A 72,089-nucleotide genomic window follows, 5' to 3' on the forward strand; every position below is an offset into this window, starting at 1 on the left:
GCACACCCAGTCCCCTCTGCGCATCTACACCCTTTATGGTTCTGCCATTTATCGTATAGCTCCCCACTACGTTAGTCCTACCAAAATGCATCACTTCGCATTTATCTGGATTGAACTCCATCTGCCATTTCTTTGCCCAAATTTCCAGCCTATCTATATCCTTCTGTAGCCTCTGACAATGTTCCTCAGTATCTGCAAGTCCAGCCATTTTCGTGTCGTCCGCAAACTTACTGATCGCCCCAGTTACAGCTTCTTCTAGATCGTTTATATAATGTTGAGTAATACGTTTGATTTGTTATTACCTCCAGGAATTGCAGGGATAGCAGAGTGTTGCGAAGTTGAATTTGTAAAGATGTAAAGAATGTAAAGAAAAATGCGAGAGGGACAAAACATTGCGTGGTTCACTTAAAAGCTAGTTTTGTTTCAGTACTTGGAGGTTTAAAATGCCAATTGCATCACAGTCTCAAACTGAAACATCTATATCCAAAGCCAAGGCCAGGCAACAGGGCTGCTTGCTACATACTTCAGGTGTTTGAATGTTTGTATTTTCCTAATCAATTTAAAGCAAGCACTCGGCTACCAAGAAACTATAGGATTTGAATGTGATGATATTGAAAATTTCAGACTAATCCTGATGTGGGAAAATTGATAGGTCATCAAAGGTATAAAGGAGAGTGGAGGAGGAAAACAAGAGTTCGTAACAGCCACCTCTCAAGTCGAGAGGGAGAGAGCAGATATTCACCCTACCAGCTATATATATCTCTGAAGAGAACATACCTCTAACCAGCGAAAGGTACCACATTTAAAAGAACTCACAGAGCTCGGGAATGCACAGAAAAACTCCAAACGTTTCCGAAAGCCACAAAGCCTGGTCGTATTTTTTGAGAGTGATGTAATTCTATTATTATTAATGAATGAGTATTATATTTATTTGAACAGTATTTCAGTAGATCTTATTTTATTCGGTATGTTACTTGTTTAGTTAAAGTTCCCTGTTACTGAAATAAATATTTTTAAAAATGCTTATTTTAAAGCGAGTGTTATGTAGTTCTGTTAGTTAACCGTTAAACCCCACTGAAGAACAGTTCACACCTTCTAACACACTTTTACCAGATTACGAGATGAAGTATTCCTCCTTGGGGGATTAGGCGTTACGCCTCAAAAGAGGTTCAATCTTCGCTTCATAACAGATTGGAGGATCAGTTCCAGGACCTGAACAGTTCCAAATCTTTATAAAATAAATAAACTTTAAGTGAGGAAATGTCTCTCAACATTGCTAAAGAGATTCTGGGAGTCGAAGATCTCTCCCAAATTTGCCAAGAAACATTAGAGAAACAGAAGAAGATGGCACTTGTATAATTAGCAAACAGGCTAAAATTGGGTTTAACCAGGGATAATAAGAAACCCGAAATTGAATGAAGTTAGCCAGGCATTTAAGTATACCAGAGACACAGTTAATTGCAGTGGAGTTAGAAAAAAAAATTACAAATGAGACAATTGGAGTTAGAAGAAAGGGAAACAGAGAAAGGGAAGAAAGAGCAAGGAAAAAGGGGAGAGAGAAGAAAAAGAAAGAGAAACAGAGAAGGAAATATTGTTCGAGTTGGAAAATATGAAGTTGGAATTCGAAACAATAGGACTTCAACTGACAGGAGTAAGAGTACAAGATAGAAGTGATGAGGATCAAATACATTGTAGCCAACCGCCTGGTAAGGATATATACAAATGTGTCCAAACGTTACCAAAATTTGATGAAATGGACGCAGAAGCCTTTTTTATGTCTTTTGAGAAATTGGCTACAGAACTGAACTAGCCAGAGGAGGTGTGTGTAATGTTAATTCAGACCAAGTTGGTAGAGAGTGCTACTGAGCTGTTTGCAGCACTGTCAGAGGAGGTGTCAGGAAAATATCAAGAACTAAAGAAGGCTGTTTGAGTGTTTATGTATTGGTACCAGAAGCATATAGACAACGATTCAGAAATGTAAGGAAGGAACCAGGTCAGACATATATCAAGTTTGAAATAATTAAGCAGAACAACTTCGATGGATGGGTGAGAGCATTAGAGATGGATAAGGCATATGAGGCCCTTAAATACATTATTCTGCTGGAGGAGTTTTAAAACTCACTTCCAGAAGTGATAAGAACTCATGTTGAAGAATAGAGAGTCCAATGAGAAGAGCTGCAGAGATGGCGAATTAATACAAAGTGGTGCATAAATTGACATTTGGCTTCTGACAGCAATTTCATTCCGTGAGGGATAGAGATTGGGGACGAGGGAAATGCTTTAATGAAAAAAACAATGAATAGATCACATTGGGAACAGTTTACCACTGTACAAAAATACACCCAAGAGGGTGGAAAACAGGTGAAAGACCTCAGATGTTTTCACTGTAATAATGTGGGACACACAAAGGCACCGTTCTGGCAGCAGAAGAAGGGCACTGGGAAAAAGGGTGTGGTAAAAGATGCTCAACCAGTGGGATTAGTCAAGACAGTGAAATAAATCCTGAGAGAAGTCGAGGATCTGAGGCAGAATGCACAGTCCAGGCACAGGCTAGCTGATAAGATAGTGCCTGATCTTTTCAAAACTTCACCTGTGTGGGTAAGATTTACTCAGGCAGAACGGGGGAACTTGGTAAAAAAGTTTAACTATTGAGAGATACGGGAGCGAGTCTGTCTCTAATAGTAAGAGATGAAAATATTTGCACTCCTTCTAAAATATTACCCGGGAGAGTGGTAATCTGTGGAATAAATGGAGAAAGGAGTAGTGTTCCCCTGTGTAAGATCAGGCTGGAATGTCCAATCTGTCTGGGGAATTGATAGTGGGAGTGATGGAAAACCTGCCTATTCCAGGAATACAGCTTATTCTTGAAAATGATATAGCCGGAGAACAGGTGGGAGTGATGCCCATCAAAGTGAAAAAGCCAAAAGAGAACAAGGCAATTGAGAAGTTGAAGAAAAAATACTCTGGAATTTTTCCAGACTATGTGGTGTCAAGATCCCACAGCCAAAAGTTAAAACGGGATGGGAGAACAGAAGAGACAGATGAAAGGGTTGAGGTCCAGATAGCTCACACTCCGTTTGATGAGATGGTAAGGGAAAAACCTAAGCAGACAGAGGATCAGGCAGAGGTGTTTAGCTCTGAATAATTCATGGATTTACAACAGAAAGATGAGACAATGAAGGATTTCTATCGTACAGCCTACATGGAAAAGGAATCAGAGTGTATCCCAAAATTCTATTATCTTAAGGATAAAATGTGTAGGCCCGGTTAGTGCAGATGAGGAATGGGCGGAAATTCACCAGGTTGTGTTGCCGGTAGAATACAGACAGGAGGTAATACAGGTAGCACACGGATTACCTGTACGGGGGCATGTCGGAGTGAGGAAGACTCAGGCTAAGAAACAGAAGCATTTTATTGGCCTGGATTACATAAAATGGTGCTGGCATTTTGCTGTACCTGTCATATGTGTCAAATGGTAGGAAAGCCACAGGCAGTGACAAAACCAGCGTTGTTAATACCATTCCCACATTTCAGAACCTTTTTCATGGTTTATAATTGATTATGTAGGTCCCCTCCCTAAAACCAAAAGTCGGAGCCAGTATTTGCTAACCATAAGGAATGTGTCTATGGTGTTTCCCGGGGCAATTCCTTTATGAAATATCAAGTCAAAAAAAGTTCCTGGAGGAGTTGCTTGCTTTCTTTACACGTTATGGATTACCCAAGGAGATTCAATCAGGCAAGGGTCCAATTTTACTGCCAAATTATTTAAAGATGTCATGGATAGTTTCGGCATCAAACACTTTACTTCAAGTGTTTACCATCCAGAATCCCAGGGAGCATTGGAAAGGTGGCATCAGGCCCTAAAGACTATGCTGAGGGCTTATTGCCAAGATTACTGAAAGGATTGGGATAAAGGTATCCCATTGATATTATTTGCTATTAGAGATGCTTCAACTGAATCGACTCCATTTGAGTTGACATTCGGATATGAAGTAAGAAGTTTTGAAAAAATAATTAAGGAAAAGTTGTCGGTCTGAAGTCAGAGATTTCACAGTTGCATTTTTTATCTGAGCTCAGAGAAAGATCAAACAATGTAGGTGAATTAGCTAAACAGCATTTGAAGCGACACAGCACCTTATGAAGCAAGAAGTAGATAAAACATATAAAATTCATACATTTTGCCATGGGCATAACATCTTGGTGCTATTACCAGAGGCAGGAGATCCCTTCATAGTGAGGTTTAGTGGTTCCTATCAGATTGGGAAGAAGTTAAGTCAGGTAAATTATCTCGTAAGGATACCAGATAGGAAAAACAGTTATAGGGTATGTCATGTAAACATGATGACACAGTATTATGACAGGGAAAAGGAATCGGAGAAACAAGTGTTAGCTACTGCCACTCAGAGCGAGTAATCCAATCCCACTGCCACTCAGAGTGAGGAATCAAATCCCGATGATGTGGATGCTGGTATACCTAAAAATAAATGAAATAACGAAGAAGTCCTTAAAGACTGCAATAAGGTAGTGAACTATCTCTCCCAGGAACAGAGCACTGAAGTGAAAAACTTGTTAAGATTCCATGAGGACCTTCGTAGGAATCGAGTGCAGAGGACTAATGCCATAGTGCATGAGGTTGACATAGGGAATGTTGTCCCGATAAAACAACATCCCTATCGGTTTAATCCTTTCAAAGCACCGCAGGCTCAGAAGGAAGTGGAAGCGATGCTACAAGGTGATGACATAGAGTCGAGTCAAAGTGAATGGAGTTCGCTGACTGTTGGCTCCCAAAGCCAATGGTACTGAATGATTCTGCAAGATAATGGAAAGGTTAATGCAGTGATTAAATCTGACTCGCACCGAATTCCAAGGTTGGAGGATTGTGTGAAAAAGAGAACAAGTCACTTACATCACAAAGTTGGACTTACTTCGCAGTAACTGGCAAGTACCTTTGTCGGAGAAAGCAAAAGAGATTTCTACTTTTGTAACTCCAAATGGGCTATTATCAATTTAAAGTAATGCCCTTTGGGATGAAAAATGCAACAACCGCTTTTCAAAGGTTTATGAACAAAGTTGTTGCAGGATTGATTAATTGTGCTGTCTACATAGATGGCGTAGTGATCTTTAGCTATTCCTGGAAAGATGACATGAAACATCTGGCAGAGCTCTTCAAGAGACTACGGAAGGCAAAGTTGGTCATAAACTTGGCAAAGACAGAATTTGCGAAGGCAGAAGTGACGTTCTTAGGACATAACATTAGATACGGACGGATAACACCGAAAGACATGAAGATGAAGGCTATAGAGGAATTTCCAAGGCCATCATCGCAGGAGGAAGTGCTTCAATTTCTGGGACTGAGTGGATTTTACAGAACATTTGTACCAAACTTCAGTAGCATAGCGGCACCGTTGCTGGAGTTTTTCAAAAAGAACACTACATTTCGGTGGACAGAACAATGCTAGGATGCATTTAAGAATTTAAAAGCAATGTTAATCACCGCACCCATTTTAGCCACGCCAGACTTCCTGAAACTCTTCAATTTCACCATCGACCTCGCGATTTTGGGGTTGGAGCTGTGTGGTTTCCGGAGGATGATTGTGGAATTGAAAGGCCAATTGGTTATTTTTCATAAATACTTAATATCCACCAGACAAAATATTTCACTGTTGAAAAGAGGTAATTGAGTTTAATAATGGCTTTCACAATATTTTAATATTTACAGGATGAACAATGCATCGGAGATGATTGTGTATATCAGTCACAATACTTTGACATTTCCGGAAAGATTTAAGGACATAAAGAGCAGATGATTTGGTTGGAATCTCACAATACAAGCATTTATTTTACGGATTGTGCATGTTGTGGGTCGTGAAAATATTATCGTGAATGCGTTTTCGTGAGTTAAAAAAAATAAAGACATAATTTCATGATGGTGTTTCATTTTTTACTTAAGGGGTGAGGTGTTGCAAATTTGAGTTGCAAAGATGTAAATAAAGTTAAAAAGAATGCTGGAAGGACAAAACATTGCGTGGTCCCTTTAAAAGCTGGTTTTGTTTCAGTACTTCGAGGTTTAAAACGCAAAGTACATCAGAGTCCCAGACTAAACATTTTTATCCAAAGCCAAGGCCAGTCAGCAGGCTTTAGGCATTTGAATGTTTGTATTTTGCCCCATCAATTTAAGGCAGGTACTCAGCTACCAAGAACCTATTGAATTTGATGAAGTTGATAAATTCAGACTAATCCTGTTGTTGGAAAATTGATAGGCCATTAGAGGTATACAAGAGAGTGCAGGAGGAAAACAGGAGTTAGTAACGGCCACCCCTCAAGTCGAGAGGGAGAGAGCAGATCTGCACCCTACTAGCTATATCTATCTCTCAAAAAAAAGACAGCATCTAATCAGCGAAATGTATCAAATTAAAAAGAACTCTCAGAAAGAGGGAATCCACAGAAGAACTCCAAAAGTTTCTGAAAACCACAAAACCTGTTTGTATTTTTTGAGAGTGACGCAACTCAAGTTTTACATTTTTGGTTAATGAATACTATATTTATTTGTACAGCACTTCAGTCGAGTCTTATTTTATTTGGTATGTTACTTGATTAGTTAAATTTCCTGTTAGTTCAATAAATAAGTTGCTAAATGTTTACTTAAAAGTGAGTGTCAGGTATTTCTGTTAGTTAAACACTAAACATGACTGAAAGACAGTTCACCTTCCCATACACTTTGAACAGATTACGAGGTGAGGTATTCCTCTTTGGGGGATTTGGCGCTACGTTTTAAAGGGTAACAAACTCCATGTCGTAACAAGAGCATAAACGATAATTCCAAGTTGCTGGATGATAGTTGAGGGTAAAACAAGGAGATCGAGGGTGAGCATGTGTTTATCCCATGAAGGAGAAATCACCATCAGCCACAAACAGATCCAATTTATTACACAGTTCAAACCGAAGATGAATTAGTTTGGTGACGTCATGCTGAAGAACTGTTGTAATCTCAGGGTAATTTCACTATAATCCCCAGACGTACCAACTTCTTTAGACCCTAATGTTGTCAACGTTGCTACGGAAGACATAGTTGAATCTGAGTTGCCTGATACTATGTGAGAATGATACAGACTTCGTTCCAAGAGATAATGTATCTACTGAAGTTCCAAAGTATATTTCAAGAGTCAAGGGCAGCCAAATTCCATAACGTTAGATACTACCAAAGAGGAATAGGCGTCCTCCTGTCCAATGTCTTTACTGACTGTGTATCATGGTTACCTTGTCTAGAGTACTATTGATCCTATGTGTAGCATCGTAGTTATTTGTTGTCACGGCAATATTAAAGAGGCATCTGGATGGGTACATGAACAGCGAGGGAATGGAGGGATTATGGACCGAGTCAGGGCAGAAGGTTTTTTTCAGTTTAGTTACGGCATTATGATCGGTAGCGGATTGGAGCGCCAAAGGACCTGTTCCTGTGCTGTACTTTTCTTTGTTCTTTATTCTTTAATAACTTTTGTCACAAGAACTGAACTCAATGTCATAACGCGATCGTTCGGCCATAAAATAAAACTCGTATACATGGTGTTGCAACATCAATATCTCCAGGGCCAACGCAGTGTATAAATGAAGTGATATTGGGATGCATCAGCTCAGAGCGAGGGCAGAGGGATTATTTGCAGCAAGGGGGAGAGATCATTGCACAGGGAAAATGCGTGAAACATTTACACTTATCCATAGAATGTACTATGTGATTCTTGCAATAATTGGTGTTCCTGGTAAGTGGCTGTTGCAATACGAATTAGGACGATCTATGTGAGAGCTCCTGTCTGGTTTTACTGTGTGACCGATGTACATCGGATGTACATGCTGCAGCGTTCTGTGGGCACCAGCACTTCATAACTTTTATTCCTCAACTTGCAATGAACTCAGTTTATAATTTGCAGCACTTGGAACTATAAACTTATTGCATTTAGTGGATTATCATGTAATGTTGAAACAATCCTCAGTGAATTCAAACTCGCTAAAGGAAGGCATTAGTGGGTGTAAGAGTAACAGATTGTGTAAAGGTTATTAAAAAGAGTGGAAAATGTGACAGAGTTTTGCGGACATTGAAGAATTGTACAGAATGTGAGTCATTAACAGTAGAACATGGAACATAGAACAGTACAGCACAGAACAGGCCCTTCAGTCCACGATGTTGTGCCGAGCTTTATCTGAAACCAAGATCAAGTTATCCCACTCCCTATCATCCTGGTGTGCTCCATGTGCCTATCCAATAACCGCTTAAATGTTCCTAAAGTGTCTGACTCCACTATCACTGCAGGGAGTCCATTCCACACCCCAACCACTCTCTGCGTAAAGAATCTACCTCTGATATCCATCCTATATCTCCCACCACGAGCCCTATAGTTATGCCCCCTTGTAATAGCTCCATCCAACCGAGGAAATAGTCTTTGAACGTTCACTCTATCTATCCCCTTCATTATTTTATAAACCTCAATTAAGTCTCCCCTAAGCCTCCTCCGCTCCAGAGAGAACAGCCCCAGCTTCCTCAACCTTTCCTCATAAGACCTACCCTCCAAATCAGGCAGCATCCTGGTAAATCTCCTCTGCACTCTTTCCAGCGTTTCCACATCCTTCTTATAGTGAGGTGACCAGAACCGCACACAATATTCCAAATGTGGTCTCACCAAGGTCCTGTACAGTTGTGAAATGAATAACGGCTGTGGTGGTGTATTATTGGGATCAGTGTAGTCTTGCACTGGTACCTACAGATTGTGGATGGCCTGACGCATGTGACCATATATTACTGGCGATATGTTTTTGTGTAGAATTTTAATTAGCGCTGTTGATGAAGCAGAATGCCTTACGTGCGCCAGAGACCACGTATTATGCTGAGTTTGGGTCACTAACTTGAGTGCAAATCCCGATCTCAGTGACCATGTATTACTGTGAGAATCTACCAGTGTAACGTTGTACTGAGTGTGAGTCGCAAACGCAAGTGATCTACCTAAGTCAGTGACCATGCCTTACTTGGACTATCTGTCAGCGTACCATTATACAAAGTGTATGTCACTCACCCAGTTGGGGTACCTGATCTATGTGACGAAGTGTTATTGGGAGTTTCTGTGTAGAATTGTGCTGGACATGAATCACTAAATTGGCGTGACACTGTGGGTTAGCACTGAGACCTGGATTCGATTCAACCTGGAGGCAGCACCGTCTTCCTGTGCCTGTGTGGGTTTCTCCCACAGTCTGAAAGATGTGCTGGTTAAGTGTGTTCGTCATGGTAAATTCTCCCTCAGTGTACCTGAACAGGCTGTGCAGTGTGGCGATTTTCACAGTAACTTCATTGCAGAGTTAATGTGAACCTACTTGTGATATTAGTAAATAAACTTATACTTAAAACTTACCTGAAGAAGAGCGGAAAATCTGATACAAGTAAGTATGTTTTACTGGGAGCATCTGTTAATGTGGACTTTTGAAGACTGTGGGTCATGAACATTTCATGTTGCTTTATTGATCTGTTTCAAAGAAACTAATGTCAACTTGTGACTGACATTGAAAGAACCCGACAGCAGTTACAGGACTTCGATCCTTCACTTGTCTCAATCCTGCTCTTCCAGAAATGAACTCCAAAGCTTTATTTGGATTGTTACCAACAGATGGTTCCTTGAAAAAGATTGTGATTCAGCTCCGCCACACTCCAAACCCCGTGTTACACAACCAGTCACATATTATCCACTAAATGCGAGCGAGTATCCTGTTCAAAACATAATGCAGCAATTGACAATGAAGCAGAGCGAAATTAATTTACCATTAGAAAATGTGTCATGTAGATTGGTCTGAAATTTCGAACATTGGCATTTGTATTGTTCAAACCATTATATTGTCACCATTATGTACTTTTTATTTGGATTATTATATTCAGGAGTTTGCTGAATTCCTCCACTGTATTCACTTTATTCTCAGTTTTGATCTGTCTGAACATTTTGACATTATATTTCTGCTTCATGATTCCCTATGTTTCATGCACATTGACCCCAGTGACGATCCATGAATCAGATCAATTCCCACCGTCCACCAATCTGAGGTAAGTATTAACGCCTATGTAATGTCAGCTCAAATTTTAAACATCTTATAAAGATGTGGAGTTTTTCTGTGAACCACAGTTGGGATCAGTAACTTGTTGAACGAACTCTCCCTTCATATGCTTGAATAAACGATCATAATCTTCTCTGATTTTCCTGATGTTAGCAACATCGTTATTAGTAGCAGAAGTAGACAATTCAGTCCTTGGAGCCTGTCCCACCACTCAATTAGATCATGGCTGATCTCTCCGTTGTCTCAAATCCACCTCCGCACCTGTTCCCCACATCCCCTATCCCATTTTTTAGTTGAAATATATCTATTTCCTTCTTCAAAGCATTCAATGAGGCAAACCCGACCATGCTATGTGGCCGTGAGTTCAACAAATTCGCCACACTCGGCGAGAAGTAGTTCCTCCGTTTCACAGTTTTAAGATCGTCCGCCTCTCAACTTATACCTGTGACATCTTGTTCTAGAATGCCCCATAAGAGGAAACATTTACTCTATCAATCTCTTAGCTCGTAGGAATTCAGTAATAATCGAGGGTCTAATGCTGGGCGTGTCAGATCCTTGATGGTTGACTGTCGGTCCAGATCTGGTTTGAAATGTAACGTCTTTTTAGTGGCATTTTTTGTCAGAATTTAGCCTGCTGACTGGTTTCCAATCCAGGCCCATTTTGTACAAAATTCTCATCATAACTGTCTGGTTCAGAAGAGAGAATTTATGATCAGTAACATTATCTTTTTTCGTTTCTTTTGTAGTCAATCTACTGGGAATTGTGATCCTGTCCAAGGGAAAATGTGGTCTCTCTACCTGCACCACTCGATACCTGATTGCCATGGCAATGGCGGATCTACTGGTCATTATCACTGAGGTCATACTGTGGCATATCAAAGCTTATTATTTCCCGATGTCATTCCTGGGCATCACTCCTGTGTGTAGTGTTATTGGTGTACTGCTCCGTGCAGCCACAGACTGTTCTGTCTGGTTCACCGTCACTTTCTCCTTTGATCGATTGTGGCCATTTGTTGCCAGCAGCTGAAAACACGATATTGCACCAAGAAAACGGCAGCTGTTGTTCTCGCAACAACAAGCATTTTGTTCTGTTCAAAAAACATCCCATTCTACTTTACATATGAACCTGCAAAGGTAATCAACAATATTCCATGGGACTGTTTTGATAAGCCAAGCTATTTCACTGAGTTGGGATGGGTGCTATTTGACTGGTTTGATAAGGTTTGTACACCATTGCTCCCATTCGCTTTAATTCTGCTGCTTAATGCTCTGACAGTCAGACACATTTTAGTGGCCAGTCGAGTCCGCAAGGGCCTAAGGGGTCAGAGTAAGGGAGAGAATCGCAGTGACCCAGAAATGGAGAGCAGAAGAAAGTCTGTGATTTTACTCTTCAGCATATCCGGCAGCTTCATTCTCCTGTGGTCGGTGCATGTCATTGATTTCTTACGTTATAACATTACAGGGACATATCCCACAGAATATACCGATTCTGAATTTATATTTGAACAAGTCGGATGGATGTTGCGGAACTTAAGTTGCTGTACAAACACATTTATATATGGGGCGACTCAGTCCAAGTTCAGGGAGCAGGTCAAGAATGCTGCCAAATGTCCGCTCACGTCATTTATTCGATTAGTGACAAAACAACGCAACTGAAATAAGACCCTAGTGTTTGCTGTGCACGAATATAATACATTGTCGAACAGCAAGGACCCAGTGTGATTCCTGTCTGTATGGAGTCTGCACATTTTATCCGTTTCTGTATGGATTTCTCTTGGGCGCTCCAGTCACTAAACGTTGCAGAACAGATTGTGGGAGTGGTACATAAAGCCTACATATCACGGTTTGGTTAATCGGGACACAGAGAGTTTGGACAAGACTTCCTGTGCAACTTGCATCAGGCACGAGTTTGAAAGCTATGACATACACTGACATCAGGGCGCCACAACACATGAAGGACGTACAAACATTGCAGAGAGCTTAGAAATTATTGAAATCCCTGGCAATTCGTTTATTTCAATCATTTAGACGACATTTAGACTGTTACTTTATCAGAAGGAATGTCCAGGGCCGCATTGCAAACAGATAAGTGTTCAAGTGTCTTTACCAATTGGAATACCAATCAGATTTTCGGTGGGTGGAAAGTACAGTTACCTGAGCTCTACTACAGGTTGAAACAAGTCTTTTGTTAATGCTGCCAGACATTCCAGGGTGGACAGAGCTTCCTGATTGGAAAGTCACTCGGGCGCTGCAAATGTCCTTGACTGATGACACCCTCAGCCAACAAGCTACAACAGGCAGCAACAGCCTGTAATGACTGGGCCCTCCCAGGTTAGACACACAAGATCAAACCATTACCTCGAACATGGCATCTTTGAAAATCATTTCTCCAACTTGTGACCAACAAGTTGGAGCGGCACGGTAGCACAGTGGTTAGCACTGCTGCTTCACAGCTCCAGGGTCCCGGGTCCGATTCACGGCTCGGGTCACTGTCTGTGTGGAGTTTGCACATTCTCCTCGTGTCTGCGTGGGTTTCCTCCGGGTGCTCCGGTTTCCTCCCACAGTCCAAAGATGTGCGGGTTAGGTTGATTGGCCAGGTTAAAAAATTGCCTCTTAGAGTCCTGGGATGTGTAGGTTAGAGGCATTAGCGGGTAAAATATGTGGGGGTAGGGGCCTGGGTGGGATTGTGGTCGGTGCAGACTCGATGGGCCGAATGGCCTCCTTCTGCACTGTAGGATTTCTATGATTTCTATGATTTCTAACTGCAAACCCACTCAAAGCACAATGCATATAGTTTGATCAACAATAGACAATGTCCCTTTGGACATTTGCAGCGCCCGAGTGACTTTCCAATCAGGAAGCTCTGTCCACCCTGGAATGTCTGGCAGCATTAACAAAAGACTTGTTTCAACCTGTAGTAGAGCTCAGGTAACTGTACTTTCCACCCACCGAAAATCTGATTGGTATTCCAATTGGTAAAGACACTTGAACACTTATCTGTTTGCAATGCGGCCCTGGACATTTCTTCTGATAAAGTAACAGACTAAATGTCGTCTAAATGATTGAAATAAACGAATTGCCAGGGATTTCAATATTTTCTAAGCTCTCTGCAATGTTTGTACATCCTTCATGTGGTGTGGCGCTCAGGCCTGATGTCAGTGTATGTCATAGCTTTCAAACTCGTGCCTGATGTAAGTTGCACATTAAGTCTTGTCCATTCTCGCTGTGTCCCTATTAACCAAACCGTGATATGTAGGCTTTATGTACCACTCCCACAATCTGTTCTGCAACGTTTAGTGACTGGAGCGCCCAAGAGAAATCCATACAGAAACGGATAAAATGTGCAGACTCCACACAGACAGGAATCACACTGGGTCCCTGGCGCTGTGAGGCAGCAGCGCTGACCCCTATCCCACAGTGCCACCCCTCGTGTCTACGTGGGTTTCCTCTGGGTTCTCAGGTTTCATCCCACGGTCCGAAATATGTTCTGGTTAGGTGCATTGGCCATGCTGAATTCTTCCTTAGTGTCCACAAACAGGCGCCAGAGTGTGGCGACAAGGGGATTTTCACAGTAGTTTTGTTGCAGTGTTGATGCAAGCCTACTTGTTATACTAATAAATTAACTGTAAACTTCATATTGCTCTGCATTGAACTTCAGGTGCCGCCTGTTCACCAATTGGATTATATCTTTTTGAAGTTGTAACCTCCTCTCATCACATTTCAGCATGTTCGCAAGGTTCCTATCCGCACATGTTATTAACGTATCCTGTACACAACAGGTGAGGTCGGTACAGCATATCAGGGAAGCTCTGGCCCGAACATGCACTCCACCGCAAGTCCGCTTCCAGCACGAAACATATGCATTCCCCAAAGTCACTGCTTTCTTTCAGCGTGTCAACTTCATGCCCTTGATCTTACTGTCCCCAATGGCCGAACTGGCTCCACCTGTTATATCAGCGCAGGCTTGTTGGGCCAAACGGACTGTTCCTCTGCTGTACTGTTCTTTATTGCAAGATCTTCCACTCCAAAACATCGACATAATTTCACTGTTCACGATTCCCTACAAAATGCCTCCCCAGAACGTTTGCCCATATGATATTCCCAAATGAAAAGAAACATTTGTCCATGTGACTATTAGTGTTCTCCTCAACCTGGTTAACTCGACTTTTCATCACTTCCAAAGCTCAGTTGGCTGGTCTACAGTTGCTGCAATTACATTGAACCGTTCCATGAATACGGCTGTGACTTTTGAAATGCTGCACCTCTCTTATGCCACCTCTGAAAATCAGAAAGACTAAATGTCATGGCCATTTTTGTAATTAAAATTTATGTGGTAAACAAAGCCTACAGTCTTACAGTTTGGTTAATAGGGACACAGAGATTATGGCCAAGAGTTAATGTGCACACTCACTTTCCGCTGGGTCACTGAGTGTTTTGATCCAGGAACTGTTGTTCATTAACATTAAGTACAGATATCTGAGTCAATCCTCCTTGTCAATGAGAAACATTCTAGTGTCCTGAATACCTCATCCTTCACCTCTTCCTTAAAAGCGTGTTGCTGCGTGTAAAGTAAATTTCATTATTCAGCGATGCTCTCTTTTTCAATGTGAACATTTCCCTTCTCAGTCCCTGTTATGCCCTATTCCTATGTGTGTCTGTGCTCCTATCCAATCGATTTGTAAGCCTATAAAGACTTTAGGATTTGTGTTCTGTGTTGTCTGTGAGTTTGTTCTCAGAATTCAGCTTTGCTTCACATTCGCTGATTAATCGCCCCTCTGAGACTTTCTGTGATTCAGTCTGATTCCCAATTGCATTTTCTACCTGGCGGCATTCATAAAAATGTTTTTATTTCTTCCATGAGCTAACTTATATTACGTTTGTTACCCGAAAGACATGTGTTTTTTTTGCATTACCTCTCCCTTGACTTTTTTCCAGTCCATCTCCTTTTTCAAAGACGTATTCATCCTATGCAATCTTCCAACCTTTTTTCCTGTGTCTGAGTGTCTGTGTTTGAACGAGTGTGTGTGTGTATTTGTATGAGCGCATCCCTGTGTGAGTGTGTGTCTGTGGGGTGGCACGATGGCACAGTGGTTAGCACTGCTGCCTCACAGTGCTAGGTACCCAGATTTGATTCCCGGCTTGGGTCACTGTTCGTGCGGATTCTGCTCGTTCTCCCTATTTATGCATGGGGAGAACGTGCTGGATAGGCGCATTGGCCATGCTAAATTCTCTTTCAGTGTACCCGAACAGGCACCGGAGAGTGGCGACTCAGGGATTTTTAAAATAACTTCACTTTAGTGTAGCCTACTTGTGACACTAATAAATAAACTTAAACTTAAACTGTGTGTCCTATATTTTCCTGAGTTGATGTTTTGTTTGTTGTTTGAGCGAGTCCCTCTGCATGTGTTTGTCTGTGTGTTTGCAAGAGTGTGTCCCTGCTTGCGTTTGTTTGTATGAGTGTATCTGTGTATGCGTGGTTACATGAGTGTGGCCCTGTTCGTTTGTGTGCCTCCATCCATGTGAGTGTCACTGTATTTGTGTCCATTCATGTCGGTATCTCTGTACATGTGTCCATGTGTGTTTCTGTCCCTGTGTGCGTGAGTTTCTATGTGTGTGACTTTGTGTCTGTGGTAAACAGTACTTTACTTCTAGTTTCTATGTTTTCAGTGTTTCTATGAATGGGAGGCAAAAGATAAAATATTTACGCAGAGAGGGGAAAGGAGTGGGACGAGTGAAATTGCTCTTGCAGAGCTTGGACACTGGATCGATGGGCTGAATGACCTCCTGTGCTGCAACCATTGTATGATTCACTCACAAATTACCTTCTCAGTGTCAATTAGTCCCCACTCTTTTCTCCATCATCATTCACAACATTTCAAGTTCAGAACCCAATGCATTTTAGTTGGGCATTGAGGAGTATTTTTTCCACCAATGTCCAGAGCTTGTTTCTGTTTGGAGGCAAAGATTCCCAGTTTCACCAGTCCCTCCGAGGGATGGTCAGAATCTTATCCCAGGGAACATTCCAGTAACTCTCTTCTATATATTGAAGAAAGTGTTCATGTCTTTCCCAAAGGTCAGAGTTCAGAAATGGACACAATGCACAATAAAGATTCAAAATCACTTCCTGACATTTGTATTACTTTCCTCTTCGTTTGTGTGAGTGCATATATGTGTGAACTGGGGGGCTTGTGTGTGTGTGTGGGGGGGGGAGTGGGGGTGGGGGGCGGCTGGGTTTTATCAGAGTGTGTTTGTGTGTGCATGTGTGTGTGCGTGAGTTTCTATGTGTGTGACTTTGTGTCTGTGGTAAACAGTACTTTACTTCTAGTAAGCTGCTCGAGTAGAGGCGGATATAATTTTGTCTTTTAAAAAGCATTTCGGCTGTTACATGGTAAGATGCGTACAGAGGGATATGTGCCAAAACGGGCAATTGGGACTAGCTTAGTGGCAAAAGAAGGGTGGCATGTACAAGTTGGCTGAAGAGCCTGAATCTATACTGTCAACCTCTAAGACTCCATGTGTGTGTTTCTATGTGTGTGTGTGTGTGTGTGTGTGTGTCTATCAGAGTCGGGTTGTGTGTGTCTGCAGTCATCCGTGTGTGTGTGTGTGGTGTGTGTGTTAGAACGTGTGTCTGTGTGTATGTCTATCAGAGTGTGTTTGTGTGTGCCTATGTGTGGGTTTAAGTGTGTGTTTGTGTGTATGTATGTGTATCAGAGTGTGTTCGCATGTATATGTATGTGTGTGAGAGCATATATGCATGTGAGTGCATGTGTTTGTGTGTGTATCTGTCTATTTGTGTGTATGCTATTCTTTAGGTGCGTTTCTCTTTGGGTGTGTGTGTCTTCTTGGGAATTTGAGTCGCTTTGGGTGCGTGGTTTTGTCTCTTTGGGTTAGTGTCTCTTTGGCTGTGAGTGTCTTTGACTGTGTGTCTTTCTGGATGGGTGTCTGTCTTTGGGTGTGTCTGTGTGTGTGTGTCTCTTGGGTGTGTGTCTGCCTTTGGGTGTGCGTGTGTGTATTTATGGGTGTGTGTGTTTTTATTTGGGTGTGTTTGTGTGTCTTTGGGTTTGTGTGTGTCTTTTTTGGTTTGTGCGTCTCTCTCTTTGTGTGCGTTATTCATTGGGTGAGTGTCTCTTTGGGTATGTGTGTGTTTCTCTCTGGGTGTGTTTGTTAGCCTTTTGGTGTGTGTATGTCTTTGGTGTGTGCATGTCTTTGGGTGTGTGTTTCTCTTTGCGTGTGTGTCACTTTTGGGTGCGCGTGTCTCTTTGGGTGTGCGTGAATGTTTGGATGTGTGTGTGTCTTTGGCTGTGTGCGTGTGCGGGTGAATGTGTGTGTGTTCCTTTGGCTGTGCACATGTTTTGGTTAATTCAAGACATATGGTTCTTACTTCCTAGGCCAGCACGAATTGCCCATCTGAAATTGTCTTTCATAAAGTGGTGCTGAGCTGCCTTCATAATTGGCTATAGTTCGAGTGGTACAGTTAGCCCCACAGCGTTGTTAGGGAGGAAGGTTCCAGGGTTTTGATCCAGCATCAGTGAAGGAACGGATTGTGTGGTCGATGGTAGTGTTCTCATTGTGCCTGTTGCCCTTGATTTTCCACATGCTAGCTGTCCTGTGTTTGGGCAGTGTCTAGGGATCATCGGTGAGTTCTTGAAGTGCATCCTGCAGAGGGTACGCAGCTGAAATTATTGGAAAGCAGTGGAGGGAGTGGGTGTTTGTGGAATGGTTGCCAATTAGGTTAATTTGTCCTGCAGGGTTTCAAGCTTTTGAGCGTTGTTGGAGCTGCACCCATCCATGCAGTGGAGAGTAGCATCACACAGCTGACTTGTGCGTTGTCCGATCAATGGTTAACCCCAGGATTTCGATGGTGCTCGATAATTGGAATTACACCGTAACTTCATTGCAGAGTTAAAATAAGTCTTACTTGTGACTGATAAATAAACTTAAACTTTAATTCCTTAAGCAAATCGAGGAGCGCACTCGAAGCTCATTGGCCATCCGTATTTCTCGGCCATCTTCCATTGCCGGGGAGACGGTGGCGGCCATCTTCGGTTGCCAAGGAAACTGGTGACGGCCATCTTGCGTTGCCAGGGAAGGTGCTGGCGGCCATCTTATGTTGCCGGGAAGACGGGCAGCGGCCATCTTACATTATTGTGGAGATGCTGGCATTGGACTGCGGTGGGCACAGTAAGCAGTCTCACAACAAGTCTCATAACAGGTTTATTTGGTATCACTTGCTCTGGAGGCGCTGCTCCTTCATCAGGTGAGTTGCGTTGCCAGTGGAGACAAGGTCAGTGTTGGAGAAAGGCGTCTGAGCACAGGCAGCTTTTTACAGATCTTGGTTTAGACGATGATTTTTATTACTCACATTCTTTCCCCTCAGACTTTCACTTCCCTCTCCATTCTGAGCCGCCGCTTCTCGGGTTTTTATTTGATATCTACGATTTGAATTTTTGTCAGTTGGCAGTTGGTTCGCGCAGTGCACTGTGGGAGACTAGGCGGCCCATGCGCAGATCCGCAGCAATTCTTTCCTTTTGTTTTTAAAATCTCCACCCGGCGTTGGGAGTGTTGCCCGTCTCAAAAGGTCAGCTCCTTTCTCCATTTCTTTCTTGGATGAGAATTTTAAAAAATAAACGGTGGGGGGTGGTTGCTCTGACGTCACTCCAATATGGGGGCCGCCCCTTCGGCACCGACCCTTCCTCTCGGCCCCGGATATTCTGCCAACGAACAGCGGCCGGGCCCTGGGTGTGGACAAGAGGTGACACTGGGACGAGCAGCAGCAGCAGCAGCTTCCCCTAACGGCCAGCAGGGGAAACAGCAGCAGGTTTTGTCTCTTTGCACCAAAGGCTTCCCCAGTTCAATTTGTTCAGAGAGACTGGAAATCTATTCAAATTTAAACTTCAGCTTCTCAAACTCCCGCCTCCCACCCCATCCATCCATCCACGCAACACGAACCATTCTCTCTGCAGCAGGTTCACTCTGTATTCCCCACTTCATCGCAGCAACCCTGTTCCCAGATACTTTACAACATTAAATATTACAATTCCAACTTCATAATATGCCTCAATTCATATTTATTCAGGGGCGTCACAAACTGCGGACAAATTATCAATTACCTTTCCATCATGGGAAATGGGGGTAATTTACAGTATCTAATTTCACAATAAAAATGATGTCGAGAAGCCAGTGTTGGACTGAGGTGGGCACAATAAGAAGTCTCACAGCACCAGGTTAAACTCCAACATGTCTATTTGGTATCACGAACTTTCGGAGTGCTATTTCTTCATCAAGTGAGTGGAGAGGTGGGTTCACAAACATGATATACATAGACGAGACTCATTTGCAAGATAATGGTTGGAATGCGAGCCTTAACAGGTAATCAAGTCTTTACAGGTATAGACAATGGAGTGGAGAGAGGGAAAAGCACAGCGTGACGAGGTGTGAAGTGTGACCCTTACGATGCTCCACTTCTCCCACTTCCACGCTAAGCACGTTAAAGAAGCCATCCCCGACAGACAAGCCCTCTGTATACAGGGGGTCTGCTCAGATGAGGAGGAATGCAACAGACGCCTACAGACGCTGAAAGATGTGCTCGTAAGAATGAGATACGCTGCTGGACGCATCGATTGACAGTTCTGATGTGCCACAGCAAAAAACCGCACCCATCTTCTCAGAAGGGACACGACTAACAGTGTATCCTTCATCGTCCAGTGCTTTCCAGAGCAGAGAAATTGCGGGATCTTCGTTGGAGCCTTCAACACGTCATCGATGAAGACGAACATCTCTACAAGGCCAATCCTCACCCACACTACTGACCTTCAAACAACTGCGCAAACTCAAACAGATCACTGTTCGCAGCCTTCAGGAGAACGATAATGACAGCACACAATCCTGCCACCGCAACCTCTGGCAAACGAGCCAAATCATTGACACGGATACCACCATTACACGTGAAACATTACCCACCATGTACACGGTACATGCTCATGCAACTCGGCCAACGTTGTCTACCTCATATGCTGCAGGAACTGATGTCACAAGGCGTGGTACATCAGCAAGACCATGCAGTCGCTGTGACAGTGGATGAACAGCACCGCGTGACAATCTCCAGGTAGGAGTATTCCCTTCTTGTCAGGGAACACTTCAGCAGACAAGGGCACTCAACCTCCGATTATAGGGTAAACATTCTTCAAGACGGGCGGCCTTCAAGACAGACGGCAACGCAGAATTGCTGAGCAGAAACTGGTAGCCAAGTTCCATACGCATGAGGACGACCTCAACCGGGATCTTGGGTTCATGTCACACTACAGGTCACCCCCACCATTTTACCTGGGCTTGCAAAATCCTACTAACCTTCCTGGCTTGAGACAATTCTCAGATCTTTAAGCTGTGATTATCCCTCTCTCCACTCTCATTGTCTATACCTGTAAAGACTTGATTATCTGTAAAGACTCTTATTCCAACCATTATCTTGCAATTGATCTCTGTCTTTATACGCCGTGTTTGTGAACCCACCTTTCCAGTCACCGGATGAAGGAGCAGCGCTCCAAGAAGCTCTTAATACCAAATAAACATGTTGGACTTTAACCTGGTGTTATGAGATCTCATGTGCACAATAAACATCAGAGCGAATTTTAACTTTGTGTATTATTCTTCTAGTGTTCTCCTAATGTGACAAAAGTGAAATTGACATTCATCCTCTATGGTCTCTACTTGTTTGTGCGAATATGTGTGTGAAAGTCTGTTTCTGTGTGTCTTTCTGCATATGAATCAGTGTGTTTGTGATTTTATGCGTGTGTGTACATATATGTGGGTGGGTGCTTGTCTGTGTGTGTTTGAGAGAGACGTTGTGTCTGTCTGTACAACTCTATGTGTGGCAGTGTGTGGGTGAGGGTGTGTGAGTGTGTGTGTGCAATTTCAACTTTCAGAGAACGCATCTCAGGCAAATTCCTGAGCCAGGTGTCAATGCAAGGGAAGGGAACAATGCACGGACAGTGAAACAGAGAACAGCATCAGGAAGGCCAAACTTCTCCACGTGTTTTAATGTGAAGCTACTGAGTGGGGGAGCAAAACATCAGACCCAAAATCCCAAAAGTAGGAAATTGTGAAATTTGAGTTGTTTTTTTCCCTCTGAAAAATAAACTTCACAGGAATAGTGAAGAGGGAATTTGAGTCTGTTGTTAAATCCATTCACTCTGATTCTGCTTTTGGAGTTTTTTTCAGCAGTATAGGTGAAGCTTTTCACTGAATCCCTGGTGTTTCGGCAAAGGGATGAATTGATCAATAGATTCAACATAATACTGTAATCAAAATGGAGAGGGTTGATGATGAGTAGCTATTTCCTCTTGTTGAGTAGTCGAGGGCGTCATTTACCTTTTGATTTGAAACAGCTCTGTCAAATCTCCTGACCCCGAGTTTCACGAGTCCCTCTGAGAGACGGTCAGAATCTCATCCCGGGGAACATCCCAGTAAATCTCTTCTGTATATTGAAAAAGGTGTTCACATTCTCCTGTAAGTGTGTGGTTCATCAATGGACACAATACACCGACTGGAGAAAAACATGTATTTTATCAAGATTTATAAAATCCGCCTGTGTTTGGGTATCAGACTGTATTTGTGTGTGTGCATGGGGATATGTGTGTCTGGCTCTGTGTGTATCTGTGTGTGTGTCTGAGAGTATCAGAGTGTGTGTGAGTGTGTGTGTGTGTGGGGGAGGGGGGGGATTACGGGTACGAGAATGTGTGTGGGAATCCACGTGTTTTTGTCCGTGTGATTCTGGGTGAATTGGATGCATAACATGTGCCTGGGCGTCTTTTACTTTGTGTGTGAGCAGCTGTGTATGTTTCTGTGTTTTTTATTTATGTGCGTGTTTCTATGTGTGACTCTCTGTATTCATGTGATACTGTGTGTGTCTATGCTGCTCTTTTTAGTCTGAGTGCATATCTCTATCCTTGGCTTTCTATGTGGCTATGTGTTTTTCACTTTGCGTGTGCACGGGTTATTGTTGTGTATGGCTCTGCGTACATGGCTGTACGTGTTCTATGTGTATCCATGTTCTCTATTTGTGTGTATCTGGCTCTGTGTACGTGTGTGTCCATGTCCTTGGCTTTCTGTGCGCCGATCTGTTTTGTCTCTCTGCGTGTATATCTGTACATGTGCATCTGTCAAATGCGTGCATTCATCCGTGTGTCTGTATGTGCGTGACTGCACGTACATGTTTGTCCAGAACATTCCAGTAGTTCCAACACACACCTGCCATAAGTTTCACATGGTTTATCTCCTTGCCCTTTCCTGGTTTCATCAGCCTGCAAATTCTGCCCTGCCATGCCGCCTTAGTTGCGATCAGTGAAATGTAGCTGTAACACCGGATACCAAGCCAATCCGCCTGGTCCACATCATTGGACATTAAGGGACAAATGATCATGGCCATTTAACCTAACTTGTATATCTTTGGACACTAAGGTATACATTAACATGGCCAATTCAACTAACCTGCTCATCTTTGGACACTAAGGCACAATATAACATGGACTATCCATGGGACCTGCACATCGTTGGACACTACGGAGAAATTTAGCAAGGCCAATCCACATAACCTACAGATCTTTGGACACTAATGAGTAATTTACGATGGCCAATCCACATAACCTACACAACTTTCGACACAAATGGATACTTTCCCATGGCCAATCCACCTAACCTAAACATCTTTGGACCTTAATCGGTAATTTCCCGTGGCGAATCCACTTACCCTGCACATGTTTGGACACTGGGGGGTAATTTAACATGCCCAATCCACCTAACCTACATATCTTTGGACACGAAGCGGTACTTTATGTTGCTAAGTTGAGTTCGTGATTTTGGAATTTGATGCTGGTAAAGATGTAAAACTTCAATAATACTAGAGGGAAAATAAAACGCTGTGTGGTCCCTTTGAAAGCTGCTTCGTTGTTTCAGTGCTTGGAGGTTTAAAATGCAAAGTACATCCAGAGTCCAAGCTGAAGCATTTGCATCAAAACGTCAAGCAGTAGTCTTGGCAAGACAATCAGTTTTTTAAAAAAAATTGCCCAATCAATTTAAAGCAGGCATTCAGAGACCAAGAACCTATAAAATTTGAATATGATGATGTTGACAACTTCAGACCAATTCTATTGTAGGAAAATTGATCGGTCATCACAGGTATAAAAGTGAGTGCAGGGAGGAAAACATCAGGAGAGCAACTGGACGACTGCCTCTCAAGAGGTAGAGAGCAGCTCTCAACTCTGTCAGTTTCAGATATCTCTTGAGAGTGTGCCATCCAACTAGCGAAAGGGTACCAAATCAGAAAGATGTTGCAGACAGAGGAATTAACGGAAGAACTCCAAAAGTTTCTGAAAGCCACAACACCTGGTTGTATATTTTTGAGAGTGACTGAATACTATTATTATATATTTTTTTAATGAATGATATAGTATTTATTTGAACACATTCCATTAGAATTTTTTTTAAATTCGGTATGTTATTTCTTTTATGAAAGTTTCCTGTTAGTTAAATAAATAAATTGTGTGTTCAATTTAGTTCAATTTAATCCACCTAACCTACACATCTTTCGACAATTTAGCACTGTTAATACACTTAATCTGCACATCTTTGGACACGAAGGGGCAATTTAGCATGGGAAATCGACTGAACCTGCACATCTTTTTACGCCAAAGGTCACGTTAGCATGGCCCGTCACCTAAACTGCACATCTTCAGACACTAAGGGACAATTAACAACGGCCAATCCACCTAACCTGTACATCTTTGGATATGAAGAGACAACTGAACATGGCCATTCCAAGAACACAAAATAAATGGAAACAGGCGTAGGCCACCATGCCCTTCAAGCTTGCCTTGCCATTCAATAAAATCACAGTTGACCTATACCAGTCTCAGCTCCTTTTCTGTGTCATTTCCCCAGAGGTCACTAATATTTGATCTACCAATTATTTATCCACCTCAATTTTAAATTCTTCTCATGATTCAGCCTCCACTAACCTTTGCGACAGAGAATTCCAGAAATTCACCATCCTTTGGGTGAAGAAAATCCTACGCTCTTCAATTTTAAATGAACTGTGTTTTATTTGTAGCTCTGTCCCCTTGTTCAAGAATCTATCCCTGTCAAGCCCTCTCAGGATTTGATATGTTTGAATAAGATCAAACCTCACATTTCTACACTCCGAGGAATAAAGACCCAGATTAGGGCAGCATGGTGGCACTGCTGCCTCACAGCGCCAGAGACCCAGATACAATTCCCTGCATGGGTTACTATCTGAACAAAGAGAACAAAGAACACTACAGCTCAAGAACAGGCCCTTCGGCCCTCCAGGCCCGTGCCGCTCCCTGGTCCAAACTAGACCATTCTTTTGTATCCCTCCATTCCCACTCCGTTCATATGGCTATCTAGATAAGTCTAAAACGTTCCCAGTGTGTCCGCCTCCACCACCTTGCCTGGCAGCGCATTCCAGGCCCCCACCACCCTCTGTGTAAAATATGTCCTTCTGATATCTGTGTCAAACCTCCCCCCCTTCACCTTGAACCTATGATCCCTCGTGAACGTCACCATCGACCTGGGGAAAAGCTTCCCACCGTTCACCCTATCCATGCCTTTCATAATTTTATACACCTCTAATAAGTCTCCCCTCATCCTCGGTCTTTCCAGGGAGAACAACCCCAGTTTACCCAATCTCTCCTCATAACTAAGCCCCTCTATACCAGGCAACATCCTGGTAAACCTCCTCTGTACTCTCTCCAAAGCCTCCACGTCCTTCTGGTAGTGTGGCGACCAGATCTGGACGCAGTATTCCAAATGCAGCCGAACCAACGTTCTATATATCTGCAACATCATACCCCAACTTTTATACTCTATGCCCCGTCCTATAAAGGCAAGCATGCCATATGCCTTCATCACCACCTTCTCGACCTGTGACGTCACCTTCAAGGATCTGTGGACTTGCACACCCAGGTCCCTCTGCGTATCTACACCCTTTATTGTTCTGCCATTTATCGTATAGCTCCTCCCAACATTATTTCTACCAAAATGCATCACTTCGCCTTCATCAGGATTGAACTCCATCCGTCATTTCTTTGCCCAAATTTCCAGCCGATCTATATCCTTCTGTAGCCTCTGACAATGCTCCTCACTATCTGCAAGTCCTGCCATTTTTGTGTCGTCCGCAAACTTACTGATCACCCCAGTTACACCTTCTTCCAGGTCGTTTATATAAATCACAAACAGCAGAGGTCCCAATACAGAGACCTGCGGAACACCACTAGTCACAGGCCTCCAGCCGGAAAAAGACCCTTCCACTACCACCCTCTGTCTTCTGTGACCAAACCAGTTCTCCACCCATCTAGCCACCTCCCCCTTTATCCCATGAGATCCAACCTTTTTCACCAGCCTACCATGAGGGATTTTGTCAAACGCTTTACTAAAGTCCATATAGACGACATCCACGGCCCTTCCCTCGTCAGCCATTCTGGTCACTTCTTCAAAAAACTCCACCAGGTTAGTGAGGCATGACCTCCCTCTCACAAAACCATGCTGACTATCGTTAATGAGTTTATTCCTTTCTAAATGCGTATACATCCTATCTCTAAGAATCTTCTCCAACAACTTCTCCACCACGGACGTCAAGCTCACCAACCTATAATTACCCGGGTTATCCTTCCTACCCTGCTTAAATAACGGGACCACATTAGCTATCCTCCAATCCTCTGGGACCTCACCTGCGTCCAGTGACGAGACAAAGATTTGCGTCAGAGGCAAATCTCCATACAGAGGCAAATCTCCATTCAGAGGCAAATCTCCATAAGTCTGTATGGAGTTTGCACGTTCCCCCATGTCGACATTGGTTTCCTCCGCTCTGGTTTCCTTCCACAGTCTGGAAGGTGTGCTGGTTAGGTGCATTGGCCATGCTAAATTCTGCCTCAGTGTACTGAACAGGTGCTGGAGTGCAGGGACACGGGGATTTTCACAGTAGATTTCCTTTGCAGTGTTAATGTATGCGTACTTGTGACACTACTAAATAAACTATTCATTCAATTGTTTTATTATTGTCACATATACTGGGACAGAGTGAAAAGTGTTGTTTCCTGCGCACTATGCAGAAAAAGCATATCATTCATTGAGTACAAGAATAAAATATGGAATTAGAGGGTATGCTGGGGACAGCTCACAAGACATCGCCTCTCTTTGGCGCCTGCTCCCAATTGATGGGATCAGGGAGGTAGCGAGTGGTGCATGTGGAGAGCCCACGCTTTCCCTGAGACAGGACCAGAATTCCAAGTAAATTAGCTAAAAAGAGAGAAAGGAAATGAAGACTGGAAATTATTGATCACATATTCTCCTTATCTTGCACGCACACTAAGAATAGGATTGCAGCACATGAAATTGTTGATAAAGGCAAAATACTTCATATTCTGGAATCTGAAACCAAAAACAGTAAATGCTGGAGAAACTCAACAGGTCTGGCACCACCTGTGGAGAGAGAATATAGCCAAAGTTTAGTTTCTGGATGACCCTTCATCAGGGATAAAAGCAAAGAAAATTAAATGTGCTTCATACCAAGAGGATGGAGGGGGTCTTTAATGGGACAAAGGAAATGTAAATATCGGTGAAGAAGCCTGGGAAGGGTGTTAAAAGTACCATTAAGCGTTTAGAAAGTATGAATGACAGATCAAAGGTACAGATTTTTAAGTGACTACCTGAGGAATGTGATAGTTGCCGTGATGATTGGGAGGTGAGGTGGTGCTTTCAAAGAAGATGGAGAGAGAGAAATGATAAAATGATGGCAATGTTTGAATGCAATGAAGGGAAGAAATGAAATCAAATAAATGGAGATGGGGTGAAGGTGGAAGGGAGAGTTAATGTTCTGAAGTTGTTGAACTTCCAGAAGAGACGGCAGAGAGACTTCACCGAATAGTATTCTGGGAGAAGTCACGCTGTCACCCTGACTGTATAGTGAAAAGAAGAACCCCTCCAGAGAGAAACAGGAGAGGAACATCCAGCAGGGTTGACAGAGAGACTTCACCAAGGAGCATTCTGGGTAAATAAATGTTAAAAGTTCCCCCTTAAGGATTCGTACCTGAAGGCTCAAAGCATTCGAAACAAAATGGAAGAATTAGTTACACAGATAGATGTAAAGAGGTATGATAAAGTTGGCATTACGGACTCGTGGCTCCAAAGTGAGCAAAGATGCGAACAAAACATTGTGAGGGCTATTTAGTGTTTAGGAAGGAGAGAAGGAAAGGAAAATATGGTATTGCATTGTTGATCAAAGATGATATTGATACTGTATTGATGAAAGTTATTAGCATAGATGATGTGGAATCTGTATGGGTCTGTATGAGTTAAGAAATAACAAGGTTAAGAAAGAAATATTGGTGAGCGTGGTATTCAGATCACCGAACTGGAGTGGTAATAAAGAACAAAGAACAAAGAACAATACAGCACAGGAACAGGCCCTTCGGCCCTCCAAGCCCGCGCCGCTCCCCGGTCCAGGAATGAATCCTGAATCCAGGATCACCACCCAATTTTCCAGCCTATCTACATGCCAATATCCTATCCACCGAGCTGTCCCTCACAGCTACGATGCTTTGTTCATTACAACCTATTAACTCACCCCCACCCCCCCATTCCAGACCCTGTGATCTCCAGGGAGAGGCGAAAACCCAGAGTGAAAAACCCCAGGGCCAATATGGGGAAATAAATCTGGGAAATTCCTCTCCGACCCCCTGAGGCGATCGAAACGAGTCCAGGAGATCACAATGGCCCTGATCGGAAAATGCTTCCCAACCCTAGTCATTTCCACTTCCACGAACACCATATGAATTCCCTGCCCCCGAGACAGGTTCCCAACTATCCGCAGTCTCGCTCTGTACTGGCACCAGCAAGATGATCATAGAATGAAGCCTTAAAACGAGAAACAAGGAACAATTAGCCCGCGCCGCTCCCTGGTCCAAACTAGAACACTCTTTTGCGTCCCTCCATTCCTACTCCGTTCATATAGCTGTCTAGATAAGTCTTAAACGTTCCCAGTGTGTCCGCCCCCACCACCTTGCCCGGCAACACATTCCAGGCCCCCACGACCCTCTGTGTGAAATATGTCCTTCTGATATCTGTGTCAAACCTCCCCCCCTTCACCTTGAACCTATGACCCCTCGTGAACGTCACCACCGACCCGGGGAAAAGCTTCCCACCGTTTACCCTATCCATGCCTTTCATAATTTTATACACCTCTATTAAGTCTCCCCTCATCCTCCGTCTTTCCAAGGAGAACAACCCCAGTTTCCCCAATCTCTCCTCATAACCAAGCCCCTCCATACCAGGCAACATCCTGGTAAACCTCCTCTGTACTCTCTCCAAAGCCTCCACGTCCTTCTGGTAGTGTGGCGACCAGAACTGGACGCAGTATTCCAAATGCGGCCGAACCAACGTTCTATACATCTGCAACATCAGACCCCAACTTTTATACTCTATGCCCCGTCCTATAAAGGCAAGAATGCCATATGCCTTCTTCACCACCTTCTCCACCTGTGACGTCACCTTCAAAGATCTGTGGACTTGCACACCCAGGTCCCTCTGCGTATCTACACCCTTTATGGTTCTTCCATTTATCGTGTAGCTCCTCCCTACATTATTCCCACCAAAATGCATCACTTCGCCTTCATCAGGATTGAACTCCATCTGCCATTTCCTTGCCCAAATTTCCAGCCTATCTATATCCTTCTGTAGCCTCTGACTATGTTCCTCACTGTCTGCAAGTCCTGCCAGTTTTGTGTCGTCCGCAAACTTACTGATCACCCCAGTTACTCCTTCTTCCAGATCATTTATATAAATCACAAACAGCAGAGGTCCCAATACAGAGCCCTGCGGTACACCACTAGTCACAGGCCTCCAGCCGGAAAAAGACCCTTCCACTACCACCCTCTGTCTTCTATGACCAAGCCAGTTCTCCACCCATCTAGCCACCTCCCCCTTTATCCCATGGGATCCAACCTTTTTCACTAGCCTACCATGAGGGACTTTGTCAAACGCTTTACTAAAGTCCATATAGACAACATCCACGGCCCTTCCTTCGTCAACCATTTTGGTCACTTCTTCAAAAAACACCACCAGGTTAGTGAGGCATGACCTCCCTCTCACAAAACCATGTTGACTATCGTTAATGAGTTTATTCCTTTCTAAATGCGCATACATCCTATCTTTAAGAATCTTCTCCAACAACTTCCCCACCACGGACGTCAAGCTCACCAGCCTATAATTACCCGGGTTATCCTTCCTACCCTTCTTAAATAACGGGACCACATTGGCTATCCTCCAATCCTCTGGGACCTCACCTGTGTCCAGTGACGAGACAAAGATTTGCGTCAGAGGCCCAACGATTTCACCTCTCGTCTCCCTGAGCAGCCTTGGATAGATTCCATCAGGCCCTGGGGATTTGTCAGTCTTTATATTCTCTAACAAACCTAACACTTCCTCCTTTGTAATGGAGATTTTCTCCAACGGTTCAACGCTCCCCTCCGAGACACTCCCAGTCAACACATCCCTCTCCTTAGTGAATACCGACGCAAAGTATTCATTTAGGATCTCCCCTACCTCTTTGGGCTCCAAGCATAAGTCCCCACTTTTGTCCCTGAGAGGTCCGATTTTTTCCCTAACAACCCTTTTGTTTCTCACGTATGAATAAAATGCCTTGGGATTCTCCTTAATCCTGTCTGCCAAGAACATTTCGTGACCCCTTTTTGCTCTTCTAATTCCCCGTTTGAGTATTTTCCTACTTTCATTGTACTCCTCCAGAGCTCCCTCCGTTTTTAGCTGCTTGGACCTAACATACGCCTCTCTTTTCCTTTTGACCAGTCCCTCAATTTCCCTGGTTATCCACGGTTCTCTAATCCTACCCTTCCTATCCTTCTTTTTTACAGGCACATGCTTGTCCTGTAGCCCTAACAACCGTTCCTTAAAAGACTGCCACATACCAGATGTGGATTTACCCTCAAACAGCCTCTCCCAATCAAGAGCTGCCAATTTCTGCCTGATCCCAATAAAGTTAGCCTTCCCCCAATCCAACACCTTACCCTTGGGACACCACTCATCCTTTTCCATCACTATCCTAAAGCTAACAGAATTGTGGTCACTATTTGCCACATGTTCCCCAACCAAAACTTTGAAGACCTGACCGGGCTCATTCCCCAGTACCAGGTCCAGTATAGCCCCCTCTCTAGTTGGGCTGTCCACATATTGTTCCAACGAACCCTCCTGTACACATTTTACAAATTCCTCCCCATCCAGAGTCCCTGCCCTCAGCGATTTCCAGTCTATACCAGGGAAATTGAAGTCTCCCAATGTTGAGAAAAGCATTATACGAGAAATCAGAGATGCACGTGTTCAAGGAACATCTGTGATTACGGGTGACTTTAATTTGCATAGATTAGGAGACTCAAATTCGTCACAGTACAATTGAGGAGGAATTTCTGAAGTGCATTCGGGATGATCTGGAGCAAAACATTGAGGAACCAAGAAGGAAGCAGGCCATCTTGGACTGGGTGTTGTGCAATGAGAAAGAATGAGTTGGCAGTCTAATTGTGAGAGAATCCTTGGGGACAGGTGACCATAATATGGTAGAATTCTTTGTCAAAGTGGACTATGGTGAGTTGATTCTGAGGCCAGGGGCCTGAATCGCAATAAAGGTAACTATGATGGTAGGAGGCATGAATTGGTCATGATGAACTGAAAACATTACTGAAAGGAAAGACAGTGAACCGGCAGGCATTTAAAGAACGAATAGGTAAACACCAGAAGTTGTTTATTACAATTTGGCGCAAGAGCGGTAATGGAATTGTGGCCAAACCAAGCCCGAGAATAGAAATTAGAGATAGTATAGATTCAAGGAAGACTCATACAAATTGGTCAGAAACGCAATAGGGCAGACGATTAGGAGCATTTAAAATTCAGCAAAGGATAAAGATAGGGAAAATAAAGTATGCAAGTAAGCTAGTGGGGAACATAAACACTGACTGTAAAAGTTTCTATGGATATGTAAAAATAAAAAGATTGACAAAAACGAACGTTGGCCCCTTACAGTCAGAGACGGGAGAATTCATAACGTGAAATAAAGAAATAGCTGAGGAATTAAATTTGAACTTTGCTTCAGTGTTCAGAAAGGAAGAGAATAATAACGTACCAGAAAGTGCTGAGGGAAACATGTTTTATTGGAGAGTTGAAGAAAATCAGCATTAGCAGAGAAATGGTTTTGGAGAAAATGATGGGATTGAAGGTGGAGGTGAAACCTCCAAGTCCTAATAATCTCCATCCCAGAGTACGTAAGGAACTGGCCCTGGAAGTACTAGATCCATTGGTGGTTGTTTTCCAAAATTTTTTGGACTCTGAAATAGTTCCTAAAGATTGGCGGGTAGCTAATGTTAGCCCGCTATTCAAAAAGAGAGATAGAGAAAACAGTGAACCATAGACCAGGGAGCCTGTCGTCGCTACTGGGGAAATTGCTCGAGTCTATTATCATGGACTTCATAACTCAGCATTTGGAAGGCAGTAGTATAATCAAACAGTCGTATAATCAAACAGGGAAATCTTGCTTGACGAATTGTTTGGACATTTTTGAGGATGTAACGAGTAGAGTTGACCGAGGAGAACCAGTAGATGTGGTTTATTTAAACTTTCAGAAGGTTTGTGACAAAGTCTCACATAACAGACTACTGTGTAAAATTAAAGCACATGAGATTTCAGGTAACGTCTTCAAATGGACAGAAAGCTGGTTAGCAGCCAGGAAGCAAGAGTTAGCATAAATGGGCCTTTTTCTGATAGGCAGCCAGTGACTAGTGGGGATCCGCATGGACCCCAACTGTTCTCACGACATATTAATGATTTGGATGAGGGACCTGAATGTATTCTCTCCAAATTTTCAGATGATACAATTTTGGGTGGGCGGGTGAGCTGTAAGGAGGATGCAGAGTTGCTTCAGTGTGATTTGGACAGGCGAAGTTTGTGGGCATTTTAATGGCAGATGCACTATAATGTGGATAAAGGTGAGGTTATCCAGTTTGGTAGCATCACCAGGAAGACGGATTATTAGGTAAATGGGTGCAAATTGAGAGAGTGGATGTTCAACGTGACTTTTGAGTCCTCGTGCATCAGTCACTGAAAGTAAGCGTGCAGGTACAGTCGGCAGTAAAGAAGGCACATGATATCCTGGCGAGACAATTTGAGTATAAGGATGGGGATGTTTCGCTGTGATTGTATAGGACGTTGGTGAGGCCACGTCTGGACTATTGTGTGCAGTTTTAGTGTCCTTATCTGAGGGAGGATGTCCCTGATTATAGAGGGAGTTTAGCGAAGGTTTCCCAGGCTGATTCTTGATATGGCAGGTCTGTCATATGAGGAGAGTCTGAATCGGTAAAGATTATATTCATGGGAGTTTAGGAGTGAGAGCGGACCTTATAGAAACTTAGGAAATTCTAACAGGCTTAGACAGGGTAGATTCAGAAAGAGTATTCACAATGGTGGGGTAGTCCAGAACTCGGGTGTTATAGTTTGAGCATAATCTTTTAGAATGCAGATGTGGAGAAATGTCTTCATCCAGAGGGTGGTGAATGTGTGGAATTCAAGAGAACCGATTATAGTCGACACGAAAACATTTTCTGATTTCAAAAATAAATTATATATATAGCTCTTGGGGCTAAAGGGATCAAGAGATATGGGGAAAGAGGGATCATGATGTTAAACCTGATGATCAGCCATAATCAAACTTAATTGCAGAGCGGGCTCGAAGAGCCGAATGGCTTACTCCTGTTTCTAGTTTCTACATTTCTATGTAACTCAATGTTGAGTCAGGGAGTCTGTCAATTGCCCAATTAGAAGATGAGGCGGTGTTCCTCCAGTTTTTGTTGGGGTTCACTGGAACATTGCAAAAGGCCAAGGACGGGCATGTGACAGGAGAACAGGGTGGTGTGTTGAAATGGCAAGTGACAGGAAGTCCTGTGTCCTGCTTATGGACAGGCCCAAAGTGTTCTGCATAGCGGTCAGCCAGTTTGTATTTGGTCTCTCCAATGTAAAGTAGACTGCATTTTGAGCAGCGATGGAAAGCCTCTGCCCCAATCAGTTTCCAGCTTTAAGTGATTGAGTTTTGCATCACAGCCCACTTTCCACCCAAGGATATGGACCATCAATAGGAACCATAAATGTCCCTTCCCCTGTCAATCTACTATTAAGTCCTCCCTTGGATTAACTCCCAGCCACTGATCAGACCAACGTCAGTATGAGATACTACACCAGATCAGACAACCTCCATATTAATGTGACCCCCAATATCAAATCCCTCCACTGGTTTCATCTTCCCTAGATCAGACAAATCTCCGCCAAAATGGGACCCCTGCCAATCTCAGCGTGGTATTTCAGCCTTGGATCCCGCCCGCCCCGCCCCGCCCCCCCCCCCCCCCCTCCCCCGGATTGGACCCAATCTTGAGTCACATTCATGAATCTGTTTACCGGCCAGAATTCTACCCCCTCCAGGTTAGTATTGTCCTGTGATCAAATCATCGTTCATTGCCTCCAGGCATCCCATTTTCCTCCTCCTTGCACAGAAACTTAGAAAATTCCCAGAATCGGAACCACATGGCATGAGATCGTGTGTGAGGAAGAAGGGATGTGTTTTTCGTGTGTGAAGGGGAGGGGAGTGTGTCTGGTCTGAGAGGGGGTGTGTGTTTGATGTGAAAGAGGGAGGGTGCGTGTTGTTAGGAAAAATGAAGAAACAAAAAGTTAAATGAAAGGAAAACATCTGGAAAAACAGATGATAATGATGTGTATTCAGAACACATTCCCATAGGTGTACAACGTCATTGAATTCTTTAAGCCATCATCTCACATCGTAGGTTTGACTCGAATGCTAAATTCAAAACATTTTGATCTTTGTTAACGCTTTGTTAAGTTACAGCATAACAGAAACATCTTGCTTGGAAACACTTATAACATTTGAAAACTTGCACACGGCCAGTTCAAAGATAAATTACCTCACACACAGGGCTGAGTAGTATTATCGCTCGACTATTAATCCAGAATATCAGCTGATGTTCTGGAGACCCAAGTTCAAATCCCAGCATGGCAGCTGGTGGAATTGCAATTACAAGAAAATCCGGACCATGAATCCATTATCGATTGTTGGAACATCACCTATCTGGTTCACTCTTGCCTTTAAGGGAAGGAAACAAGTGAGGTCCCTGAGGATTGGAGGATAGCGAATGTGGTCCCATTGTTTAAGAAGGTAGCAGGGATAACCCGGGAAATTATGGGCGGGTGAGCTTGACGTCCGTGGTAGGGAAGTTGTTGGAGAGGATTCTTAGAGACAGGATGTATGTGCATTTAGAACGGAACAATCTCATTAGTGACAGACAGCATGGTTTTGTAAGAGGGAGGTCGTGCCTTACAAATTTGGTGGAGTTTTTTGAGGAAGTGACAAAAACGGTTGAAGAAGGAAGGGCCGTGGACGTCATATATATGGATTTCAGTAAGGCATTTGACAAAGTCCCACATGGCAAGTTGGTTAAGAAGGTTAAGGCTCATGGGATACAGGGAGAAGTGGCTAGATGGGTGGAGAACTGGCTTGGCCATAGGAGACACAGGGTAGCGGTCAAAGGGTCTTTTTCCGGCTGGAGGTCTGTGACCAGTGGTGTTCCGCAGGGCTCTGCTATTTGTGATATGTATAAATGATTTGCAAGAAGGTGTAACTGGTGTTATCAGCAAGTTTGCGGATGACACGAAGATGGCTGGACTTGCGAATAGCGATGAGCATTGTCGGACAATACAGCAGGATATTGATAGGCTGGAAAATTGGGTGGAGAGGTGGCAGATGGAGTTTAATCCGGATAAATGCGAAGTGATGCATTTTGGAAGAAATAATGTAGGGAGGAGTTATACAATAAATGGCAGAGCCATCAAGAGTATAGAAACACAGAGGGACCGAGGTGTGCAAGTCAACAAATCCTTGAAGGTGGCAACACAGGTGGAGAAGGTGGTGAAGAAGGCATATGGTATGCTTGCCTTTATAGGACGGGGTATAGAGTATAAAAACTGGAGTCTGATGATGCAGCTGTATAGAACGCTGGTTAGGCCACATTTGGAGTACTGCATCCAGTTCTGATCGCCGCACTACCAGAAGGAGGTGGAGGCATTAGAGAGAATGCAGAGAATGTTTACCAGGATGTTGCCTGGTATGGAGGGTCTTAGCTATGAGGAGAGATTGGGTAAACTGGGGTTGTTCTCCCTGGAAAGACGGAGAATGAGGGGAGATCTAATAGAGGTGTACAAGATTATGAAGGGCATAGATAGGGTGAACGGTGGGAAGCTTTTTCCTAGATCAGAAGTGACGATCACGCGGGGTCACGGGCTCAAGGTGAGAGGGGCGAAGTATGGCTCAGACATTAGAGGGATGTTTTTTACACAGAGGGTGATGGGGGCCTGGAATGCGCTGCCAAGTAGGGAGGTGGAGGCAGACACGCTGACATCGTTTAAGACTTACCTGGATAGTCACATGAGCAGCCTGGGAATGGAGGGATACGAACGATTGGCCTAGTTGGACCAAGGAGCGGCACAGGCTTGGAGGGCCGAAGGGCCTGTTTCCTGTGCTGTACTGTTCTTTGTTCTTTGAAATCTTCCATCCTTGCCTGATCTGGACTGCATGTGACTCCTGAGCCACATCAATGTGGTTGTCTCTCAACTGCCCTCCAAGGGCAACTAGGGATAGGCAATAAAAGCTGACCAGACAATGATGACCATGCCCCCGAATGAATGAAAATAAACCTCTGCTAGTGCAATTTCATTGCAACAATTTGTTTCCAAAATACTTTTTTGCAAATAAATACCTGGTGTTAAGGGGCTAATGGGCTCTGGGGAACAGATTCACAAATGACATATAGTCGCAAAAGTTCAACAAGAAGGCAAAATTAAAACAAAAAGATATGGATTATTCCTTATGTTAAAGTTTATTTATTAGTGATAAGTAGGCTTACATTAATATTGCAACGAAGTTACTGTGAAATTCCCCCAGTTGCCACACTCTGGCTCTGTTCGGCTCAACGCACCTAACCAGTACGTCTTTCAGACTGTGGGAGGAAACTGGAGCACCCAGAGGAAACCCACGCAAACAATGGCCCAAACCCGGAAGTGAACTGGGTTCCTAACAATGTGCGACAGAAATGCTAACTACTATGCTGCCGCGCCGCCCCATTGGCTGACATTGAAAAATAAGATACACAGAACTGAGGTTGAAGATAGAACAATGCTTCGGTAGCACTGACTTTACGGTTTACAGTACCTTCTCCATGTTAGCAAAAGTTTTTTTTGTTGAGACAAGGTACAATTATTTTTACCGTAATGATTCCAGACTGAGGGAAGTGAAGGATTTCTTTCAGTTTTGCAAGTTTATTAATGTTAGAAACAATTGTGTTCAGTCTGACCTTTGAATTATTAAATTCACTGCATCTGTTCCTCAGTTAGAAATGGTTCTCCTCACAGTGACACACCACACTGGATCAATACAGCGATTGTGAGATCATAGAATCCCCACAGTGCAGAAGGAGGACATTCAGCCCATCGAGCCTGCACCGACAACAATCTCACCCACGCCCTATCCAGTAACTCCATGTATTTACCCTGCTAGTTCCCCTGACACTCTGGGTCAATTTATCATGGTCAATCAATCGAACCAGCATTCCTCTTGAGTGTGGGAGAAGCATCTGGAGGAAACCCACGCAGACACGTGGAGAACGTGCAAACTCCACACAGAGAGGTACCCGAGGCCGGAATTGAATCGAGGTCCCTGGCGCTAGGAAGCAGCTGTGCGAACCACTGTGCCACCGCGCCGCCCCACATGATATGACATATTTGTAAAGTCTCTACTTTATTGATCAGAACCAGAGATCGGGAAATATAGGCTATCAGGGATTGCAGCAGAAGGCAGCTCACAACCACCTTGAAGGGCAGCTTGGAATGGACAATAAATTTTGGCCAGCCAGCGACGCTCATGTCCCACAAATGAATAATAAAAGAAGGAAAGATGATTTCATAATGCCTATACCTAGAGTTAGAGTGAGATATTTTGCAGAGGATTGGACTACATTTGCAGTATTTAGGCTGGTTTAAATGTCAATATCTAGATTATATATGTTTCTCTCGGAGAACTTCAAGGGAATATTGAGCAATATTGACATTAGTAACAATAGCAAGTTGACATTAGCTACACATTGCCAAACTTTTACAACCAACGGCAAAACCCTTCCTGTTTTCAACCCATCACCATGGTGAATCACAGGGAAGGGTGATGGAACGGAGAGACAACGCAACCAAAAGAGCACAGTTTGAAAATAGATTCATCCAATTCCATTCCACTTACTGGGTCAGACATACAATAACATTGACAAATACTCCCAGTAACACATGATGACTTGTGTCAGACATTCCACTCTAGTGAGTGACCCACAATCAGTACAGTTCTGCACAGGTTGATCCCTTCAAGGACAACCTTTCCTCAGCAGCTAGTCTGAAGGAACTGTACAAAATGTTCCTTTCAAATCAGTGACTTCAGAATCTGGTAACACTGTCATTTTGAAACGTTGGAACAAGATTTAGTTTCAGTTAGGACAATCGAATAAATCGACAGAGATAATTTAAGACATTTGGCTGGATGATCTGATATAACTGTCTGCATATTGGTGGCAATAGATCAGCATGTGATCTTGTCAGTCAGAGAGTTAAGCCAGAGAGTCGCTCACACACTGATTTAAACAAAATCCATGGTCATGGCCACTTACCAGATACACCAATGAAGACAGCAATTGTGCAGAAGATCTTTCTGATAGTAAAAAATGTTTGAAACATTTTCACTGAGAAGTGATCGATCTCTTCCTGCTGCAAGCAATCTCACTGCAATAAAGGCTGAGTGAAAGATTCCCAAAACCTTCATTTATACTGTTTGGGATCTCCTCAGGGTGTTCAAGTTACAACACCGTCAACATGTTTTTCTCAATTATTTTGTAAAACAAACTTGGTGACACAATGTGAATTTTGCTGCGAAATGCACTCATATCCGAAATTCCGTTGGTAATTTGCAAAGACTAACCAATTCTGATCACATTATTTGATTTGATTTGATTTATTATCGTCAAAAGTATTGAAATAGAGTGAAAAGTATTGCCTCTTCTGCACTATTCAGACAAAGCATACAATACATAGAGTACATAGGGAAGAAGGAAAGGAGAGGATGCAGAACGTAGTGTTACAGTCATAACTTGGGTGCAGAGAAAGATCAGGTTAATGTAAGGTAGGTCTATTCAAATGTCTTATGGCAGCAGGGAAGAAACTGTTCTTGAGCCGGTTAGTACGTGATCTCAGATTTTTGTATGTTTTTCCCGACGATACAAGATGGAAGAGAGTGTGTCCGGGGTGCGTGGGATCCTGTTTATGCCAGCAGCTTTTCTCAAGGAAGTGGGAAGTGTAGATGGCACCACTGGATAGGAGACTGTTTTGCGTGATGGCTGGGCTACGTTGTGGTGTTGCTGTGTAGCTTCCTGTGATGTTGGTCAGAGCAAAAGCCATACCGAGCTGTGATAGAACAGAAAGAATGCGTTGTATAAAAGTTGTTGGGAGTTGGACAGGGAGGGGCAATTTACTGTGTGGATGACATGGCGAGTTTCCTTAACCTCCTAAGAAAGTAGAGGCATTGGTAAGCTTTAGAAACATAGAAACATAGAAAACTACAGCACAAAACAAGTTGTGCCGAACAAATCCCTACCTTTTAGGCCTACCTATAACCCTCCATCCTGTTAAGTCCCATGTACTCATCCAGGAGTCTCTTAAAAGACCCTATTGAGATTGCCTCCACCATCACCGATGGCAGCCGATTCCACTCGCCCACCACCCTCTGTGTGAAAATCTTACCCCCAACATCTCCCCTGTACCTACCCTCCAGCACCTTAAACCTGTGTCCTCTCGTAGCAGCCATTTCCACCCTGGGAAAAAGCCTCTGAGAGTCCACCCGATCTATGCCTCTCAACATCTCATATACGTCTATTAGGACTCCTCTCATCCTACGCCTCTCCAAGGAGAAAAGACGGAGCTCCCTCAACCTATCCTCATAAGGCATGCCACTCAATCCAGGCAGCATCCTTGTAAATCGCCTCTGCACCCTTTCAATCTTTTCCACATCCTTCCTGTAATGAGGCGACCAGAACTTTCTTAACTATCGTGTCAGTGTGGAGGGACCAGCTTGTTGGTGATCTTAACACTTAGAAACTTGAATTAGGGAAGCAATATTCACCAAGCAATTTCAAGCACATAAGTCAACTCTGGACCTCATTTTATTTCAGTGAAGTCCTGCATTTGACTGCAACGTGGCATAATTAAAGTTTACATTTTATTTATCAGTGTCACAAGCTGGCTTTCATTAACATTGCAATGAAATCACTGTGAAAATCGTCACACTCCAGCGCCTGTTCGGGTACACTGAAGGATAATTCAGCATGGCCGATGCACCTAACCAGCACCGACAAGACTCTCCCAATCTCAGGGATGTTCTTCTTCACTCCAGGATATAACTGCCCCATGACCTTCCGAACATTCTGTTGAACGGTTATAGAATTTCTAAATTACAGAAGAAGGCCATTTGGCCCGTCGTGTCTGCACCGACTCCGTGAAGGAAAATCTTACCCATGCTCTCCCTCCTACCCACCCAACCTCTTCCCCAAACAATCTCTACAATCCCGTGCATTTACCATGGCCCTTCCACCTAACCTACACATCCTTTGGACACTAAGGGGCAATTTAGCATGACCACTGCATCTAACCTACACATCCTCATACGTAAAGGACCAATTTAGCATGGCTAATCCAGCTAACCGGCACAGCTTTGGACACTAAGGGACAACTTAGCATGGCCAATTCACCCATGCAACCAGCACTGTTGCACACTGAGGGACAATTTGGCACAGCCAATCCACCTAAACCGAACGTCTTTGGGCACGGAGGGGCAATTTACTGTGGCCAATCCACCTCGTCTGCACATTTAACATGGGAAATTCAATTTCTTTTTGACATTTGATTAAGCAAGTTAATCAAAACTCTCTAAGAAAGTAAATGAATAAGAGAGAGTTACGCAACATTTAATTCAAGAGAGCTGCACGAAATAAATACAAGTGAAATCCACTTAGATTAACGCAACCTCTTCAAGCAATGCTGTATCTCACTCTGATGCAGACCTCTCAATTAATACAGAAGAGTCAAACTGATATGGACCTTCCAAACCATATGGACCCTTCAACTAATACATAACAGCCAAACTGATACAGACCCTCCAAGCCGTACAGTCCCGCTCTACTAATACAGAACAACCAACCTGATACAGACCCCCAAAACCCACTTCAACCAAGGAAGAAGAGCTGAACTGATACAAACCCTCCAAACCATACAGACCCCTAATTAGTAGACAACAGCCGAGCTGATTAAGAATCTCAAAACCGTACAGATCCACCAACTAATATAGAACTGCCAACCTGATACTGTCCCCGGCAGTCCAAACCATACTGCCCTCCAACTAATACAGAACTGCCACACTGATACAGATCTTTCAAACTTACAGACCCTCCAATTGACAGAAACCATTTCACTGGTGCACAGTCTCCAACGAATCCAGAACCTCTATCCAGCGATAGACATACACATTGTGGAGCCCCACACTCATATTCATTGCCCCCATACCCATAGCATCATGCTCTTCCCCCAAGCGATATGACTGCGTAATGCAACATGTTCTTCTTTCTTTACATAAGTTGGTTTCAGCATGGAGAATATTTTACGGGAAACAAACATAGTGTGAGTCAATGGAATTCTCAGCTAGCTATAACATAGGTTTTCAGCTTCGATTGTGCTGTGGTCTGGGATGTGTATATTGCACAGGAGATGAGATAGAGAGAGAGGAACATTACTGCAGTATTGAACTTTAAGACGCTGATGCCACTCAGCTTCTGCACAGGCTCTCAGTGACACAAAAATATCTCAGCTACATAGGTCAGCCCCCACCATAGCTCAACACAAAGCTCAAAGTCAGAGCTGCAAGGAACCAGATAGAAAATGGTTTCACCCTTTAACTCACTTTCCCCTTCTAAATTAACGTGTCATTTTAGTTTTGACAGTTGTATGCTTACATGTCCAGTTAACAAATTAGAAGGTGAGAGAGACTGTGTGAGAGAGACTGTGTGAGAGAGAGAGAGAGAGAGAGAGAGATGGGTGTAGACTGGTTCAGTGCATCCCCAATCGGTCAGACTCTGTACACCCCCAAACTCCATCGAGCCCCAGCTCAACCCTCAGCGAACACACACTTATTACAAAGCAAATTCAGCAGGGGAAATCCAAATAATAGGTTCACACAAACAGCCACGAGAAGATATTCGGGTAAAACCATTTCAGTAATATGATGTGAGGAGTATTGATTGATCAGAATATCAGAGAGATGAGCATTACTGCAGTATTAACATATCAGACCTGACCATGTGCACAGACTGCACACAGGTCCCGCTGACAGGAACAGGTCCAAATCAAACAGGACATTTCCCTCCACAGGTCACAACACGTGTGGACACACAGAACTAGAAGTAGCAAGAGGAAAATGGGATCGGATTCTCCACCCACTTCCATCACTTAAAATAACAACGCATTCCATTCATGTGCGACTCATTTCTAAATAAAAAGTGTAACTAATAAAAAAAATCTGGAATGCAGAGAGTAGCAAAGATACAGACAGACAGAGAGAAAGGGAGAGAAGGAAGATGAGAAAGAGAGAGATAGATGGAATACTTTGAATAGATCTGTCCGGAACACTGTCCTAAGGAGAAGCTGGAATGGTGGCTACTTTTGAGCTAACTTGTAGCATGTAGCAACTGAAATTTAAGACCTTGCCATGCAGCTATTTTCAACTGAGTCACCAGAGAAATACGTAAAAAAATATATCACTGAAAATAAACATTTAGTTTGAACAGGCAAAAATCACATGTTTCCAATATATTTTTTCAGATCGTGAACATTAGTACCAATTGCTCCCAGCTTTCACTGCTGCCTTACGTATTTTTCTGGAGTTGGCTATGAAATTGAATAAAATGTTCCCACATTAACCAGGTGTGTGAACTTTTTGGGCCCTGAGTTTGTGACATTTGATCGCAGTCGGAACATAACAAAAGCACCACACCCGGGTACAAACCCCTCCCCCCACTCGTACCCCAAGGGACCACATAATACGAAAGCAAAATTGAAATTGTGTGCCTGATTTTACCCACAGATTTATACCACTACTCAACTATAGTTAAACAACTCAGAAGTTATATTTTTAAAAATATATCACCTTATGATGCAACGACGTTTGCAGTGGGTTGGTGTATTCTATGATTCTATTTTCAGATCAGGTTGTTCCAGTCATATTATCTGTGAGGTATCCATTGATCAAAATAGCCAAGAGATGAGCATCACTGGGTGGCACGTTGAACAGTGGTCAGCACTGCTGCCTCACAGTGCCAGGGACCCGGGTTAAATGCCCGGCTTGGGTCACTATCTGCATGGAACCTGAACGTTCTTCTTGTGTCTGCATGTTTTTCCTCCGTGTGGTCCGGCTTCCTCCCACAGTCTGCAAGATGAGCTGGTTAGGTCATTGATCATGATAAATTTTCCCTCAGCATGCCCGAACTGGCGCCGGAGTGTGGTGTCCAGGGGATTTTCACAGTGACTTTACTGCAGTTTTAATGTAGGCCTATTTGTGACACTAATACATAAATAAATAAAAATATACTGCAGTATTAATATATTAAAGTGGAGAAACACCATGTCCGAATAATGTGACACAATTGCGGTTCTTTCCAGGATTGGTAAATAATTATGGCAAATTTGTTTCTAACTTAGCGACATTATTGAAGCCATTGCATAATTATGTGTGAAGCAGTCATCGCACTGGACAACAGAATGTGAGAAAGCACACAAGCATGTCAAAGATACTTTGCAGACATCTGAAGTATTGGTTCATTTTAATCCAATGCTGCCATTGCTGCCTGATTGCGATGCTTCACCTCATGGAGTAGGGATAGTTGTTTCATGTATTATGTCTTCAGAAGAGGAATGAACAATAGCTATTGCATTGTGTACGCTGACTAGTGGTGAATCTTACTGTGCTCAGCTAGAAAACGAAACATTGAGTATAATGTTGGTGCACAAAAAGAAAGTGTTATTTGTATGGTCATTGTTTCAACTTTTTGCTTCATCAGCGACACTTAACTGGTATATTTGGGCCATAGAAAGGCATGCCATCGTCAGCTGCTAGCTGATCACAAAAATGGTCACTGATTTACAATGTAAAGTAAAAAAAAACATTCAACCATTGAGCTTCTGCCACTAGTTAGTTTGCTAATATTATTTATTTTTCGCTAGTTGACAGTTTTCCTGTGAAAGCTTCTCCAGTTCAGAGACATACCAAGAATGATGCCATGAGTACAAGGTGATGGATGTATTTTTGAAATTAGCAATAGCTAGAATGTATCATTCACATCGTGATTTCAAACAGATGTGACAAAAAAACTTGAGTTCCCTGCCCATGGTAGGTATTTGCTGTGGTGCAGCTCAATGATTATTCATCTTATTCTGCGTGGAAGGATTCTTAGACAACTACATGAAGGACACCCCAGTATATTCCAGATCAAAGTATTAGCTCTTGGTTACTTTTGGTAGCTCTATCTGGACGCTCAGATTGAAGATCAAAGAATGTCAATCCCGTGTACGAATAGGACATACACAACTCATGTCTCCTTACATACTTAGGAGTGGCCTAAAGAACGATGGCAACAACTGCATGTAGATTTCTCTGATCCATTTGAGGGTTACACGTAGTAAGTCTTAATTGGTGGACACTCAAAGTAGCCAGAAGTCGTAATCATCAAATCAACTACAACTGAACAAACCGTTGAAAATAAATGATGACATTTTGGAACGATTTGGTGAACCAGAATAGATCGTTAGTAATAAAGGATTACAGTTTTCTTCACAAGAGTTTGAAGAGTACCTCAATGAAAATGTTATTCAGCATGTAAAATCTGCACATTATCATCCATCAACCAAAGGAATAGTTGAAAGATTGGCATAATCCTTGAAATATTATTTAAAATCTTCAAAAGAGTAAGATTGATTCTCACATTGTGTGAGTAGCTTCTTGCCATCTTATACAAACGCTACTCATGCGACTACCCAAAGTTCACCTGCACTACTGATCTTAAAGGGAATGTTGAGAACTGCATTTGATTTGTTATTACCTCCAGAAACTTCAGAGGTGGTAAAGCGTGAAGAATAATCCCAAGTTGCCTGCATGATAGGTGAGGGTAAAGCAAAGCTCATTTCAAAAAGGAGATCAAGTCTTAGCCTGTATTTATCTGATGAATGAGAAATTGGTACGAGCCATAGTTTCTTACACGATTTAAACTGAAGATGAATTAGTTTGGCGATGCCATGCCGAACAACTGTTGTAATCTCAAACATATTTCTCCAATCATCCCCAGAATTACCAATTCCTTTAGTCCCTCGTGTTGAGGATATTACCACAGAAGACCACGTTGAATCTGAGTTGCCTGATGATTGCGAATATATTACTACACCACGTGAGATGATACAGACTTCGTTCCACGAGATAAATCACACACTGAAGTTCCAAATGATGCTTAACGTTTCAAGGACAGCCAAAGTGCACAACCTCGAAGAGGAATAGTCGTCCTCCTCACCAACCTTCTTATGGCTGTGTAAAGTGATAAATGGTACATAGTATCATGTCTAGAGTATTATTAATCTTATATATAGCATTGCAAAGATTTGTTGTCATGGCCACAGAAGTAAAAGAGCTTTCAGGTTGGTTGAAGAGCAAGTCACATGATTTGATGGCGATATCATTAGGGTGTTAGCAGAGGCTGCTGATTTACATTCAGGTTGTACTCTGTCCAGGCAAGACCTCCTAAAATAACTCTGCTGTTGTTAATTTGAATCTACGTGTGCAAACCATGTCTTTTCATTTTGTGTAAAACACCAAACATCGGACATTACAATAAAGGACCCACTTCAAACACCGACCTGAATGACCACATAAAAATATGGCAGCTATATCCCAGAGTAGTAGGTGGAATAGCCCTGAGAGAGAATGCCTCACATTTGGAATTTAGTAAGTGAATGCTCACGGCTCAATGAAATACATCACTGAAACAACATGAGATCAAGAGATGGGGCTGATAGTCCATGAGCTGAAAACATAATTGGCCGGAGCCGACATGTCCTTCTTGTATGACTAAATGAATAGGATCAGCATTGTCCCGTCTTTGCGATTTTCCAACATGTCTCAGGAATTAATTGCACTGTTTTCACTGGAATCACGGCCGCTGAGGCGAGACCTGATAGATGCCTACAAAAGTATGAGAGGTATAGAGACCGTCGATAGTCAGACGCTTTTTCCAAGGTGAAAGCAGGTTCAAGGTGAGAGGGAGAAAGTTTTATGGAGAGGAGCAGTGGAAGCTTTTCATGCGGAGAGTGGTGGGTGCCTGGAACTCGCAGGAGGTGGTGGAAGCCGGCACATTCACAACATTAAAGAGGCATTATGGATGTGTACATGAAAAGGGAGGGAATGGAGGGATATGGACCGAGTAAGGGCGAAGGTTTTCTTTTTAGTTTAGTTTGGGCATCATGAGATTGGCGAGCAGAAGGCTTTGTTCATGTGCTGTACTTTTCTTTGTTCTTCTTTGTTCATTGTTCTTGAATAACCTTTGTCACAAGAACTGAACTTGATTTCGTCACAACCTGAAAATAAAACTTGTATATATGGCGTTGCAACATCAATATCCCCGGGGCTAACAAACAGCATACAAATGAAGCGATTTTGGAATGTATCAACTCAGAGCTAGGGCAGCGGGGTTGTTTGCAGCATGAGGGAGAGATCATTTCACAGGGAAAATGCGTGATACATTTATACTTTTCAAATAGAATGTTCTATATGATTCTTGCAATAACTGGTGTTCCTGGTCAGTGGCTATTACAATGGGAATTAGGACAATCTGTGTGTGAGCTGCTCTCTGGTTTTACTGTGTGACGGAGGTACATGCTGATCTAGTGATCAGCGTTCTGCAGGCACCAGCACTTCATACCTTTTATTTTTCAACTTACAATGAACTCAGTTTATAACTTGAAGCCTTTGGAACTATAAACTTATTGCATTTAGTGGACTTCGTGTAATGTTGAAACAAACGTCAGTGAGTTCAAACGCACTAAAGGAAGGCATTAGTGGATGTAAGAGTAAAAAGAGGTTGTGTTTAGGTCATTAAAAAGAGTGGAATATGTGAAAGAATGTTCAAGTCATTGAAGATTTGTACACAATGTAGATCATTAACAAAAGTGAAATGAATAACAGCAGTGATGATGTATTACTGGGATCAGTGTAGCATTGCATTGGTAACTGCAGATTGTGGATGGCCTGACCCATGTGACCATATATTTATTACTGGTGGTATGTTTTTGTGTAGAATTTTAATCCGCGTTGTTGAGGGAGTAGAGTGCTTTACCTACGCCAGAGACCATGTGTTATGCTGAGTTTGGGTCACTAACTGGAGTGCAAATCCCGATCCCAGTGACCATGTATAACTGTACCTACCAGTGTAAAGTATTCCATCTAAACCAGTGACCATGTTTTACTTGGATTATCTGTCCGTGTACAATTGTACAAAGTGCAGGCCACTAACCCAATTGGATTACCTGATCCAGGTGACCAAGTGTTATTGTGAGTTTCCATCAGTGCAGAATTATACTGGACGTGAATCACTAAATTGCGGTGGCTCTGTGGGGTAGCACTGCTGTCTCACAGCACCAGAGACCTGGATTAGATTCGGCTTGGGTGACCGTCTGTGCTGAGTCTGCACGTCCTTGCTGCGTCTGCGTGGGTTCCTCCGGTTTCTTCCCACAGTCAGAAAGACGTGCTGGTTAAGTACATTTATCAAGATAAATTTTCTCTGAGTGTAGCCGAAGAAGCGCTGGAGCGTGGAGACTAGGAGATTTTCATATGAACTTCATTGCAGTGTTAATCTAAGCCTAAACCTATTTGTGGATTGAATAAATAAACGTAAATTTAAAATTTACATTAAATAGAGTAGAAAAGCTGACATAACTATCCCGGATTTCATGGGAGCATCAGTCAATGTAGAGTTGTAAAGACTGGGTGTGACGAAAGGGAGTTCAATCAATTGATTCTGTTTTGAAATGATACCTTTTTGTTGACTGGTCTCACCATTCCATTGAAGGTGTTGAGTGTACAAAATGAATATTCTGGACATTTCCTTTTGCTTTTTATTGATCTGTTTCAAAGAAAAAAATGTCAATTAGTGGCTGACATTGAAACAACCCGACAGCAGTTATAATACTTCGATCCTTTCCTTTTCTCAATCCCGCTATTCTAGAAATGAACTCCAGTGCTTTGTTTGGATTGTTACCATCGGATTAATACTTGCTGTTTCTTAAAAGGCTTTGTCATTCGGCTCTGCCGCACCCCGACTCCCCTGTTACTCAACCAGTCACATATTATCCAATAGCTATTAGGGAATATACTGTCCAAACCATAATGCAGCAATTGGCAATTACCCAGAGTGAAATTAATTAACCATTAGAAATTGTGTCGGGTAGATTGGTTTGTATTGTTCATGCCATTATATTGATGCCATTAGGAAATTTTTATTTAGGGTTATTATGTTCAGGAATTAGTTGAATTCTTCCTTTGCATTCACTTTATTCCTAGTTTGGATCTACCTGCACATTTTGACGTTATTTTTCTGCTTCATGACTACCTATCATTCATGCACATTTTGAAGGACATTGACCCCAGTGACGATCCTTGATTGAGTCCAATTCCAACCGTCCACCAATCTGAGTTGGTCATTAGGCCCGATGTAATGTCAGCTCAAATTTTAAACGTCATATAATGATGTGGAGCATCTCTGTAAGCACCACAGATTGGATCAGATACTTGCTGAGCGAACTTTCCCGGCATATGTTTGAATAAACGATCACAATCTTCTCTGTTTCTCCTCATATTAGGGACATGGGCATTAGGAGCAGAAGTAGGCAAATTCAGCACTTCCAGTCAGCTCCACCATTCAATCCGACCATGGCTCGTCTCTCCCTCTGGTCTCAAGTCCACACCTCCACCTGTTCCCATTATCCCCTTATCTCTTTTTTATTAGGAATATAGTGATCTCCTTCTTGAAACCATTCAATGATTGAGACTCGACCATACTATCTGGCCATGAGTTCCACAAATTCCTCACTCTCTGCGAGAAATAGTTCCTCCTCTTCTCAGTTTTAAATCTACCGCCTCTCAACCGATACCTGAGACCCCTTGTTCGAGATTGCCGCATAAGAAGAAACAATTACTCTATCAATCCCTTAGCTCGTAATAAATCAGTGATAACAGAGCCCATCGAGGGGCTAATGCTGGGAGTGTCAAATACTTGATGGTTGACATTAGGTCCAGATGTTGTTTGAAACTCAACGTCTTTTTAGTGACATTTTCTGTCAAATTTCGCCGACTGACTGACTCCCAATGCAGGTCCAAAATTCTCACCCTAACTCTCTGGTTCAGAAGGGAGAATACATGATCAGAAATATTGTCTCTTTTCGCTTCTCTTGTAGCCAGTTTACTGAGAATTGTGATTCCTGTCCAGCTAAAAGAGTGGTCTATCTCCCTGCACCACACGACACCTGATTGGTATGGCAATGGCCGATCTATTGGACATTATCACCTCGGTCATACTGTGGCAGATCAAAGCTTATTATTTCCCAATGTATTTTCTGAGCATCACTCCTGTATGTAGTGTTATTGGTGTACTGCTCCGTGCAGCCATAGACTGTTCTGTGTGGTTCATTGTCACTTTCTCCTTTGATCAATTTGTGGCCATTTGTTACCAGCAGCTGAAAACCCGGTATTGCACCAAGAAAACTGAGACTGTGGTTCTAGCAACAACCAACATTTTGTTCTGTTCAAAAAATATCCCCTTCTATTTTGCATATGATCCTGGAAATATAATCAGCAATGATCCGTGGGACTGTTTTGATAAGCCAAGCTATTTTACTGAGTTGGAATGGGTGCTAGTTGACTGGTTTGATAAGGTTTATACACCATTGTTCCCTTTCACTTTAATTCTGCTGCTCGATGCTCTGACAGTCAGACACATTTTGGTGGCTAGTCGTGTCCGCAAGGGACTGAGGGGTCAGAATAAGGGAGGGAATTGCAGTGACAAATGGAGAGCAGAATAAAGCCTATAATTTTATTTCAGAATATCCAGCAGCTTCATTCTCCTGCGGTCGGTGCATGTAATCGATTTCTTATGTTATAACATTACAGGAACATATCCCACAGATTATACCGAGTCTGAATTTATATTTGAACAGGTCAGATGGATGTTGTGGAATTTAAGTTGTTTGCACGAATACATTTATATGTGTGGCGACTCAGTCCAAGTTCAGGGAGCAGGTCAAAAATGCTGCCAAATAACCGCTCACATCAATTATTCAAAAGTGACAAAACAACGCAACTGAAGTGAGCCAAAAGGCAGACCCCAGTGTTTGCTGTGCACGTATATAATACTTTGCCCAGCAGCAAGCCTGATGACTGATGTCAACCTCAGCCAACAAGGAAACTACTTTCTAGAATGACTGGGCCCTCCCAGGTTAGACACACAAGATCAAATCATTACCTCAAACATAGCATCTTTGAAAACCAAACGCTCCAAATTGTAGCCAACAGCGAATCCACTCAAAGCAAAATGTGCAAAGTTTAATCAACAATAAACCGTGTCCCTTTGGACCTTTGCAGTTTCTGAGTGACTATCCAATCAGGAAGCTCTGTATACCCTGGAATGTCTGGCAACATTAACAAAATACTTGTTTCAATCTGTAGTAGAGCTCAGGTTAACTGTACTTTTCACCCACCCACAATTTGATTGATACTACCAATCGGTGAAGACCTTTGACTGTTTGCAATACGATTCTGGGCATTCCGTCTGATCAGGGAATAGTCTGAATGTCGTCTAAATAATTGAAATAAACTAAATGCACCGCACTGTCAGGCATTCCAGATCCTCATCACTCACTGTGGAAATAATTGTACTCATGTCACTTCTGCTTCTTTTCTGACTCCTTTGATTCAACTCTGGCGGAGGATGGTGCAGACTCGAAACACTTCCTCTATTCTCTCTCCACAGGTGCTGCCAGACCAGCTGAGATTTTCCAGCATTTTCTGTTTTGGTTTCAGATTCCAGCATCTGAAGTAATTTGCTACAGCTTTGATTTGGTGACGTTTCATTCTCGATTCTTGCTGACTGGAAACTCTTTTCCCCTGTCTTCTATAGCCAGGCTCCTCGTGATTTTGAACACGTCTATTCTGTCTCTCGACGCCTTCCATTCTCCAAGCAAATCTACCCAATTTCTCAATCTGTCTTCATAACCTTAGTTGCTCAGCTCTGTGACCATTCTCGTGAATATTTTCTAAGTTATCTGCAATGTTTGTACATCCTTCATATGATGTGGAGCCCAAAACTGATGTAAGTGTATGTCATAGCTTTCGAACTAGTGCCTGATGCAAGTTGCACATTAACTCGTTGTCCATGCTCTCTGTGTTCATATTAACCAACCCCTGATACTGTAGACTTTATTTATCAGTCCCACCACCTCCCCTACAACGTTTCGTAACTTATGCAAATGAAAGATCTGTCTGTGCCAGTACCAAATTTAGCTTTGTACCGTTATTTCATATTCTCTCCACACCTCCTTTATACTATGGTGGCACAGTGGTTAGCACTTCTCCCTTGCAGTGCCAGGGTTGAATTCTCCTCTTAGGTCACTGTCCGTGTGGTGTTTGCACATTCAAGTACATGTATTGGTTAAAAGTAGGCTGACATTATCACTGCAATCAAGTTACTGTGAAAATCCCGCAGTCACCTGTTCGGGTTCACTAAGGGAGAATTTAGCACGGCTACCGCAGCTAACCAGAATGTCTTTCGGACTGTGGGTAGAAACTGGAAAACCCGGGAAGAACATGCAGACCCCGAACAGACAGGAATCACACCATTTCCCTCGTGCTGTGAGGCAGCAGCGCTGACCACTGTGCCACCGTGCCACCCCTCGTGTCTCTGTGGGTTTCCTCTGGGAGCTCCCACAGTCCGAAATGTGTGCTGGTTAGGTGCATTGGCCATGCTAAATTCTCCCTCAGTGTACCTGAACAGGCGCCAGAGAGCGCAACTTTATTGCAGTGTTATTGTAAGCCTTTTTGTGACACTAATGCATGAACAAAGAACAAAGAAAATTACAGCACACGAACAAGCCCTTCGGCCCTCCAAGCCTGCAGCGACCATGCTGCCTGACCGAACTAAAACCCCCGAACCTTCCGGGGACCATATCCCTCTATTCCTATCCTATTCATGTATTTGTCCAAACGCACCTTAAAACTAACTATCGCACCTGGTTCCACTACCTTCCCCAACAGCGAGTTCCAGGCACCCACCATCCTTTGTAAAAACTTGCCTTATACATCTCCTTTAAACGTTGCCCCTCGCACCTTAAACATATGCCCCCAGAAATTGACTCTTCCACCCTGAGAAAAAGCTTCTGACTATTCACTCTGTCCATGCCCCTCATAATCTTGTAGACTTCTATCAGGTCTCCCCTCAACATCCGTCGTTACAGTGAGAACAAAAACAAGAGCTTTGAACTTCACATTTCTCTGCATTGAACTTCAGGTGCACCTGTTCACCCATTGGGCTACATCATTTTGAAGTTTTAACCTCACCTCGTCACATTTCAAAATGCAACAAGGTTCCTATCATCCGCACATTTTATTAACGCGTCCTGTATACGAAAGGCGAGGTCTTTATGACATTTCAGGAAATGCTATGGCCCCAACACTGGCCACTGGGGAACTTCAGCGCAAGTCCGCTTCCAGCAACAAATATATGCATTAACCCGAAATCGTTGGTCCCTTTCAGTGTGTCAAAACCATACCCTTGTTCTTACTGTCCCTGAAGAGTGGACCCGCTCTATCTGTTATCTCAGCGCAGACTTGGTGGGCCGAAGGACTGTTCCTTGCTGTATTGTTCTTTATTGCAAGATCTTGCACTCCACGATATCGACATAATTTCACTGTTCACGATTCTCTGCAAAATGCCTTCCCAGAAAGTTTGTCCACATGATATTCCCAAACGAAAAGAAGCATATGTCCATGTGACCATTAATTTCCTCCTCAATCTGGTTGACTAGACTTTTCACGACCACCAAAGCAAAATTGGCTGGTCTGCATCTGCTGTAATTACATTTAACCATTCTGTGAACAAGGCTGTGACATTTGAAATGGTGCGCCCCTCCTGTGTCCCCTCTGTGTCTCAGAAAGACTAAATATCATGGCCATTTTTGTAATTTCCACTGTAACTTTCTGCCGGGTCATGGGATGTTTTGAACCAGGAACTGGTGTTCAATCATCTTTAAGTACAAATGCCTGATTTAAACTGAATGGTGAAATTTTTAAAAAAGTCAAAAGCCGGCGTGTTTTCTTTGCAACCTAAAAGCCTGCAAAGGGATATAGATAGTCTAAGTGAGGGGCAAGGGTCTGGCAGATGGAGTACAATGTTGGTAAATGTGAGGTCATCATTTTGGTAGGAATAACAGCAAAAAAACCTATTATGTAAATGGTAAAAAATTGCAACATGCTGCTGTGCAGAGGGACCTGGGTGTCCTTGATCATGAAACAGAAAAAGTTGGTTTGCAGTTGCAGCAGGTAGTTAAGAAGGCAAATTGAATTTTTTCCTCCATTGCTCGAGGGACGGAACTTAAAAATAGCGAGGTAATGTTGCAGCTGTATAAGGTGCTGGTGAGGCCACACCTAGAGTACTGTGCACAGTTCTGGTCTCCTTACATGAGAAAGGACATCCTGGCACTGGAGGCGGTACAGAGGAGATTCACTAGCTTGATTCTGGAGTTGAGAGGGTTGGTTTATGAGGAGAGACTGAGCTGAATAGGATTATACTGATTGGAAGTCAGAAGAATGAGGGGAGCTCTTATGGAAACATGTAAGACTATGAAGGGAATATATAAGATAGAAACAGGGAAGTTGTTTCCACTGGCAGGTGAAACTAGATCTAGGGGGCATGGCCGCAAAATAATGGGGAGCAGATTTAGGACCGAGATGAGGAGGAACTTCTTCACACAATGAGTTGTGAATCTACAGAATTCCTTGCCCAGTGAAGCAGTTAAGGCTACCTCATTAAATGTTTTTACGGCAAGGACAGAAACATTTTTGAACTGTAAAGGAATTAAGGGCTATGGTGAATGGGCGGGTAAGTGGAGCTGAGTCCACGAAAAGATCAGCCATGATCGTAATGACTGGCGGAGCAGGCTTGAGGGCCAGATGGCCTACTCCTGCTCCTAGTTCTTATGTTCTTATTGCTGCCTTGCTCTCCCATACAAATGTTCCATTTTGTGCTCCTTATGTACTTGCATTTTATTTTTCTTTCAAAGCAGAGAAAAAAACACCATCTTTTAAAAGGGGCCATGCAATGCTTTCTGCCCTTAGCGTTTTACAATTTTTAAATGATTTTACAAACAACAAATTCTAACATTCTGCTCAACTTCGCAACATCTCTCCCTTAAGAAAAAAATGAACAATCATCATGAAAAGATGGCTTCATTTTTGTCTCTCTGAATTCACGATGAAGCATCCACAAAGGCATTTTCATGACCCGCAACATGTACAATCTGTAAATTAAATGCATGAAACATGAGACTCCAACAAAATAATCTGGTGTCCTTGTACTTAAATCTTTCCATTACTGTCAAAGGATTGTGCGTGGCGGAGAATTGCTTGTAACATACACATTAAAATGCTGTAAGGCCATTACAAACTCAATAACTCTCAACTATTGAATATGTTGTCTCGTGAAGATTGAGGTTTTTTTTGAAACATAACTGATTGGCTTTTTAATTCTACAATCATCCTCCTGTAACAACGCAGCTCCAACACCTACATTGCTGGTGTCGACAGCGACTTTGAAGGGTTTCAGAACGTTTGGCATGGCAAAAATGGGTGCGTTTATTAACACTGATTTTAAATTCTCAAATGCCTCCTGACATTGTTTTGTTCAAGGAAATTCCATGTACTTTTTTGAACAAATCCGTCAATGGTGCCACGACACTACTAAAGTTTGTTACTAAAGGTGCTGGGATATGGTTCGGAAAGGATGGGACCAAAAACTAGGAGGAATGCATCGCCATGGTAAAGCAGAAACTGGGCATGTGGGATATTCCCGCTCCATTGCCACAAATGAAACCTGCTCATCTGGTGTGAGGTGCTCTTACTTTATGGGCTTAGTGCAGGTCTGGCCCGTACGTCATCCTGCACAGCAGCAGTTACCTGAGCCATTTCAAATTCACCTGGAGATCCAACGTGTCTGGAGGGACACCATGTACAAATCTCTGGAGAAGGGCGGGGGGGGGGGGGGGGCGCTGGGGTGGGGAGAAACGTATCCAGCACCGCACTTATCCTGATGCCAACACTTGTGTGCGGTTCCATCAAGATGTGTGGATCCTCTGTGCGCAAATACCAAGTGCCACAACTTATTGAGATTCTATCTGTCACCAGCGTTGCAGAAGATGTGTTTGACGACGTTGTCGTGGAATGCTCCAAGTAGTTGAACTGTATCATATTACCTGTCCCTCGAGGAGAAATGTACTGAGAAAGACACATTTGACCACACGGTGATCAAGCACTAGTCTGTGCGCATTGTCCTTAAGGCCCCGAGGCGAGAGGAGATAGTGCATCCTGACAGAAGGTTACCTGAACAGACCGTCAGTGTCATTTGCAGAACGCCTCCTCACCAGAACTTTCAAACGAGCAGCAAGACCTTGCTTGTCTCATGGTGAAAAGGGCTCTCCACATCAGATCCTTCATGCACACCCGAATTCTCAGCAGCAGTGCACGTTGCCCTCGAAGCGGTGGGGTGGGGGTGGGGGGGGCGTGACTTGTGGCGAGGCTGAGGTGGGCACCTCGTGGAATTTATTTTTGCAAAGATGGTCTAGAAAGAGAGATCAGGTGATTTTTGTCGAAGTTCTTCCCGAGCAATTCTGTGCTGCAGGACTCTACTCAACGGGCTGTTCCCAGGGATGCACACCGAGACAAGTATCAACTGCTGCTGGAGGACCACCAACTCAGTGAAAGATGCCCTTTTGTCTGCTTGAAACCAGTTGATCTTCCAGTCCTCCACCGAGTGTTGCAGACTGGCACATTCCAAGTTGCAGGACAAGGTGCTGAGGGAATCACTCAAGCTTGAGGTAGCCGCCACTAGTGCACAATAGGGAAATACCACAGTTTCAGGCCGTTCAGTCACTGCACACCATGGGGCCATAAATCGGACAAAGCCGTTGGACTGTCTCTAATCTCTAACTGTGTAGAACACTATTAGAGCACTACAAAGTGCCATTGGACAAATGTACATAGTTTCAAAAAGAACTTTGGACTTGTCTTCAAATGTATGTAATGTTTTAAGACTGGGCACAGTGTAAATTTTCATCTCAGGGAAAATGAAAATATGATTTCATTTTACTGTTGTAATGATCGGAAATATTTCTGTAATGTTTCTAAAATTATCTGTGAATAAAATATATTTGTGAAATATAAAAAAAATCCTGAATTTGAGGTGAACTTTCTGTCTCAGGTTCTATTGTTGAATGAGTTTCAGATGCTGTATTGGTTGACTTCTGCATTTTATAGTTAAAATAACTGCTCTTTAAGATATGCCCACTTTTAAAGAGGACAACGACATTTCAGAGTTCAGCAGAAAGGGTCTGAGTGAGATCACTAAACATTAGAAATTTAATCACTGAATGATCACAGTAAAGGAACTCACTGCAACAAAATGGAAGCTAGATGTATGTCCGAAGCTGATTAAGTGGACAACATTTTTGCCGACAGAATATTCATTATTTATAATTATTAGGTAATTATGATGCGATTAGGCAAGAAATAGGGGGCATAAGAAGGGAACAGAAACTGTCAGGGAAAGGCACTAATGAAAAGTGGAACTTTTTCAAGGAACAAATACTGGGTGTCCTTGATAGGTATGTCCCTGTCAGGCAGGGAGGAAATGGCCGAGTGAAGGAACCATGGTTCACGAAAGAGGTGGAATGTCTTGTGAAAAGGAAGAGGGAAGGATATGTAGGGATGAGGAAACAAGGTTCAGATGGCTCGATTGAGGGTTACAAGTTAGCAAGGAATGAGCTGAAAAAGGGGCTTCGGAGAGCTAGGAGGGGACATGAGAAGTCCTTGGCGGGTCGGATCAAGGAAAACCCCAAGACTTTTTACTCTTATGTGAGAAATAAAAGAATGACCAGGGTGAGGTTAGGGCCGGTCAAGGACAGTAGTGGGAACTTGTGTATGGAGTCAGTAGAGATAGGCGAGGTGATGAATGAATACTTTTCTTCAGTGTTCACCAAGGAGAGGGGCCATGTTTTTGAGGAAGAGAAGGAGTTACAGGCTAATAGGCTGGAGGAAATAATTGTTCAGAGGGAGCATTTACTTGCAGTTTTCAATAAACTGAAGGTCGATAAGTCCCCTGGGCCTGATGAAATATATCCTAGGATTCTTTGGGAGGCAAGGGATGAGATTGCAGAGCCTTTGGCTTTGATCTTTGGGTCCTCACTGTCCACGGGGATGGTGCCAGAGGACTGGAGAGTGGCGAATGTGGTTCCTCTGTTGAACAAAGGGAATAGAAATGACCCTGGTAATTATAGACCGGTTAGCCTTACTTCGGTGGTTGGTAAACTGATGGAAAAGGTCCTTAGGGATCGGAATTATGACTATTTAGAAAGATGCGGATTAATCCGGGATAGTCAGCACGGATTCGTGAAGGGCAAGTCGTGCCTCACAAATTTGATAGAATTTTTTGAGCAGGTAACTAAGTGTGTTGATGAAGGTAGGGCAGTTGATGTCATATACATGGATTTTAGTTAGGGGTTTGATAAGGTCCCCCATGGTCGGCTTATGATGAAAGTAAGGAGGTGTGGGATAGAGAGAAAGTTGGCCGATTGGATAGGTAACTGGCTATCTGATCGAAGACAGAGGGTGGTGGTGACCATCATCATAGAATCATAGAAACCCAACAGTGCAGAAGGAGGTCATTCGGCCCATCAAGTCTGCACCGAACACAATCCCACCCAGGACCTACCCCCACATATTTACTCGCTAATCCCTCTAACTACGCATCGCAGGGACAATTTTTAACCTGGCCAATCAACCTAACCCGCACATCTTTGGACTGTGGGAGGAAACTGGAGCACCCAGAGGAAACCCACGCAGACACGAGGACAATGTGCAAACTCCACACAGACAGTGACCCGAGCCGGGAATCGAACCCAGGATCCTGGACCTGTGAAGCAGCAGTGCTAACCACTGTGCTACCGTGCCGCCCTCCAATGGCGGATGGAAAATTTTCGGACTGGAGGCAGGTTGCTAGTGGAGTGCCACAGGGATCAGTGCTTGGTCCTCTGCTCTTTGTGATTTTTATTAATGACTTATAGGAGGGGGCTGAAGGGCGGATCAGTAAATTTGCTGATGAAACCAAGATTGTGGAGTAGTGGATGAGGTGGAGGGCTGTTGTAGGCTGCAAAGAGACATAGATAGGATGCAAAGCTGGGATGAAAAATGGCAAATGGAGTTTAACCCTGATAAATGTGAGGTGATTCATTTTGGTAGGACTAATTTAAATGTGGATTACAGGGTCAAAGGTAGGGTTCTGAAGACTGTGGAGGAACAGAGAGATCTTGGGGTTCATATCCACAGATCTCTAAAGGTTGCCACTCAAGTGGATAGAGCTGTGAAGAAGGCCTATAGTGTGTGAGCTTTTATTAACAGGGGGTTGGAGCTTAAGAGCCGTGGGGTTATGCTGCAACTGTACAGGACCTTGGTGAGACCACATTTGGAATATTGTGTGCGGTTCTGGTCACCTCGCTATAAGAAGGATGTGGAAGCGCTGGAAAGAGTGCAGAGGAGATTTACCAGGATGCTGCCTGGTTTGGAGGGTAGGTCTTATGAGGAAAGGTTGAGGGAGCTAGAGCTGTTCTCTGGAGCGGAGGAGGCTGAGGGGAGACTTAATAGAGGTTTATAAAATGATGAAGGGGATAGATAGAGTGAACGTTCAAAGACTATTTCCTCGGGTGGATGAAGCTATTACAAGGGGGCATAACTATAGCGTTCATGGTGGGAGGTATAGGAAGGATATCAGAGTTATGTTCTTTACGCAGAGAGTGGTTGGGGTGTGGAATGGACTGCCTGCAGTGACAGTGGAGTCAGACACTTTAGGAACATTTAAGCGGTTATTGGATAGGCACATGGAGCACACCAGGATGATAGGGAGTGGGATAGCTTGATCTTGGTTTCAGAAAAGCTCGGCACAACATCGTGGGCCGAAGGGCCTGTTCTGTGCTGTACTGTTTTATGTCTATGTCTATCTAATCTGTACAGAGCAGAAGCAGGCCATTCGGCCCATCGAGTCTGCACCGACCACAATCCCACCCAGGCCCTGTTGTCACCAGGATCTCCCACTATTTGGAACTTTCTGTTCAATCTCAGCAATCAATACATTCTGTCACAATTTGGACAGAACGCGATGTTGTTCCAGATGAAGAGAAAAATAAACGTAATGATGTTGCAACCTCAGTATCCCCTAAGTAATTCGGAATGGCATAAATGAAAGGCTTGAGAATGTACCTCTCGGAGTTTAATATAGTGAGAACGTCAGCAGCACCAATGACAGATAAAGGCACACAGAAAATGCTTGAAACATTCGAAACTGTCGATAAAATCTTCAACGTGATTATTGCTGTCATCGGTGTTACTGGTAAGTGACTGTGACCGTTGAAATTGTTCAAATTCTAGACGCGAGATTCTTGCTGCATTTACTTTCTAACGGATTATGGTTAGACACTCACTCCGGTATGTCAATTTCAAATTCACACCCATTGCATTATGTCTGCCATTTTATTGATCTACACAATTGATTTTAATACCCCTTTATTTGTAATTCATGGGGTGTTTGAATTATGGCTTGTTACTGAGCTCAACTTCCTCTGAGATTAGTCATGATGCCGCTGGGTGGCACTGACCGGTGCTCTTTGGAATATCAAAGTCTTAGTTGCTACCTTTGGCCACAAACTGAACAGAACTAGCCATATAAATATTGTGCCTCCGAGAGCAGGTCAGAGGCTGGGAATAGTGCTTCCAGGAACTGACCTTCTTACTCACCAAAGCCATTGAACTATCTACAAGGGCCAGGTCCGGAGTGACATAAATTACTGACCACTTCACTGGATGATTTTACCTTTCACAACACTCAAGAAGCTCAGCATCATCCAGGACAAAGCAAGCCTGCTTGATTCTCACCCTATTTACCATCTTAAACTTTCACTCTCTCCACCACTGAGGAACAGTGGCAGTAGCGTGTACAACATGCAAGATCAGCTGTGGGAACTTAACGAGATACCCAAGGCTGGAAGTTACTCCCTTGTAGCACTTGGATTGTAGCTGTGTTAGAAAGCATTTCACTTCTGAAAGGGATTGTGATTGGACAATCAATTGTGACCCTACCAGGGATGCGACACATCCCAGGAATGAATAAGGAAAAGTGGTGACTCAGTCCAAGTGCAGGCAGCAGGTCAAGAGTGCGGTGAACTACCCGGGTATGTTGTTATTCAGTTAATGAATAAACCGCACAACTGACAGTCCAGTGTTGGATCCCAGGGTTGGAGAGGATTTATGGAATATTTATCCCCAGTCCCTCAATGAATGCACTACAATGAACAGTTCCTCATCGGGCAAGAGGTGTTGTTGAATTATTGGACGTCAGACAGCATTCTGCAGCAATGGAAAGGAAACACCAACATCTGTTCTTCAGTTTGCTTGTAAACATCTCTGCTTGGCTATTGATAATATTATCACTTGGGAGCACAATCTCCTAAGCGATTTGTACCTTTTCTAGGACAATTAAGTATGGGCATTAGATGCTGGCCTGGCCAGTGATGCCCACATCCCATAAATGAATAAAAGAAACACAGTGTGGAAGGGCTGGTGATGGTGCTGGTGATTGGGATCTTTCCTGGGCAGTGAGGTGAAGTCGACGTCCTCCAATCTGGGGAGTGTCTGATCCTGTGGAGGGTCAGAACCAGTGAAATATCTGATCCCAAGAACGGGTGGGAAAAGAACCCAGAGGAAGTCAGAGTATGGAGGTGTGTGGGCGATAGGAATACCCAGAGGCAATAATAACCAGCTAGATCCAATAATTTAATCTAGTGACGGCCCTGGTTCTGGAGTGGAGAGCCCACATTTCACGAGAGATCAAAGTGTGAACTCCCAGCAAATCAGATACCTGAAAGTTTCATGAATGTGTTACTCACATATCTTCAAATCTCTTCCAACGTATTTGTAATTGTAAGTTATGTTATTAGTTGTAATAAGGTTCACGGGCTTTTGAAATAGAATGTTTCTGAACATGTGTTAAATGATAAAGAAGCAGATTAAGAAGACTAATTTGATTAACGCCAAACAATTACAGCAGTTGATGTGTTGCAGTAAAACAATGCGGGGCATTAGAACTGCCAGTGTGACACGGGTCTAACACGTCTGCAGTAAGAGTCTGCAGCTTGGGGAGTTTTGGTTCAACAGTAATGAATGAACTGGAGGCCAAGCTGTAGACACCGTTTGAAATAGTACAGGTGTGTGTGTGGCATGATTAATAAATGTCTAAAATAAGAAAGGTGAATGAAATAATTCAGTCATTAATTGAAGCTCATAGGTGAGGTAGGGCAGGTGATGTGTTAAGTTTTCTGCATGTGGAAGCGCATGGGTATCAGTGTTTCCGAGGGCAAGCATGTCTGCAGTAAGTGCCTGTGGCTTGAGAAGCTTCGGCTCAGAGACACTGAGCTGGAGGTTGATCCGTTGTCACTGCAACACATCACGGAGAGTGAGAGTTGCCTGGCCACTTTGTTTCAGCAGATAGTCACGCCCCTTAGGATGGGATATTCTTCTCTGGAAAATGGGCGTGGGTGTGTGACAGCAGGTGAGGCTAAGATTCGGATGGAGACATTAGGAGTTCAGAAAGCATCAGCCTCTGCAATTGTCCAACATATTTCAGGTTGCTTCAGCTTGTTGTGATGAGTCTGCCAGGCGTGTTGTGCAGGAGATGCCTCACCATAGCATTCTGGTGTACGATATAAAACAAATAAGAATATTGTGGTTTTGGCGGATAGCAGACTTAGCGTGATTGACACTGTTATCTGTTGCAAGAGGCGAGATTGGAGTCAGCTGTGTTGCCTGAGCGGTGCCAGAGTTCAAAACCTCTGCTCAGGACTGGAGGTGACCTTGCATTGGGAGGGAAAGGAATGACTGGACGTGTTAAATGTAAGTACAGCCTCCGCGCAGGGCAAGGAAATAGGTTCTACATCGTAACTATTTGGAGCTATGCACCAAGTTGAGATGGAGAATTTCAAATATCATAATTTCTGGATTATTATGTGAAGCACGTGCTCATTAACACAGAATAGATAACGTCAGATTACTGAAAGTGTGGCTCAAATATTGAGATGAGAAAAATCGGTTCTTGGGGTTTTTATGCCAGTACTGTGGGAAGTGGGGTGTGAACCATTTGACAATTTATGCCTGGATGGGTCTTGTGTTCCAATGAGCCAAGTGACCAGGGAAACAGACAGGATTTTAAGTTAAATGGTATGTGCAACAGATCAAATGTTTGATGAAGTGGTACACCAGAGAGTAGAGACAAGGCAAGAGAGATAGGCACTAATATGGGAAATGAGAAACAACTCAGGACAGGCAGGGAGGAAATCAGAAGGTGAGGCTAGATGGTATAATTGACAGGCCAAATCTTAATGTTGTGTATCTGATTGCATTCAAAACAAAAGAGATGGCCTGGTAGTACAAACATAAATGATTAATTACGGTCTGATAACCATTACAGCACAGTAAGAAGCCTCACACCAGGTTAAGGTCCAACAGGTTTATTTGGTAGCACGAGCTTTCGGAGCGCTGCCCCTTCTTCAAGTAATAAACCTGTTGGACTTCAACCTGGTTTTGTGAGATTTCTTACTGTGCCTACCCCAGTCCAACGTCGGTATTTCCACATCATGGCACCGATTACAGCGATATGGCTATAGGATGTTATAGATTTCACCCTAAATGTTGAAGGTTACATGACATATGGAAAGGACAGGAAGTGAGGAAAAGGTGGACGGGTAACTTTGTTAATTCATCATGGTATTCGCTCATGGGTGGGGGGAGACCTAGTTTCAGGAAGCAAGGATGTACAAGCAGTTTGGCTTAAGATGAACAATGATAAAGGCAATAGTGTAACCTGTGGGAGTGATGCCCAGGCTCCCTAATCTCCTCTTAGGAGAAGGTGTGAATAGAAAAATGTCAGAAAGTTACTGCAATAATCATTGTTGATTTCACTCTCTATATATAGTGAAATGAATGTATCTGAAAGGTAGCGTAGATGGGAAGTCCATAACACGGGCGGCACGGTAGCACAGTGGTTAGCACTGCTGCTTCACAGCTCCAGGGTCCTGGGTTCGATGCTCGGGTCACTGTCTGTGTGGAGTTTGCACATTCTCCTCGTGTCTGCGTGGGTTTCCTCCGGGTGCTCCGGTTTCCTCCCACAGTCCAAAGATGTGCGGGTTAGGTTGATTGGCCAGGTTAAAAAAAAAAATGGCCCCTTTGAGTCCTGGGATGTGTTGGTTAGAGGGAGTAGCGGGTAAAATATGTGGGGGTAGGGCCTGGGTGGGATTGTGGTCGGTGCAGACTCGATGGGCCGAATGGCCTCCTTCTGCACTGTAGGGTTTCTATGATTTCTATGATTGTTTTCGGGAAAATTTATTTGAACTGCATGTTCTTGAGCCAAAGACAGTGCAGGCTTTACTTGACCTGTCATTGTGTAATGGGATAACCTCATCGTGAAGGCATCTTTATGAAGCAGCAATCATCATATGATTGAGGATTTCATTCAGTTTGAGGGGGAGAGTGTGCATCGAAAATAGTATTTTAAATTGAAATTAGGCCAGTTATGAGGGCATGAGGGGCTAGTTAGCGTGAACTGGAAAATAATTATGGGATAGGCTAACAAACTGACTGTTGCAGCCATTTAAAGGGATATTTAACAAAAAACAGAATAGACACATTCCACTGAGAAATTAAATTTTACAAATGGCGAGCCCAGCATTTTCAGTCAACTCAACACGATGTTAAATTTTAAGAGAAGTGTATATATTTCTGCCAAGATGCATGGCAGGTGAAAATATTAGAATACAATGGACGTCACTAAATCATAAAAAGGTTTGATAAGAGGTGATACATTAGAGTGTCCGAAAAAGCTCTCTAGTGATATAAAGACAAATAATAAGAGTTTATATCAGTACTTAAATAAGGAGAGAGTTAATAAAGTAATAATTGGCCCTGTAGAAAGTGCGTCTGGGAAGTTGGTAATGGGAAATCGGGAGATGGCGGACGAATTAAGCAGTTATATTGCATATTTCTTAAGTATAGAAGACAAAGATTACATTGCAGAAATTGCTGCAGATCAGGAGTGGAAGGGACGGATGGACCCAGGGAAATTACAATCACCAAGGAGGTGGTACTGAGCAGATTGTTGGATTCATGGCTGATCAATCCTGTGCTCTGCGTGCACTTCACCCTCAGGACTTGAAGTAAGCTGCTAACGAGATAGCTGAGACATTGGTTTTAATTTTCCAAAATTCCATATATTCGGGGACGCTTCCATTAGATTGGAACAACGCAAATGTAAGTCATTTATTCAAAAACAATCAGTAAACTACAGGTTAGTTAACCGAGCTGGGTCATAGGGTAATTGTTAGAAATTCCTATTGAAGATTTTGTTAACCTAGCTTCGTGAAAGGAAAACCATGCTTCACCAATTTATTTGTTTAATTAATTAGTTCATGGGATGTGGGCTTTGCCCAGCATGATTGCTGCTCATCTAATAAGGATGTGGCGTTATTAGCAGGGCCATCATTTTTTGCCCATCCCTAATTGCCGTTCAGATGGCAATGGTGAGATCCTTTCTTGAAAAGAGCGGTAGACACTTGAAAGTGCTGCTGGGGAGGGCCGTCCATGATTTTGGCTTAATAGGCCATTTCAGATGGCAATGTAAGACTCAGCCACATCACTATGAATCTTGAATCTCTTATGGGCCAGACAAAGTAAGGACAGGTACTGAAGAGCAAACAAGGACAGGTACTTAAATGACATTAGCTTTTCACAATATTTGACAATGGCATTATTCTATTTTTAATTCCAGACTTCAAATTTCACCATCTGCTATGGCTGGATTTGAAGCCAGCATTATCCTGGCTCTGCAGATTACTCATCCAGTGACAATACCAGTGTGCCACTTACATAGATAAATGGGCAGAGGTGGCTGTACTTTATGTAGATTTCCTGAAGGTATTTGAAAAGGTGCCAAAGGTAATTGTGGAAAATAAAAGTTCGTGGTGCAGGGGGTAACATTTGGATTGGGATTGAACATTGCCAAGCTAACAGGAAACTAAGAGTATGCATTATTGTATAGTTTTTGTTTGGCAGGATATAACAAGGGATGTGCCACATGTATCAATGCTGTGGCCTCAGACTTCTGCAATTTATATAAATGGGATACTCTCCATCTGCTTGGATGACTGCAGATCCAACAGTACCGAAGAAGCTCGACATCATCAGAACAAAGCAGTACATCTCATAGATTCATAGAATCCTACAGTGCAGAAGGAGGCCATTTAGCCCATCGAGTCTGCACTGACCACAATCCCATCCAGGTCCCATCCCCATAACCCAATGCATTTCCCCGAGCTAGTCCCCCCCGACGCTAAGGGGTAATTTAGCATGGCCAATCCACCTAACCCGCACATTGTTGGACTGTGTGAGGAAACCAGAGCACCCGAAGGAAACCCATGCATATACGGGGAGAACGTGTAAACTCCACACAGACAGTGACCCAAGCTGGGAATCGAACCCGGGTCCCTGTCACTGTGAGGCAGCAGTGCTAACCACTGTGCCACCATGCTGCCATGATTGATATCTTTTCCACAATAATTCTTCTCTCAGCCACCAATGCACAATAGCAGCCTTGTGTACCAGCTACAAGACGCTCTGCAGGAGCTCACTAAGGCTCCTTAGACAGCAGCATCCAAATCCACAACCATTAACATCTTGAACGACAGGAGCAGCAGATATCTAGGAACATCACTGCCTGCGAGTTCCCCTCCAAGTCTCCCAACATCCTGACTTGTAAATATATCGTCAACCCATAGCACAGCAAATTCTGGCCTAACCCAGCGATGCCGCATCCAGTAAATGAATAAAATAAGTGAGTTGGATGAAGAGGCTGAAGGCGTGATCGCCAAAGGTGTTCATGACGCAAGGATAGGTAAGAGGGTAAGTTGTGAAGAGGACCTAAGCAGGAGGCAAAGGCACATAAATAAGTTAAATCAGTTTGTATTAATGTGACATTTGGATTACATACAACACAGAACATAGAACAGTACAGCACAGAACAGGCCCTTCGGCCCACGATGTTGTGCCGAGCTTTGTCTGAAACCCAGATCAAGCTATTTCCTCCCTATCATCCCGAAGCACTCCATGTGCCTATCCAATAGCTTCTTAAATGTTCCTAAAGTTTCTGACTCCACTATCCCTGCAGGCAGTCCATTCCACACCCCAACCACTCTCTGAGTAAAAAACCTACCTCGGACATCCTTCCTATATCTCCCACCATGAACTCTATAGTTATGCCACGAGTTACCGCTCCATTCACCCGAGGAAATAGTCTTTGAACGTTCACTCTATCTATCCCCCTCATCGTCTTATAAACCTCTATCAAGTCTCCTCTCAACCTCCTCCGCTCCAAAGAGAAAAGCCCAAGTTCCCTCAACCTTTCCTCATAAGACCTACCCTCCAAACCAGGCAGCATCCTGGTAAATCTCCTTTGCACTCTTTCCAGTGTCTCCACATCCTTCTCATAGTGAGGTGACCAGAACTGCACACAATATTCCAAATGTGGTCTCACCAAGGTCCTGTACAGTTGCAGCATAACCCCACGGCTCTTAAACTCAAACCCCCTGTTAATGAACGCCAACACACTATCGGCCTTCTTCACGGCTCTATCCACTTGAGTGGCAACCTTCAGAGATCTATGGATATGAATCCCAAGATCTCTCTGTTCCTCCACATTCTTCAGAACCCTACCTTTGACCCTGTAATCCACATTTAAATTTGTCCTACCAAAATGAATCACCTCGCATTTTCAGGGTTAAACTCCATTTGCCATTTTTCAGCCCAGCTCTGCATCCTATCTATGTCTCTTTGCAGCCACCACCTCATCCACTACTCCACAAATCTTGGTGTCATCAGCAAATTTACTGATCCACCCTTCAGCCCCCTCCTCCAAGTCATTTATAAAAATTACAAATAGCAGAGGACCAAGCACTGATTACAGTTTGGTGAAATGTGAAACCGTCCATTTTGGAAGGAAGAATTAAAAAACATATGATTCAAATGATGAGAGATTGCAAACACAGTGGTGCAGAACGATCTGGGTGTCCAAGTCCTTGAATCACAAAAGATTACTAAAGAAGTACAACAGCTAATTACAAAAGCGACTAGAACGTTGCCATTTATTGTGGAAGGGAATTGATTACAACAGTCGAGTTGTTGTGCATCAGTAGCACAGGGCATTTGCGAGACCCCATCTGGACTACTGCATGCAGTATTGGTCTCCTTATTTAAGGAAAGTTAGAAATATGTTGGAAACAATTTGGAGAAGGTTTACCAGACTAATATGGCTGCATTGTCTTATGAGGTCAGGTTGGAGAGGTGATGTTTGCATCCGTGCAATTAAGAGACGACTTGATTAAAATGTTTAAGACTCTGAGGGTTATTGAATGAGAAGGTGTGTTATCCTTGTGAAGAATGTTGAACCAAGGATCACTGTTCAAACAAAAGGGGTCTCTCTTTCAGATCGAAATGAGGATGATGAAAATGTGGAAGCAGGAGAGAGAGCAGGGTAACAGGGGGACTCGGAGGGTGTGTAAGAAAGATACAGAGGGCTAGAGAGATCAGCAGGGTCACAGGAAGAGTGGGAGGCTGGGATAGTGAGCAATATGCAGTTGTAGAGAGTGTGCAGTGGCAGGGAGACGTGACGGATGAGAGAGAGATAGCAGGAAGGTGCAAGAAAATTGAAAGACTATGAGAAAGATAGAGTGAGAGGCTTAGCAAGAGCAGAAGGATGGGAAGGAGAATGGGAGGCAGTGAGAAAGAGAATGGGAGAGAGGAGAGTATGTGGAAGACGGGATATGGAAAATGCATAAACGGCAGTGGAGAAAGTTCGGGAGAGACAAGGGAGAGAGCAGGAGCGATGGTGAGGGGGATAGATAAAGCGGAATGATAATGGAAAGAAAAGGATAGAAAGTGGAGAGAGTATGAGTTGGCGGAAGAAACCATTGCTTCTTGGAAGATTCATTGCTTCTTGGAAGTACAGCAGAGAGGGAGAGATTCGCGAGAGGAGTGCTGCGGGTAAGCGCTTTTATTTTTTAACTTACTTTTTCGCGGGTTTTTTTTTAAATATCTAAACCCGGAAGTGGTCGCGCAGGGAGGTCTGGGAGAGAGAGATTTTTTTTCCCCCAATAAATTGGAACAGAGAGGAATCCCGATACTCTACACTTGTAGAGTATCCCACCCTCCCTCCTCCTCTAACCTAAAAAAAAAGACCCAGTGAGAGCAGGGCTTTGGAGAAAACAGGAGGAGGAAAGGTAAGTTTAAAATTTTCATTCACTTTTTTTTCCCTGTGTGTTTAAAAGGGCAATTATGAGTGTGAGGCCAGTATGTTGTTCCCAATGTAGGATGTGGGAGGTCCTGGAGGCTCCTAGCCTCCCGGACGACCATATCTGTGCTGGGTGTGTTGAGCTGCGGTTCCTAAGGGACCATGTTAGGGAACTGGAATTGCAGCTCGAGGACCTTCGCTGGATTAGGGATAGTGAGGAGGTAATTGACAGGAGCTATCGGCAGGTGGTCACACCGGGACCACGGGAGGAGGGTAACTGGGTAACAGTGAGGAAGGAGAAAGCTCGGTTGATGGTGAGCACCCCGGTGGATGTGCCCCTTAAGAATAAGTACTCCTGTCTGAGTACTACTGGGGAGGACAGCCCACCTGGGGGAAGCAGCGGTGGCAGTGTCTCTGGAGCTGAGCCTGGCCCAGTAGTGCAAAAGGGTGAGGAAAGGAGGGTAGTGCTAATTGGGGACTCTACGGTGAGGGGGTCAGATAGGCGTTTTTGCGGACACAGACGGGACTCTCGGATGGTGGTTTGCCTCCCTGGTGCAGGGGTCCGGGATGTCTCTGGTCGAGTCCCAGAAATCCTGAAGGGGGAGGGAGAGGAGCCGAAGGTCGTGATGCATATAGGTACTGCTGACATAGGTAGGAAGAGGGAAGGGGTCATGAAAAGAGAATATAGGAAGTTAGGTAGACAGCTGAGAAAGAGGAATGCAAAGGTAGTAATCTCGGGATTGCTGCCTGTGCCGCGGGAGAGTGAGAACAGGAATCGGTGGAGATTGAATGCGTGGCTGAGGGACTGGAGCAAGGGACAAGGATTTGGGTACTTGGATCATTGGGACCACTTTAGGGGCAGGTGTGACCTGTTTAAAAAAGACGGGTGGCACTTGAATCCCAGGGGGACCAATATCCTGGCGGGAGGGTTGGCTAAGGCTACTGGAGAGACTTTAAACTAGAAAGGTTGGGGGGAGGGAATCGAAATGAGGGGACTGAGAGCGAGGAGGTTAGCTCGCAAATAGATAAGGAATGTCGACAGGGTAAGAGGGAGGTTAGACGAGTGATGGAGAAGGGAAGTGCTCAGGCTGAAGGTCTGAGATGTGTCTATTTTAATGCCAGGAGTGTAGTGAATAAAGTGGATGAGCTTAGAGTGTGGATTGCTGCTTCGAATTGTGATGTGGTGGCCATTACGGAGACTTGGATGTCTCAGGGACAGGACTGGGTGCTTCAGGTGCCGGGTTTTAGATGTTTCAGGAAGGACAGGGAGGGAGGCAAGAGAGGGGGGGGAGTGGCACTGTTGATCAGGGATAGTGTCACGGCTGTAGAGAAGGTGGACGCCGTGGAGGGATTGACTACGGAGTCTCTGTGGGTGGAGGTTAGGAACAGGAAGGGGTCGGTAACTTTGCTGGGTGTTTTCTATAGGCCGCCCAATAGTAACAGAGATGTTGAGGAGCAGATGGGGAAACAGATCCTGGAGAGATGTAGGAATAACAGAGTTGTCGTGATGGGAGATTTTAATTTCCCAAACATAGATAGGAATATCCCTAGGGCTAGGGGTTTGGATGGAGAGGAGTTTGTTAGGTGTGTCCAGGAGAGTTTCCTGACACAGTATGTGGATAAGCCTACTAGAGGAGAGGCTGTACTTGATCTGGTGCTGGCTAATGAACCTGGACAGGTGGAGGATCTTTCGGTGGGTGAGCATCTTGGGGATAGCAATCATAATTCTATCTCCTTCACGATAGCATTGGAAAGAGATAGGATCAGGCAGGCTAGGAAAGTGTTTCTCTGGAGTAAAGGGAAATACAGTGTCATCAGGGAGGAAATTAGACGGGTAAATTGGAAGGAGGCATTCTTGGGGAAAAGTACCGAAGGAAAGTGGAGGATTTTCAAGGAATGTTTGTCTGGAGCTCTGCATGACAACGTTCCGATGAGACAGGGGGGTGTTGGTAGGGTACGGGAACCGTGGTGCACGAAGGTTGTGATGAACCTGGTGAATAAGAAAAGAGAGGCGTACAGAAGGTTCAGAGAGCTAGGAGGTGTAAAGGATTTAGAGGAGTATACGGGATGTAGGAAGGTGCTTAAGAAGGAAATTAGGAGAGCGAGAAGGGGTCATGAGAAGACCTTGGCGGGTAAGATTAAGGAGAATCCCAAGGCTTTCTACAAATATGTCAAGAGTAAAAGGATGAGATCGGAAGGCATAGGACCCTTAAAAGGTGAAGGGGGAAAAGTTTGTGCGGAACCGTTAGAAATGGCGGAGCTGCTTAATGAATACTTTACCTCGGTATTCACGGTGGAAAGGGATCTGGGTGGTTGTACTGCTGGTTTGCGGTGGACAGAAAGGATCGAGCATGTGGACATAAAGAAAGAGGATGTGTTGGAACTATTGAATGGCATCAAGGTTGGTAAGTCGCCGGGACCGGATGGGATGTACCCCAGGTTACTGTGGGAGGCGAGGGAGGAGATTGCGGAGCCTTTGGCGATGATCTTTGCACCGTCGATGGAGACGGGAGAGGTTCCGGAGGATTGGAGGATTGCAGATGTGGTCCCTATATTCAAGAAAGGGAACAGGGACAGCCCGGGAAATTACCGACCGGTGAGTCGAACCTCAGTGGTTGGTAAGTTGATGGAGAGGATCCTGAGAGACAGGATTTATGATCATCTAGAGAAGTTTAGTATGATCAAAAGTAGTCAGCACGGCTTTGTCAAGAGCAGGTCGTGCCTTACGAGCCTGGTTGAGTTCTTTGAAAATGTGACCAAACACATTGACGAAGGAAGAGCGGTGGATGTGGTCTATATGGACTTCAGCAAGGCGTTCGATAAGGTCCCCCATGCAAGACTTCTTGAGAAAGTGAGAGGGCATGGGATCCAAGGGGCTGTTGCCTTGTGGATCCAGAACTGGCTTGCCTGCAGAAGGCAGAGAGTGGCTGTGGAGGGGTCTTTCTCTGCATGGAGGTCAGTGACCAGTGGAGTGCCCCAGGGATCTGTTCTGGGACCCTTGCTGTTTGTCATTTTCATAAATGACCTGGATGAGGAAGTGGAGGGATGGGTTGGTAAGTTTGCTGACGACACCAAGGTAGGTGGTGTTGTGGATAGTTTGGAGGGATGTCAGAAGTTGCAGCGAGACATAGATAGAATGCAAGACTGGGCGGAGAAGTGGCAGATGGACTTCAACCCGGATAAGTGTGTAGTGATCCATTTTGGCAGATCCAATGGGATGAAGCAGCAGTATAATATGAAGGGTACCATTCTTAGCAGTGTAGAGGATCAGAAGGACCTTGGGGTCCGGGTCCATAGGACTCTTAAATCGGCCTCGCAGGTGGAGGATGCGGTCAAGAAGGCGTACGGCGTACTAGCCTTCATTAATCGAGGGATTGAGTTTAGGAGTCGGGAGATAATGCTGCAGCTTTATAGGACCCTGGTTAGATCCCACTTGGAGTACTGCGCGCAGTTCTGGTCACCTCATTACAGGAAAGATGTTGAAGCCATTGAAAGGGTGCAGAGGAGATTTACAAGGATGTTGCCTGGATTGGGGGGCATGCCTTATGAGGATAGGTTGAGGGAGCTTGGTCTCTTCTCCCTGGAGAGACGAAGGATGAGAGGTGACCTGATAGAGGTTTACAAGATGTTGAGAGGTCTGGATAGGGTAGACTCTCAGAGGCTATTTCCAAGGGCTAAAATGGTTGCTACGAGAGGACACAGGTTTAAGGTGCTGGGGGGTAGGTACAGAGGAGATGTCAGGGGTAAGTTTTTCACTCAGAGGGTGGTGGGTGAGTGGAATCGGCTGACGTCGGTGGTGGTGGAGGCAAACTCGTTGGGGTCTTTTAAGAGACTTCTGGATGAGTACATGGGATTTAATGGGATTGAGGGCTATAGATAGGCCTAGAGGTAGGGATATGATCAGCGCAACTTGTGGGCCGAAGGGCCTGTTTGTGCTGTGGCATTCTATGTTCTAAGAGTCTGAGAAGGAGAGTCCGAAGGGGAAAGGAGTTGGAAAGCGGGTGGGAC

At 43.7% G+C, this 72,089-nt stretch overlaps 1 pseudogene; it reads left to right on the top strand.

Moving 5' to 3' along the window:
• Positions 1-7,690: 7,690 nt before the first annotated feature.
• Positions 7,691-11,742, top strand: LOC144505418 (putative G-protein coupled receptor 139; annotated as a pseudogene).
• The last annotated feature ends 60,347 nt before the right edge of the window (positions 11,743-72,089 follow it).

Source organism: Mustelus asterias, chromosome 16, assembly GCF_964213995.1.
Source record: "Mustelus asterias chromosome 16, sMusAst1.hap1.1, whole genome shotgun sequence".
Taxonomy (NCBI): Eukaryota; Metazoa; Chordata; class Chondrichthyes; order Carcharhiniformes; family Triakidae; genus Mustelus; species Mustelus asterias.